The 72,089-nt window shown below is 33.5% G+C and overlaps 1 protein-coding gene, 1 long non-coding RNA gene and 1 pseudogene across 2 annotated transcripts in view; 2 read left to right on the top strand and 1 right to left on the bottom strand.

Annotated features, from left to right (window-relative positions):
- The window catches only part of LOC121219067 (uncharacterized), a 677-nt gene extending 496 nt beyond the window's left edge, over positions 1-181 (top strand). The window contains exon 2 of the long non-coding RNA XR_005915657.1: positions 43-181. This is a non-coding gene — a long non-coding RNA (uncharacterized lncRNA). The remainder of the gene's footprint in view (positions 1-42) is intronic.
- Positions 182-20,148: 19,967 nt separating this feature from the next.
- LOC107886122 (protein NRT1/ PTR FAMILY 2.11-like) lies at positions 20,149-22,530 on the top strand (annotated as a pseudogene).
- A 1,827-nt stretch (positions 22,531-24,357) lies between these two features.
- LOC107886121 (ATPase 11, plasma membrane-type) lies at positions 24,358-30,474 on the bottom strand. Its single transcript, XM_016809957.2, has 21 exons — positions 30,237-30,474; positions 30,043-30,145; positions 29,801-29,920; positions 29,618-29,716; positions 29,384-29,521; positions 29,127-29,261; positions 28,644-29,030; positions 28,438-28,557; positions 28,223-28,342; positions 27,997-28,119; positions 27,789-27,893; positions 27,516-27,660; positions 27,119-27,283; positions 26,775-27,013; positions 26,586-26,618; positions 26,376-26,457; positions 25,936-26,096; positions 25,427-25,612; positions 25,164-25,346; positions 24,892-25,070; positions 24,358-24,810 (listed from the first exon to the last, which is right to left on the bottom strand). The coding sequence occupies exons 2-21, from the start codon at positions 30,094-30,096 to the stop codon at positions 24,714-24,716; spliced, it is 2,871 nt and encodes a 956-aa protein (XP_016665446.2). The 5' UTR covers positions 30,097-30,145; positions 30,237-30,474; the 3' UTR covers positions 24,358-24,713.
- Positions 30,475-72,089: the final 41,615 nt, after the last annotated feature.

Here is a 72,089-nt window from a genome sequence, read left to right as displayed (position 1 = left end):
TTGATTGTCCTCTTTTGCTTGCGTGTTGGCTTTGATTTGCAGATAGCGGTGTCAGACGCGCGTGGAGGAGCGGCCTGCTGATGTGCGACGGTTGAAGTTTAGGGGGCTAGGGTTTGTTTTTTGTTTTGGGGCTTGTTGGGTTTTAATTTGGGTTATGGACTATTAACAAAATCTTTGGACTTGTTTATGTTTGGGTTTTATTTTTAATTTATTAATTTGGGTTTTAGGCCAAACATTTTTTTATCTTTTCTTCTCTACACCAAGTTTTCTATTTGACTTTTGACAGTTGTATGCCTAGTTGCAACTCGGGCTTTATCAGTTTCCTCAAGCTTTCAACAGTTTCTTCTATTGAAGAAACACCATGAGGTAACTTATAGTCAAATTTGTGTTATATATAAGAAAAACAGAAAAGAAGTTAGTCAATATATGAAACTAACCCCGACAACCATTGAAGTCAAGGTCTAGAGTCAAACTTAAAAGAAAATTGAAATATTAAAATAGAACTCAACACCAAAGTCAAACTTGTTAATTAAATTTCTCATTCTTTGTCCTCTCCTTGATCCTAAAGAAGCTCGGACTTGATATCTATGGGTATGGAGATTCCAAAAAGAATATTGAAAAAATAACTTTTCATAATAATTACTTTGAAATATTTTTGTACAACATTAAACTTATTAAAAATAGTAAATAATTTTCTTGTACAGGCTTTATATTTAATAAGATTTTCTGTTAAATTTAAATATATAAATTATAAAAATGAAAGGATTTAATTTCCAAAATTGAAATTGACGAATTATTTTGAATAAATCATAAGACTATCCATTACCATGTAAAATAAAAACAAGAACATTATGCATTAATAAAATTTTTAATCAAATTAAATTTGAACCAAACTTTCATCCCTATAATTTAAATCCAAGTTTCTATTTGAAGAAAGACAATAATACATCACCCAGTCGAGATTATATCCCTATCAACTTTTTGGTAGTGGAAGGCGAATGGATGGTTCATATTAATATCATGATGATACTTTCAAGACTTTTGATCTTAGCCATAGGAAGGGAAAAAAGCACAAATTGATTACTTACCTGACTAAATCTATAATTGGCTAATAATGTTTTTCTTTTATTTAGCGTCTTCATCTTACCCTAAAAACGAAGAAAAATATCAAGGTAATCCTCTAGCTTAAAATAGCAAGGTCAAAGAATGGCATAACTTAATTACATTCTTTATAAGACAATTCATTTGAAATACAATATTCAAGGACCAACTCCACGTATAAAACATAGATTAGTAAAGCTACAAACTAAGGAGAATAGTTTACCACTACAAAGTAAAGGTCAACACTCTATAAAAGAAAAGAACAAGCAACCATTGCTTGAATCATGCCTCCATTGTTGCAAAGAAAGATTTAAATATGCTATTACGATGGATCAGTCATCAAAGTGATTAGGTCCTACCTTGATTCAAACATCTTTACATCATGGAAATGGGAATACCTTAGAACCTAAAATAATGAAATGAAAGTCCAAGTCACAGGGGGGAAATGTTCTGAACTATGAATGACCATTATTAAACCACAAGAGTGGCTTTCTTAACCTGGAAAATGGAGCATAACTTAAATATGCATGTGAATGAAAATAAGAAAAGAAATAATGTGAAGAAAATGTTTTGAAACCGAAACAAAATAAGATAAGATAATTTAAGGTAAATGGAATTTTTTATTTGCAATAATATTTCGTTTATTTGCTAAAGATGTGAAACATCAACCATTACAATATTATGAACCAGTAGAACATAGCAATTAGCAATAGAACTCTCTCATCTCACTCCAAACAGCACTAAGCCTTGCATTAGCTTAAACCACAAACCAAAGAATTTTAAATTGGTATGGATAGCTTATATCTTTATAATTTTTAAAGGATTAAATTAAAATTTTATCATTTTGGAAGGTTAGAGTGTAATTTTACTATATACTAACTAAAATTTTATAAATTTCAAAGGGCCAAATGTTGAATTTCTCATTTAGGAGGTTGAGGCCCCTGCAAACTCCCCTCTTGCCATCCCTGGTTGAGAGATTTTTAACTCTCTCTCAAGAGAAGTTTTTAAAGTGTTGCTTTCTTTGAGTCATGAACCTCTCAACACATTCGGTATCCCGACTCTATTGAGAGCCACACGAGGTTCATAGAGTAGGAGAGGCTTGTCGAATCGAAACGTGCATGGAACACAACCACCTACTTAGCGGACATAAGCGTCACACACTTGTTAGGGTTTGAATATTTGCCCTTTATATGGCGTCTAATGACATGTGTGCTACCACTTGACCAACTCTCACGTTTGTGAACCTCGCATAGCTCTCGATAAAGTCAGAAGACAAAATCTTGACCTAAGATAATACCAGACGTGTTGAGGGGTCTATTGAATTCAGGTGGACAACGTTTTGAAAACTTCTTTCAAAGAAGTTAAAAATCCCAAAAACAGTTCAATATTTAATTAATTTTTAAAAAAAAAGTACTCCAACTCTTAAATAAAATAATAATAAAAATTATGATAATATAATAATTAATAACAATAAATAAGAATGATGATATAAATATAATAATACCTCTATATACCATTTAGTATATAAATGTAAAATTAACAAAATTGGGCCAAAACTAAATGGGCCATGAACTCAATCAAAAGTAGGCAAAGGATGTAAACATGAAAAACTATTCAAACAAGCAAACGGGGCAGTCCAAATTGATTCAACCTGACTAATTTGGATGTAGGTTTCAAAATGGCCAAAAACCTAAGAAATTGAACAAATTTCACCGGACATTTAATTGGGTATAATAGATGGATGGCATCAAAGCCACCAATAAAATCTCAATAATTATCCAAAAACTTCAAAACTCTCTCAAGAGATGAGGCCAAATTAAGGATAAACATCCTCAAACATCTCAAATTTATCTACTTCTCCAAGCCATACAAAAAGATAAGAATGACCAAGAAATTCTCCTTTTATTTGCTAGTTAAAACATTTAAAATTTGTCGAAAATATCAACTTAACTTATTACAACATGATATGAAACCAACAACCAAAATCCCCATCACCTTGGTTGTGATTTCATTTACTAAACTACATAATAATTCCATCCTTGTTGGCATCTCTACTACTATGTGATGTGTTTATAAATTTTCATAAATGCAATACTTACGAAATTGAATGCACAATTGAAGTTGGAACCCTCTCCTCTCCCATGTATTAAATTTATATATTAGAAGTAGCTTCCAAATTTGTAAAATAAATAAATAAATATAGGATTCCCCTCGATGCAAGGGAGTTTCATTTTAGTTAATGACCTCATGCCCACAATTTGTGGTTGAAGTCAAACTGGCATTGCAAGTAAAGATTAATAAATATCCAATTCCCCAAAAGTGGAGTCCAAAATTCAAAGCTTGGTGTCTTTTTTTTAAGCATAACCATATAAACACGCACAAATGAAATGGACGTAAGTCTTAATAAAAAAAATGTAAGAAAAAGTGATCTTACCTCAATATTTTTATCCTGAAAAAAAAAATCAAATAAATTATTTGTGTGGCATTAAACTATTGAAAAGAGATACTACCACTATTTCATACAATTTTTCTCTGTTTTAACTTCTCATTTTTTTTATTTCTTATGTGAATTCTCTTAATTTAGACTTAGAACCTTCCCTTTTTTACTTCTTATGTGATTTCAACAGTTTGAAATTGGTTTCTTATCTTATTATTACATTGAATATTTATAGGTTTTTATTATGAGCAAAGTGAAAATAAAAAATAGGAGAGATTGAAAATTGATTATAATTTCTTTTATCATTTTCAAGTGACTAAATTTTTTTTTCTATTTTCGGGACTAAAGTACAATTTTATCATATATCATTTTATAATTTCATTATTTATGAGGTGATTGAAATAGAAATTTTTTTGGGTGCCAATTAAATACGCCCCTGCTTTTTTCTCTGTTCTTAAGTGCTATAATTTTATATCTATACTATTATTTAGGCAACACTTGAAAACTCACCTAGTAATTGAGTTTGGATATAATTGCTTGTAATTACATAAGGATGACGTATTTGGGTAACCATTGTAATTGGTGTGCCCCTCCAAATGGGATGTAATTGGAGCACCCTAATTACACTTTCCAATTCTTAGGAGCACAATTACACCCAAATCCAATTTTAAAAAATTATTTTTATACAAGTTATAAAATTATATTATAACTATAAACACGTATGAACGTTTGGGATAATTATTGTAACACCCCAAACCTGGCCTAGACGTTATGGCCGAATCTGGAAATGTTACATAAAATAATTATAAATCTGACTTTCGGTTTTTGAAAAACAACGTGAACCTTTGTTACTCAAAAAGCCTGTTTTATTTGGAAAATGTTTTGTCTTACTTATCTAATTAAAAATCGTTGCTTGTTTACATCTTTCAACTAAGCCGAATATTTTACAACGGAGTTCCTTAGGACGTTGTATTTTGGAAAACAAAGTTTGTTTTTATAAAGCCATTTTATCAATCATCATGCTAAAAATCCCAAAATAAAATCCAAACTAGAATAAATCCCAAAAGTCCAGAGAGTCTAAAATATGCAAAACTCTCAAAACAAAAATTTAAATAAGTCAAATTTAAATTAAATGTGGTTTACGGAGGAATGGACATAACCGAGCTCCCATTGTACCAACCCGCCTAAGTCAGAGGGTTACCTGAAATTGTCAGACAAACAGAGCATGAGTTTAGATAACTCAGTGTTTAACTCACAAGAAAACAGAAGTTCAAATTTAACTACATGGCAAAACAGGTATAGACGAACATCTTATACTGATTCAGAATCATATCAAAGTGGTACAAATGCAGATATAGATATATAATCTTATCCCCCATTCTCTACACACCAGCTCCGACTATTCCAACACATCATGTGGGGTATAAAACACTCACCCAACTCAACACACCATTTAGTGTCCTTACGACACTTTTCAGAATAATCGCAGCATGGATCTCCACCAACATTGACACTAGTCAACCACTAAAAAAATGCTCATTTACGATAGAATTGATAAAAACAAAAATTTAATAAGTCAGGCTGTTACAACTTTACCCCTTAAAAGAAATTTCGATCTCGAAATTTACCTGATTCAAACAGATGCGAATACTATTGACGAATCAAGTCCTCAGGTTCCTACGTGGCTTCCTCAATGCCATGATTCCACCATAGAACCTTCACTAATGGAATAGATTTCCTCCTTAAGTTCTTAACATCTCGATCCAAAATTTGAACTAGCTCCTCCTCAAATGTCAAATTCGATCTAACCTCAATTTCCTCGACCGAAACAATATAAGATAAGCCCGATCGATACAGCATCAACATATAGACGTGAAAGACATCATGGATACAGTCTAACTCTGGAGGTAGCTCTAACTGATAAGCAACCAGTATCACATGTTTCAGAATTCGATACAGCCTAATGAACCCAGGGTTTAACTTACCCTTACGTCCAAACTGTGGAACTTTCTTCCGTGGAGACACTTTAAGAAACACATAATCACCCACAGAGTTCTTAATATTTCTTCTTTTCAGATCTACATAGGACTCAGGACCCAAAACTCGTCGTTCACCCTACTCAGTCTAACACAATAGAATACGATACTTATGATCATATAAAGCATCGTAATGTACCATCTGAATATCGGTCTGGAAGTTGTTATTGTAAACAAACTTGACTAACAGCATAAAATCCTCCCAACTACCTCAAAAATCGATGACACAACTCCGGAGAATACCCTCCAATATTTGAATCACTCTCTCAGATTGACCATCTGTCTGAGGATGGAACACATTACTGAAGTCCAACCTCAAATCGATAGCCTCATGAAGTTTCCTCCAAAATTGAGAAGTGAAGTGAGGATCTCTATTAGAAATAATTGAGATCGATACCCTAAGAAATCTCACTATCTCCGAAACATACAACTTGGCCAATTTCTAGAGAGAGTACTCTGTCCGAACAGTTATGAAGTAGGTAGACTTGATCAATCGATCCACGATGACCCACACAGAATCCTTCTTAGAAGATGTTAAAGGCAACCCACTAACGAAGTCTATAGTCACATGCTCTCATTTTCACATGGGAATCTTAATGAATTGCAATAAATTCGAAGGTAACTAGTGCTCAGCCTTAACTTGCTGGCACATCAGGTATCGAGAAACAAAATCTGTTACCTCCCATTTCAAACCAGGCCACCACTACAACTCATGAATATCCTGGTAACATCTTATTTCCATCGGGATGCATAGCATAAGGGCTACTATGTGCTTTCCTCGGAATAAACTACCTCAAATCAAAATTACTAGGTACACAAACTCGTCCTCGGAAACATAGAACCCCATCACTAGTCAACCCAAAATCAGACGTAATACCGTCCTCTACCTGACGAAATCGCAGAACCAGATAATCATTCCCTAACTGTTTATCCCGAATCTGATCAATCCAAGTCGGCTTAACTTGCAACTCGGTCAAAAGACTTCCATCATCAAACAGATTTAGGTGAGCAAACATCGCCCTCAGATCAAATATCGCCCTACAACTAAGAGTATCGACTACCACATTGGCCTTATCGAGATGGTGCTCAATCATGCAGTCATAATCCTTAAGTAACTTAATCTATCTACGTTGTCTAAGGTTTAACTCCTTTTGGGTAAGGAGGTACTTAAGGCTCTTGTGATCAGTATAAATATTATACCTTTCTCCATACATATAGTACCTCCAAATTTTTAAGGCGAAGATAATTGTAGCTAACTCAAAATCTTACGTAGGATAGTTGCCCTCGTGTGACTTAAGCTGTTGAGATGCATAAGCCACAACCTTACCGTCTTGCATCAGAATACAACCCAAACCGACATGAGATGCACTACTGTATACCACGAATTCCTTATCAGATTCATGATGTATCAAAACAAGAGCCTAAGTCAAAATAGATTTGAGCTTCTCAAAGCTCGATTGCTGCTCATCACTTTAGACAAATGGAGCATTCTTATGCAATAGCTTAGTTAAAGGAGTTGTAATTAAGGAGAACCCCTCGACAAACCTTCGATAATAACTCACAAACCCAAGAAAACTATCAATCTCGGAAACATTCCTAGGTTGTTTCCACTCAAGCATAGCCTCGATTTTTTTAGGATCTACTCAAATCCCCTTTGTAGAAACCAAATGCCTCAGAAAAGTCACCTCTCTCAGCCATAATTCACATCTGTTCAACTTAGCGTAGAGCTACTTCTCTCGTAGTATATGAAGAACTACTCTAATATGCTCATCATGATAAGTTTTTGTCTTAAAGTATACTAGAATGTCGTTGACGAAGATCATGATGAACTAATCCAAGTACGACTGGAAAACCCAGCTTATAAGATCCATAAATGCAGCCAGAGCATTCTTCAAACCAAAAGGTATAACTAAGAACTCGTAGTGCCCATAGCGAGTTTTAAAAGCAGTTCTATGGACATCAACCTCTTTAAACTTAAGCTGATGTCTCCCAGAATAGAGTTATATCTTGGAAAACATAGAAGCCCCACGAAATTGATTAAACAAGTCATCGATCCTCGAAAGTAGATACATATTATTCACCGTTAACCTATTCAATTGACGGTAGTCTATACACATTCTTATGGTACCATTCTTTTTCTTTACAAATAACATCGGTGCCCCTCGAAAATACACTAGAACGGATGAACCCACGATCAAGGAGCTCCTAAAACTGAGCTTTTTAACTCTATAAGCTCCTTTAATACCATACAATAAGGAACGATGGACACTAGAGTTGTAACTTCCTGATCCAGAGGTAAACCCAATAATTTCTTGGGAAAAATATCCAAGAATTCTCTAACCGTTCGTGTCCTCAACAGACGAACCCACAGAAGCTGAATCACTCATAAAGGCCAAGTACACTTCACACCCTTCCAAACCAATTTTTTAGCCACAAGAGCGGAGATCATATTGGATAAGTAATCCCGAAATTTTCCGATCATAACCACCTCCAAGTCAGTATCAAGTTCTCCAAATGATAGCTCCGTTAGATTTGCCAGAAACACAACCCTTTGTATCTCCAATGGTACCTTCCTATACAATCTACTAACATGAACAAATTAGCCTAACTGACTAAGTACAATAATCTCACCAAAAGTACTCTAAACAGAAATCCCTAAGTTTATAGAAACAGAGTTAGCTACATACGAATGTGTTGACTCTATGTCTATTAATATAAAATAAGGAACATCATAAATAAAGAATGTACAGGTAATCACATCAGCTACGTCTCCATCCTTATGATATCTAGAAGAATAAACCAATAGAAGATGTCTCGCCTCAGTCTGATTAGTACCTCTGTCCAGTGCTCTCTACTCTCTGTTCATACCATTACCATTGCTGACCGAACCACGACCCCTGGGCAATTACTGAACTACCCGCTGAGGCTAAACATATATCGAAGCTGAAGCTTACATCTGATTGGAAAGCTTTGGGCAATCTCTGGTATGATGCTCCATCGACCAACATCACAGAAAGGCTTCCAACCTCCTCCAACACTCACCTGAATGGCGTTTACCACAATCCCCACACAGTTGAGCCATAGTAGGAGTAACTGAATCCTCAACTCTTGAAAGCCCATCAAACCTGGCTTATTTCTTAGGCCTCTGGACAGGAACTAGAGGGCTCTAAATCCCTCTTGAAAGCCTTGAAAGCCTATTCTCACGCTCAACGCTCTTAACCTCCTTAACGATCTTCACTTTGTCCACCAAAACGGTGAATTCTCACTCATTTTGCGGAGCTATCAGAACCCTCATATTATCCCTTAACTTTTCCTCAAAACAAACATATTTCTCATACTCAGTTGATACCATCCCACAGCATAACGGTTCAGTCTCAGAAATTTGGCCTCATACTTGGCCACAATCCTATCCCCTTAAATAAGGTTCATAAACTCGCGTCTAGGAGCATCTATATAACTCGCCCCCACATATTTACCCTGGAAGGCACTCTTAAACTAATCCTAAGCAATTCGGTCTGACTGAGTACCCTCTTCAATCGTTAACCACCACTGATATGCCTCATCGTGAAGTAGAGATACTGCACCTTTCAATTTTTGCTCAAGGGTGGAGTCAATTCATGATCCTCTCGATGGCCTCCAACCAGTATTCGGCCACTGTCGGGACAACTCTAGAGATGCCCTAAACAGCTTAGCACCGTTATATCGGAGTCGTTCAGTTACCGACCCATAACTTCTAGAATCAAAATGAGGCTTAGCGACCCTTTCTAACACTCTAATCATGGATTGAGATAATGTGTCGTCCCCAGACGAGTGACTTTGAGACCCGGTCTTAGCAGTTGGTATAACCAGTGTCAAACTCGTATCCAGATTTAGCATACTACCCATTAAGGATGACTCAGCTTGAGTCCCTTTACGGTGTCCACTACGCCTATAAGTACCACAGCCACGTATTCCATGAGAACACATCATATTTATAGATTTATCTACATTACAAAATTCTGTGTATCAGTTTCAGTATTTATTAGCAAGTATTTTATGCTTCAAATAAGTATCAGAAGGAATTTTAGAAATTTCAGGAATTTTAGGAATTTTCCAGTCTCTAACTAACTTAGTAAAGTTTCAGTCATTTTAGAGCTTTCTAACTAAAGTATTTCTAAATCAGAAGAACTTATAGGATCGACACCAGAGACTCGATATTCCATAAATTTATTTTTCGGATTCAAAAATAAACTTTACTTTGAAAAATAAATTTTTCAAATACAATTTTAAACTCAAAATTTCAAAGCTCGAGTTTTGTAACTTGACTTTGATACCACTAAATGTAACACCCCAAACCCAACCTAGATGTTATGTCCGAATCTAAAAATGTCACGTAAAATAGTTATAAATCTTACTTCCACTTTTTGAAAAACAACGTGAACCTTTGTTACTCAGAAAGCCCGTTTTATTTGGAAAACATTTTGTCGTACTTATCTAATTAAAAATTATTTGTTTGTTTACATCTTTCAAATAAATTGAATATTTTTCAGTGAAGTTTCTTAAAATGTTGTATTTTAGAAAAACGAGTTTGTTTTTATAAAGCCGTTTTATCAATCGTCATGCTAGAAATCCCAAAATAAAATCCAAATCAGAAATAAATCCCAAAAGTCCAGAGAGTCCAAAATATACAAACTCTCAAAACAGAGATTTAAATAAGTCAAATTTAAATTAAATGTGGTTTAAGGAGGACTGGACATAACCGAGCTCCCGTCGCACCAATCCGCCTAAGTTTGAAGGTTACCTAAAATTATCAGACAGACAAAGTTTGAGTTTATATAACTCAGTATGTAACTCACAAGAAAACAAAAGTTCAGATTTAACTACATGGCAAAACAGATAGAGACGAACATCTTATACAGATTCAAAATCATATCAAAGTGGTACAAATGTAGTTATAGATATATAATCCTACCCCCATCCTCTACACACCAGCTCTGACCATCCCAACACACCATGTGGGGTTAAAATAGCCACCCAGCCCAACATACCACTTAGTGTCCTTATGACAATTTTCAGAATAATCGTAGCAGTGTTGCCAGTATAATAGCGAGATATCGCCTTACCAAGAACACTTCCTCCACATAATATATGTCCCACCCCATAACTAGATATAAACAGAAGTGACAGATACCAGAGTTTACATATCATACATGCTCGTATAACAAACGTAGAACGTGCTTTATACATAACATATCATACATATTAAACATTATTTATGTCAAGTTTCATACTAGCAGGTTAATAGAATTCATGCTTAACAGCTTATATAATCACAAACTGACCCCATGAAAGGCCCACGGTCAATCGAGACGACGTGTATAGCCTTAGAGAAAAATTCTAAATTTTGGGCCCACACAGCCCAAATTACCTTGCCCGTGTCACCTACACGGTCCGACACATAACCCACACACTTCCGTGTAGCCCACACGGCCCAAAATGGTCTAGACTGTGTGTCACACAAGGCCTACCATACGACTGTGTGGTGTCGACAACCCTCAATTTTGACTTTCGTCGTCCGCTATTTTTTGGGTTTCTCATTAAACACCTGGATAAATTTTGATGCTAAAAGACACACAAGTAAACCACCGACCTAAATTGACAGAAAATACATTCAATTAACACCTTCCTTCATTGAAACTAAATATGAAATCGACAACATCAAGTCCAAATTATGCCAATCGAAATTTCTAACTCCATGTTAAACTGCTTACCCACAACCTAATAGACGAACACCATGAAACTAGATTGCCGAAAGATCAATTATCTTGTGAATGTCATCTAGAAAACTCCAAATGATTAATATGAAATAACTCACTACACACACCTCATTTAAAACTAAAAATCAAGAAATACCAAACAATACTAAAACATGATACTTACACAAGACAAAGTAATAAACAAATCTACCATCGTAATTGAAAAACTCAAAGAACCAAAACAAGAAAGTCCAAACTTTGGAGTGAAAAACAAAAGAAAGGAAATGACCAATTTTGCAAATACTCTCCAAGAACAGATGTGAAGCAAAAGAAATGGGGAAAATGGGTAAAACCAAATGAATCGTGAGTTAAATAGGAAGGAAAAGAGTTGAAATTATTCTTTTTAAGATTACTTTAAAGATAAAACAAACTAAGACCCCATAAAATCCATAACTAACCTCTTGATAACTACCCATTTCCTAAGAATTTAAAACCCACACCAACTCCACCTATTTAACAGCTAACTTGAAACAAACAAAATAAAATGACCCACACCCCTACTACGATTCAAACCATGGACCTCCACCCACATAGATACCAGTCAACCACTAAAACAAATGCTCATTTACAATGGTATTTATAAAAACAAAACTTTTATAAGTCAGAGCGTTACAATTATACCAAAATTTATTATGTCATAAATTCTTAAAAATTATATTATAAAAATAATTATGTATTTTATAAAGTAATAAAAACATTATTGTAATACCCTAGACTCGTCATAAACGTCTAGTCCAAGTTTAGAGAGTTAAGTTATCAATACTCAGATATTATGCAAAACAAAATAATATTAAATCATCTTACATATAACATTCATCTTAAAAATCTATTGATTAGTTAACGCATAATCTTCCAAAGTTCTACTATTATAAATTACCGAAAGTCCTAATGTAAGCAAGATTATGTTAGAGAGGTAATCTCGACGCTCACCAACCATGACCACCTCGTCATTCTCATTCAATCTTAGAGTTGCCCTCTTGGTTGCACAGTCTAGACTGACCCGATACTCAACGAGCCAATCCATTCCCAAAATTAAATCAAACTCATTAAAGGGTAGTTTCATTAAATCAGCTGGAAATACCATACCTTAGAGCTCTAAGGGTACTCGCCTGTATTCTCTATCAACTCGAATTGACTGACCTAAAGGATTAATCACCAAAAACTTTCTAGCAGTATTATCAATAGTTAAATCCAGATTTACAGAAACAACACTAGCTATATACGAGTGAGTAGAGCCAATATCAATAAGAGCGTAATACGGAACAGAAAGAAGGTACTTGCAATGACATCAGCATTATTGCTCTCCTTGTGATGTCTCGCCACATAAACTAGTGCCGACTAACGAACCTCAGCCTGACCTGTACCTCTGCCCGGTGCTCTCTGTCCTCTCCCAAATCCATTACCACCCTTACTAGTACCACGACCCCTGAATGGTTACTGAACTTTTCTCGGAGATCGAATAGAATTTGGAGCCAGGGTCTCTGCCGCAGCTGAAACTAGATCTGGTCAACAGGGGCAATCTCTAACTCGATGCTCCATCGACCTGCAACAGAGACACGCTTCTAACTTCTTCCAACACTCGCCCAAGTGGCGCTTCCCACAATCACTGCACAGCTGAACCTCAATTACTACAGCTGGTGCCTCGACCCTCGGGGGCTTATTAAATCTCGCCTGCTTCTTAGGACGCTAACCAGAACCAGAGGGACCTAAATCCCTCTTAACCTTATTTTGATCTTTTTCACGATTATGCCTCACGCGCTCAGTGCACTTCACTTCTTCTAGTATATTTGCTTTGTCAACTAGGACCGCAGAACCCCACTCCCTCTGAAGAGCTATCAGAACCCGCAGATCATATCTCAGTCCTTCCTTGAACCTCACGCACTTGTCGTAGTCAGACACTACCAAAGCCCGTACATACCTACTCAGTCGTAGAAACTCGGCCTTATACTCTACCACAGACCGATGGCCCTGAACTAGGCTCATAAACCCGCGTCGACGAGCCTCAACATAACTCACCCCTACATACTTTACTTACCCTGGAAATCTTTCTTGAAATAGTCCCAGTGCACTTGTTTAGGCTGAGCACCTTACTCAATGGTCAGTAACCACTGATAAGCTTTGTCCCGGGGTAGAGACACAACACCCCTCAATTTTTTAGTAGGAGTATAGTCATGGTCTGTCAAAATACACTCGGTAGCCTCAAGCCAATATTCAACAACAGTAGGAGCGACTCCTAAGATGCCCCTGAACAATTCAACACTATTCGACTGGAGTCGTTCAATAACCGACCCTCGACTTCCCGATCTCAAATGAGTTCTTGCGACCCTCTCCAGTGCTTGAATCATGGCTTGGGACAGTACGTCGTCCCCAACCGTCGGAGTCTGGGACTCTGTCTCAGCAGTGGGAGTACCAACAGTCTCGTTGGTCTCTAGATTGGGCATACTACCTATAGAGGATGACTCTGCTCGAGCTCTTCCTTGGCGTCCTCAACGCCCCTGCATATCACGTCCACGACTACCGCACGAACTCATTATGGCAATCTAGCTACAATGTCAGAGTACATAGATTAGTTCATACATCTAGTAGAATGATTTCACCAGCTCACATCAAAACATTTTTACCAATAAAAGTTTAGGTATTACAATATCTATAACAAAACAAAAGTACTTATAGGATCAGTGTTGGATGCTTGGTCGCTCACTAAAGTTTAGTGTTTCCATATTAATTAAGATACTAAATTATCACTAAGCTACTTTTCTCACACATTATGAGCCCAAACACAGTCCGAGTGTTGACAAACCTGACTCTGGTACCACTAAATGTAACACCGTAGACTTGACCTAGACGTCCAATCCAAGTTTAGAGAGTTACGTTATCAATACTTAAATATTACGCAAAACAAAATAATATTAAATCATCCTACATATAACATTCATCTTAAAGATCTGTTGATTAGTTAACGCATAATCTCCCAAATTTCTACTATCATAAATTATCGGAAGTCTTAACATAACACTTGAAAGAAAAGTAAAAGCTTGACCAAGCTCTCGCGGCGCCTTTCAAGGCCAAAAACCACCTGAAATTCAATCAACAACAACTATGAGTTGTGAACTCAGTGCATAAAAGGAATTTGTTCTTTCAAGGCTTACTTATAAAACAATTCCAAATTCAAATCTTTACTTCGATACAATTGAATGTTTAATTTAGATTTAGAGTAGATTTGTTACATATATATATGCAAATTCAGTTTCAGACATAGTACAAATCAGATTCAGATGCAATATCCTAATCCCCATCCACTACATACCGTCTTCGGCCAACCCAACACACCATTAAGGACATTCAATGTCCAACCAACCCTGCACACCTTAGAGTGTCTATTTGACACTTTACAGATACATAGCTTAACTCTAAATCAGATTACGACAGAGCACCAAAATCAGATTTATACACTTCGTGGCACAACCACTAACTCAGAACAAATTACTTCCTTTTTCATAATAACCTAGCCTATGCAAACACAGAACACAAGTGCCCATATTGAATATTCAGTCATTTTAATTCATTTCACAACAGATAAGACAGCTCAACCTCAGAATAAACGTCATAGTATACATACAACTATGTTATTCACACATCAATCTCAGAATACCAGATAACTCTCATACGATCAAATTCAACCGTTCATATAATAGGAAAGTCAGTAACAATGTTAAGCCACATTCACAACCTCAAAAATAGGTTTAGGGCCCCAATTACATGACACACGGCCTGATTACACGCCCATGTGCCTTACCCGTATCTTTCCAAAATATAAACAGTGAGTTACACGGCCTGGACACACGCCCATGTCCTAACTCGTGTGACTCACATGGCCTGGGTACATGCCCATGTCTCTGACCATGTGGTTTTATACCATAAAAAGTGAGTTACATGGCCTAAGCACATGCTCGTGTCCCTGGCCGTATGGTTTTATACCATAAATAGTGAGTTACACAACCCAGACACACGCCCGTGTCCGTTGCCCGTGTGAACCCTGCACGAACATGGCCACACATGGCCTAGACACACACCCGTGTCCCTACGCATATGACCCCAAATAAATAAACAGTGAGGTACACAATCAATCACACGAGTCACATGCCCGTGTGCCTGGCCGTGTAGCATCGATAGCCACCATTTTCCAATGACCGAAACTTGTAAAAACTAACATTTTCGATACGCACCTAGAGAGATTTCGAAGAAACTACAACGCAAAAAATCCTCGAAGCCTAAAACAATCATTTAGTAACACAATTTAGCCATTTAATCAATAGAATTTCCCGATTACTCACTTAATGCCAATGTCAAAAGTTTTGACACGAAACCTTCAACTGACCTAAACTTACCGAAACTTCAGCAATAATCACAGAGATTGTCTTGTTGCTTTTCCTTGTTGTTAATACTCTCGCCTGGTAGGTAAATAAACGATTAATAAGATATTCTCGTAACTTACAAAAATACCCTATTCCAAGCAATTTACGAAGCGAAGAAAAATCGCAGAGACGCTCGCATTGACAGTTACTTACCTGATAGTCTTCTGACCAGTGGCTAACAACAAAATTTTCGTTAATCTCGTATTCCCCTAATACTCCTATTAACAAATAATTAAAATGAAAAAGAAGGAAATAAGATAGAAATGACCAAGAAGAAAAATTAAAAAAAAATGAAGAAGAAGGAACTATCGTTATTTAATTTTCTAACTTCCAAGCAGATTTCTAGCATTTGACAAAAAAAAATTTTCCTTATGGGAAACCTTCGGGACTCAAACACGGGACTTAACAGAATACAGACAAATGTTTAACAAATGAACCAGCAAGCTCATTCTTGCCACAATTTTACACTGAATTGAACTTAACCGGGTAACGCGTGATTATGGGTTGATCTAAAAAAAACAAAACTTCTAACAATGCAACTCCAACTTGAGACCTTAAATACAAAAGTAGAGTAAGAACCAGAAATACAGAAATCTAATTATTGCAGATTCTCACAATTAATTTCTTAAAATTTTGGGGCGTTACAATTATATTATTTAAATCCTAAAATTTTTTTATAGTTATGACCAAAAAGTTTATTGTAAAAAAAATAATTTACATGTTATAAAAGTGTTATAATATATTTATTTATAAAAAGTTATGACCAAATATGGACATAACTATTTATGTGTCCATGTTATATATTATAAAAATAATATATTTATTCATAAAAATTATAATTTTTTTTTACAATAACTTATTCATAAAAACCAATTATATTATTTAGAAGGTAAATTATACACAAGATCACCCAACTATGCTTGTATTCCTATTTTGGTCACCCAACTTTAAAAATTTTCAATTTAGGCACTAACGCTTGAATTCGTTCGTATTTGGTCACCCGCCATTAAATTGAGCCTTTTTTCTAATTGGTATAATAACACATTTATTCATCAATACTTATTCTATCAATTTGATCCTAATTCTAAGCAATTTAATAAATTTAACCCTTCACATTTACAAATTATATCAAATTGATCCTCAAATTTCCTATGCAAATCTTTTAGCTTTCAAAACAAAGGCATTCCACATCTATTAAGTATTTTGTTTATGGATGAAACTATCCAATTCGATACTAAAGCCTTTTTGTTTATGGATGAAATTATTATAATAATTGAAACTATTCTTTTACTAATTAAATTATTTAATTAAAAACATTTTTTATAAAAAATGTTAGTTTTTTTATTAAATCAAATGAAAATTGATTTTTTAGTTATAGATTAATTTGGAATAAATTATGGTTACGGTCTCTCTATTATGTTTAAATTTAAAATTTAGTATCTATGTATTGTAATTTGATATAATTTGGGTCATTCATAATTAGGTAATCCATCCAAATTGTTAACACCATGAATGATTTCACTTAAAATGCTTATGCCGGTTTTTTCTTAACTTATCAGGGAAAATATATATTTTTAATGTTAAAAAAAAGTGTTTTTAAAGAAAATTTTACATTAACATTTAAATTAGAATAATATGTGTGTAATTATAAAAATAAAGAACAAATTAAAAAAATCTTAAATATATCAAATTTTCAATTTAGTGATTATCATAAGAGAAAGATGACAATTACAGGTTATATTCAAATCCTCAGCACTTTTCATACAAAATTCTGTGAGGGTCAACCGCTTAAAACCATGGACTGTATATCATATTTTTCTTGCTTCTACGCAATTCTAGCTTCTCATTGACTAATTACGTTGCAATTTATATCATATTACCCGGGCTGTTTTATCCCTGATTTCTTTATAAGTAATATTTTCAATTAATTTATTTTCTTTTCATCTTGGATGGTTTTAAATTTTTTTAATTATCTTTATAATTTTTTTGTAATTTTTTTATATATTCAACACTTTAATAATTCAATTGTCATATTTCATGCTCTAATTATATAGATCTTACATGTCAAATTTTGCATAAATTAAAAAAATTTTAACTATTCATTTTATATAAAAAACTTTCAATGGTTAAATATATATATTAATATAAACAATATTATATAGATTGATATTAGACATGTCCAAGGGCCCAATTGGGACCGAGCTTGGACAAAAATTGTAAAAATATATAAAATATCAATTACAATATATTATTTTTAATTATTTTTTAATGACGAAATGGGCTTTTTGGGCAAACTTGAAAATGAGCCTAGTCTTGAATTTTTTTGGAACTGGGCATCAACCCAACCCAGCCCATGTACACATCTAATCGATATGATAGATATATCAAATTGATTCAAAAAATTACATGTATGGAAGTATAAATATTTTGAAATTTTTTAACGATTGGATTGTTAAAATATTAAATATATTTTGATAATTTCATCAGTGTAAGTGCATCTCTCTCTTTTTTAATATGTTATAAACATATAAATTATACTAGAAATCCTATCACTCGTATATGTATGTGGAAATTACATACTATAAACACATAGATGTGTTTAAAAATAAAATATAATAAATAATAAAATGTATGGATTGAAATTATTTAATAACAATGCACGAAGTATGTATAATAATAAATAAAAATAGATTAAATTGTGAGTAGAAGAAAATTTAAACATGTAAATACATAAAATATTATGCACTACAATTATTTATCGTGATGTTGTTATTAATATTGAGTTAGTGTTGAGTTAACTTGTGACACTAACTCAATCAATAACATAATCAATATATACAATTTATGGAGGTAAGTCATATGCATAATACAATTAAAATGTAAATATTATATTAAAATAAAGTTTTAGTTTAATAATAAAATTAAAATTTTATTGAAGTAAATATCACCGGTATAAAATTCACTATATGCAAAATTTTCTTAGCTTTTTTTAAAAAATAAAAACAAAAAGTCTAAAGTACCTTGAATTATAACATATTTTAATTATGGGATATTTTTATAATTTTTCTAATTTAATTGGTGCTTGATTGATTTATTGCATCAACTTAACCAATAACTTAAATAATAATAATATAGATAATATTAAAACGAAAAACTTAAAAAATAGATCATCTGAATTCGGATTTAAATGCTTAAACTTAGTTAGTATTTTAAGTGGAAATAATATTTTTTTATCTAAATGCTAACAAATTTCGAACAAATCTCGGATAATCTTAGGCTAGGGCTAAATATATGTTTACTGGGAAGCTGGCGGTGGAAGCTATCATGTGTGAAGGAAGGCGGCGGCGGCCTATCTCAGCCGTGTGGAAACAAAATCCATCACGTTTAAAAGTCTAACTCCACTCCAAAATAAGATTCAATTTGGAATCAAATATAAAAAATGATATTAGAAAAATAAAAAAGTCAGAAGACAATAATGTTGGAATAAGTAGAGTAGAAGAGGTGGGAGTTTGGAAAGGGTGACTCCTATTTCATAAATTATTGAACTAACAATTACCAAATTGATGATAGTTAAGGCATGACCATTTGGAATGGATACAAAATGACAAACTTAGTCAATCAGTCAATTCTAAAAATCTCATTCATCTATTGGGATAGCTTTGATGTTACAGCCCACTTCCCTTTCATTTTATATATTATCATTTCACTCTTATCTACTATCTACTTCGACAATAAAACAATTAACATTATAATCACCAAAAAAAATACCATAAGATATCTAAAAATATATATAATTTGATTTTACGGTCTAACCTTACCCTTTAAAAATTTGGGCCATAATACTACAAATAAAAATTATAAAACCATTTTCAAATTATTTAAATTCAAGATTTTTTTTTTTGGATAAAAGTATGTCACTGTATTAAGAATTAAATTACATTTTGATTTTTTACTTAAAAAATGAGTAAATTAATCATTATACATTAGATTAAATGACAAAGTAGTTATTTTGTTAAAATTTTTATCTATTTCTACTATTAAAATTGATCATTGTATATCAACATCACTATCGAATTATTTTACCATGACAATTTTAATATTATAAAAATTCAATTTGAATCTTGAAAATTAAATACATTTTAGAAACTAAATTTAGATTTTTACAAAATTTTATGACGTACCTTTCAAACTGACAAAGACTTCGATTTAGAGACGGCTATGGAACCCTTATGTTCAAAACTCAAAGTCTCGGTTTCACATTATGAGCCATTGTCATCACCCACTAAGAATCCAAACAATGGCAAATTTACAACACGTGCCATAGAAAGCTGGTAGGCATTGATGACTTTAGATCTTAACATGTCCTGACATAAAAATTCACAAATTAATCTACGTTCAATGGGACGATAAAACTTATAAATAAGCTTGAAAAACATCAACTTATCCCTCAACAAACCTGAACATGGAGAAGACTGAGAACTGTAGTGCTGCAACTACAGATGAACCACAGATTCACTATAGGGGAATTAAAGCAATGCCCTATGTCATAGGTAAGAGCTCTTTTTGTGCTTTCATGGTGTTTCTTTTTTTTTTTTTTAATCTTAGGTTTTTTTTGTACCCTTCATTACAGGGAATGAAACTTTTGAGAAGTTGGGGACTACTGGTACTTCAAACAATCTTTTGGTTTATCTCACTACCATTTTCAACATGAAAAGTATCTCAGCTACAAATCTTGTTAATGTTTTCAATGGAACATGCAACTTGGCTACCTTGATAGGTGCATTCCTTTCCGATACTTATTTCGGCCGATACACCACCTTGGGATTTGCTTCCATATCTTCTTTTCTGGTATACTGATTTTGTTTTGAAATTAACCTTCGTAATCTCGTATGCCAACTTAACCCATCTCTGATGGTGAAATTCTTTGTTGTTTGATGAAGGGAATGGTTCTACTTACACTAACAGCTGCAGTCTCAAAGTTGCACCCACCGGCTTGCAATAAGTCGAGCGAAAATGGAACATGTGATGGGCCAACACCATGGCAAATGACATTTCTGTTGAGCGGTTTAGGACTTATGGTGATCGGTGCCGGTGGGATTAGACCATGTAACCTTGCCTTCGGAGCAGACCAATTCAATCCCGAAACCAAATCCGGGAAGAGGGGTATAACCAGTTTCTTCAATTGGTATTACTTCACCTTCACGTTTGCCATGATGGTATCTTTGACGATCGTCGTTTACGTACAATCCGATGTGAGCTGGGCTTGGGGTTTAGCCATTCCTGCCTTCATGATGTTCTTATCATGCCTCATGTTCTTCATTGGGACCAAAATGTATGTGAAAGTGAAACCCCAAGGTAGCCCAATCACAAGTGTGATTCAAGTCATAATTGCAGCTGTTCGAAAGAGGAAACTGAAGCAACCAGATAAACCATGGATCTCACTTTTTAACCATATCCCTAAAGCTTCTATCAACTCCAAGCTCGCTTACTCTGATCAATTCAGGTAAATATTCAACTCTTCGAATACATATTCATATACCACACTCACCTAACCGACTTATTTCGAAATAGGTTTCTAAACAAAGCTGCAATATTAACCCCAGAGGATAAAATCAACTCAGATGGATCAGCAGTGAATCCATGGAAACTTTCCAGTTTACAGAAAGTGGAAGAAATAAAATGCTTGATTAGAGTTGTTCCTATATGGGCATCAGGTATTATCTATAGTGTAGCCATGGTTCAACAACAAACATACGCAGTCTTCCAAGCCATTCAATCCGACCGATACCTCGGGCACACAGGTTTCAACATCCCGGCGGCCTCGTTCGGCATCTTCACTATGATCGGCGTTACGATATGGATACCGATTTACGACCGTTTAATAGTTCCATGGCTCCAAAAGTACACCAAAAAGGAAGGAGGAATCACATTACTGCAAAGATGAGTATAGGCATGGTTCTCGCCATAATCACCATGGTTATATCCGCCATTGTTGAAGATAGAAGAAGAGCCTTAGCTTTGAGTAACCCCATCGGCATAGATTCAAAGAAAAGATCCATTTCTTCACTGTCAACAATGTGGTTAATCCCTCAGCTAACATTAATAGGACTCTCCGAAGCATTCACATTAATTGGTTTAATCGAATTTTACTACAAACAGTTCCCTGAAAACATGAGAAGCATTGCTGGATCATTCACTTTTATTGGCCTTGCATTGTCGAGTTACCTCAGCAGTTTCTTGATATCAGTTGTTCATAAGATCTCGGAAAGGTCCCAAACAGGTGACTGGTTGCCTGAAGATCTCAACAAGGGGAAATTGGATTATTTTTATTACTTGGTTGCAGGGCTGGAAGTAATGAATTTAGGGTATTTTATAATGTGTGCAAATTGGTATAAATACAAAGAAAGTGGTAGTACTGGAAATGGGGTTGAAGGTGATGACGATATGGTGAAGTTGCAGAGTGATGGTGTGTGAAACTTGAGCAGCCATTTCTGCAATAATGCATGGGAAATTTCTGACCACGACTGTCAATCATTTTTATGTATGGTTATAGGACTATAAAGATGTTATGTATTTGTAGTTGAACCTTTGTCCCTTAATCTTGGCTGTGGCAATATTAGGAATCTCCTGCTTCTGCTCCTGTTCATGTCATTTTATATCATTCACCAACGTAATCATAATCACGTTATCATAGTAGGGGTGAATTCCAAAAATTGATAATCCATCTGGACGGTTTATGAGTTGCATTTTATTTAGTATATAATTTATTTAAATTTTTATGATATAATTTTTTTTTATATTTTTTAGAAATACTAATGAAAAACATTTAAAATTTTATAAAATAATATTCAGAACTCATAAAACAAACCTTATTCTTCAAAAATAAGTGTAAAATTTCAAAATAAAAAATTGATATAAAAAAGGGTTAGCTCTTTTTACTACTCCCATGTAGACTCAGCTTTTTTCTACCCAAATAAATAAGAAAAGAGACAAGGACATTTATGATATATTGGGTTTAAATTATTTTTGGTTAAAATATGTTATTAATCCTTGTATTTTTATAGATTTTGAGATTTAGTTCAAAAATTTAATCCTCCTATTTTTTCAATTTAAAAATCTTAGTCCAATCATCGTTATCATTAGTGGCTTCTATTAAAATTTGTCAATTTAACAAATTTATTTTTTATCAACTATGTCACATAATATGAAGACGACTTAATCCATGTGTCACATTGATAAATTTAGATGGAAAATTCTAATAATACTAATTATTAGAATGAGATTTTAAAAATATTTGAAGTAGAAAGTTTAAATCTCAAATATGGTGAAAATACCACCTCATAATGTTTTATTAATCAAACAATATTGTGGTATATGGTAGCAATAGAAACCCTAGAAAGCTTATGAGCCTCCCAATTGTTATCTCCACTCAGCCATCCCACATCAATACCTCAATCACGGATAAGATTTCTGCATTCAACTATAACAAATAATATATAATTTATCAAATCTTATAATCATATAAATATCCTTATTTTATAAAAAAATAAATTAATTAAACTTTTGATAATTTCACAATTGATGTATATAAATTATTATTTGATACACAAACACAAAATGGTGAAAATTCTGAACTTCACAAATGAGACCAAAAGATCTCATTTATATAATATCAATTAAAGATACTTACTAATTTTTTAACTTTATTTATATAATTAACCATTTTTTAATATTTGTATATCAAATAATTGTCTTAATTAATTTATCAATCTGATTGGTATATCAATTCTAAAGGTGCATTTAAATCAACAATGAAATTACATTTTGTTAGATTAAAAATAATAATAGCGGTGAAATTAGTTATTATAGTACTAGAATTGAATATTGTAACAATAAATTTAAAATTAATGATGAGATATTTATTTAAATTTGATAACAACAATAGTTACGATATGAGAATACAAAGCGACCATTAAAAATATTAAATTAAAATATATAATAAATTATTAAAAATATTAAAAAGTAAACTTAGACTATATAATAAAAAATAATTTATATTTATATTAAATAATAAAGGCTAAGTTTAAATTATATTTATAGTAATTTTATAATAAAAATATAAAAAGTTATAGATAAAATCTCTTTCTTTAGTGATATTGAAACTGACCGGATAAGAACAGTTCAAATTTATATTATATTACATCATATGAGAATTAAAATTATATTTATACTAATAAGCTCCTTCTTGGGTTGGTGTCACGGAATAATTAATTACCAATTCAATTAAGAAATTATGGGAATATCATTTTGTAATTAAAATAAATCATATTATTGGGAGTATTTTAAATTATAATAAGATTTGTATCCATGCTAATTGAAGTAAAAAAAACTTTAAATTTATCACTTAAAACAAAATTTTATTTTGATTTCTTTATACGCACAATGTATTATCTCCGGCACAATTAATGATAAAATCATAATAATTAATTACAATATGACATATTAATGTGTTTTAAGTTTGATTTTACTTATTTTTTATTGTTGTAACATCTTGTTATCTTTATTGTAAGATATTTATTCTAAATTTGTGATGAATTCTTATTTAAAATAAAATATGGAGTAACAAAATGGAAGTACAACAGGTCGGACACCTTAGCCTCACTCGAAAACTGGAATTATCCGAAAAAGTTAATTTGGGTTCTTATTTCTACTATCACAGTTTTGTTTTTTTTTTACTACAACAAAAGCAAAACATATGGTTTTTTACTACTAATATAAACATAAAATGCCATAAACAATAACCTTTCCCTTGTAAAATGGCGGACGGGATTAAGGTAATAAAAGATACATATATTAGAGCTTCACTCTCAGGAAAACGCTCCCTCTCATTACATTTTCCACTATTCCTTCGGAATACCATTCCCCCACCTTACACCGTGTACGCTTGCTGGATTGTGTCTATGTCCAGGTTCTTCAATCTCACCACCGATTCCACATGCCCTTTCAGTGTATGCAGTTCTCTCAACCTGCCCAATAATAAAATACCATTCATCGCAACATCCTGGCTTTCTTAAACACAATGGCTCATGAACTCAACAACTACTTACCTAGCAATTTCTGCTCTCCTTTTGGCTTCCTCAGCCATTTGGTTCAGCTCTGTGAAATGGGTTCGCTCCGTAAACATCTTAGTATCAGGTGCCTGCAAACCATGCAATGTTCTCTGTGCATGCGCCCATTGAAGCTCACGTTGCTCTTTTCCGAAATCCTTTTGCCTTGTGAAAGCAATCTGTGCATCAAAAAGGAATTCATCAGATAACCCAATATGACGTATAAGACAACGACAATAACAATGGACACGGTAGGAAAGCGGGATGCATACCCTTTGCTCAATAACAAGATCCCACGCCCGGCCACTCAAAGCATAGCGAATGAAGAACTTGATGAAATCAAGTGGGATATAGAAGATAATATTATAAAGCCAGATCACACCAGCCCAACCCCATCCGATCCCTTCAATTGCAGCAAAGCTCCAATTGGCATACACAGCAATAAGAGTAGCAATCTATTCATTGACAAAAGGAATGATGAATTTTTGCCAGCATTAACAAGAAACATCATAGTATTTTCAAACAATTGACTCACCAACTGAGCTATGACAAAGGCCGCCAATAGTAGTAAACCCGGACGCTCAACAAAGGACCAACTTCTAGATCGAGTTACAAATATTAGGGCCTGACTTATAATGCTCACTTGCAAATATACAGCTGAGGCAAGCTTTTTGATGTCATCATGAGCTGTTTTCTCAAGAGTTGCCACCCCAAATACACGCTGCCAAGTTGAAACAATTGATCAAATATACTGAAGTGCAAGTTGAAAGAATCGCACTAAGTCTAGATTATCTGATACAAACATATTATAACTACATTTGCTAAGTCTAGTTCTCCAGCAAGCAAACGGAAAAAAATTAAGAAATAAAACAAATCCCAAAAATCAGCCATCAAATATCGACACTCTAGTATGAAGTGCTAAACCTCCTATGCTTGGAAACACAAACAACAACGGTCAAGGTTGCCAAGTTAATAACATAAACAATAAAACGGGGAGTTTAAACTAACATATAAATCTTCCAACCCTTAAGACAGGTCTCATACCGGGAAAAAGTTGGTCTTGTATGCAGCCCAAAAGAATATAACCGTCATTACTGCCAAGTAACTACCAAGAACAATTCCAGTAGTGAAAATTTCCGCCAGCTTCCAGCTATCTGGTAGAGGTGATGGTTTGACCCTATCTTTGGATATCGTCATAATGGTACCTAAAATTTGATGAAACTATTCAGTTGACAACAGTAGTCACGGTAAACTCATACCAGCAGCAACAGCAACCGACATTAACATTTGTGAAAAAAAAAAGTTCAATAGACCCAAGGGAGCACAAATGGCCAAATGGAGGAATCAATACATGTTCCTAGGAGAGCTAAGATGAAAAGTTGATGCTTTGTTAAGTTTTAAACTTGTCAAGGTGTTTTACATATCCAGTAAGATTTGGTACACAAAAGAGAAAAAAAAAGTTTTGGTTGGAATGGAGAACAAACCATCATTGAGGATAGCAATAATAAGCACCATGAATGGTGGAAAGTCGAATTTCCAGATGAGGGCCAACAGCATGAATCCCAACTGTGATAAAAGGTAAGCATAATAAATTTAGAGATTTGATAATATCCATCTCAACATCCTAAAGCTCAAAGAGACAAACAAGGGATGGGAGAGGCGAAACAGTTAGAAGAAAAAAAGCTTCCACTTACCACAATACGGATCGTGATGGAAACTGCATAAATCTGCCCACAAAAAAGACAAAAATAAGCACACTCAGAAGAAGTAACCACATCCTGCCAATAAAGGAATGGCAGACTACAGAAAAAATTTATTCTCAACAGCATTTCCAAAATCGAACCGAGTAAATGAACCACACATCAGAGTCACTGAGAGCATACAGTGTAATTTTTCATCCTTTGGAAAATGGCACGACTGGTCAAGACAGCACTGATGATGACACTAAGTCCAGGTTCAGTAAGGACAATGTCAGAAGCACTACGTGCTGCATCAGTTGCATCAGCCACAGCTATCCCGATGTCAGCTTTCTTAAGAGCAGGAGCATCATTAACTCCATCGCCAGTCATGCCACAGATATGTTTCCTGGCTTGCAAGCGTTTCACAATTTCGTATTTGTGCTCTGCAGCAACACAATTCAGTGAAAATTGAAGAAACCAAAAGAAAACCAAAAACAAGACAATTTATGATGTAATCAAACAAAAATCTAATCTCAAACGATAATTACCAGGGAAAACACCAGCAAAGCCATCCGCTTTCTCAATTAGTTCATCAACTGGCAAAGCAGCTATAGATTCATCCTTGTCCTGTCCTAACAAAGCAGACGAAGGATACATGTTGGTTCCCATGCCCAAACGGCGCCCAGTCTCCTTTCCAATTGCCAGTTGATCTCCTGAGAGAAGTTTGCCATTCATAAACTGGAATTAATACAATGCCAACATACTTGAAAACTATATATAATAGTATCACATCCAAGGAATCAACGCTTCATTGCACGAAATCAAAGTCCATCCCACCATCCAAGATATATGACAAACTATATATGTCCTCAGAAGCTTTTTTCATTGCTCCGTTTCCTCTACCAGAAAAGTCAATAACCACATTCAGCTGCAAAAGAAACCCACCTGTAATCATTTTGACATTTACTCCAAGGTTCAAAGCTCTCCTAATTGTCTCGGCACTATCATGACGAGGGGGATCAAAGAGAGGCATGAGACCAATGAACTGCCATGGACCACCAGGACTCTCCTTTCTTCCGTCTGGAACTTCCTGCAGTTAATGAAAAAAGTGACACATTTTGGTTAGTTATGATTTGATTACAAAAGACAGAAAGATAAGACAGCAGATAGCAGTAGGCACATAATGCTAGAGTAATGAAAACAAACAACAAAAGTTACCTGGTATGCCACTGCAAGAGATCGTAAACCTCGTTCAGCAAACTTATCAATGACTGCATGAACTCTTCTCTCAATGTCTGTCTTATTGTGTGCAAGATGTAAGATCTAGAAAGCATTTCAAAAGCAAGGGTTTAGGGTGATATAAAAAAAATTAAAAAAAGAAAAAGAGGGATCAAATTCAGGAATAAAGGAGGGAAGAACAAGCTACCTGCTCAGGTGCACCTTTACTAACTCTGTGCATTTTGCCATCACTGTCAATATAGGTTAGAGCTGTTCTCTTATCAGTAGGATTGAATGGAAGGAAGTGTACTTCCCGAATGCCTGCACGTGCCTGTAAGAACCAAAAGAAGAAGATAAAAATACTCTGCAAGAAAATATAGTGGAAAAAATAATAAACCTGATAGGTAAGAACATCACGGGATTAGAACAATTACCTCCTTTGGATCAGCCAGCATACCAACAATTGCAGAATCTATAGCATCTTGGTTCTCTGTTCTAGAGGCTCGGGCCGCCATCAGAACTACAGTGTCTGCATCTACTCCTTTGGCAAACACCTGATACATCAACACAGACACAATTACAAACAATGAATTGCCTTCTGCGGAGAAAACATGCGGTTACAATCAGATAACATAGATAACCAGCAGACCTCAATAAGATTTTTGTCAACTGTAAGTTTGTTCAGTGTCAGTGTTCCAGTCTTATCACTACAAAGAACATCCATGCCCGCCATTTCCTCAATTGCAGTCATTCTCTTTGTGATTGCCCCCTGTAGCAATAATAAACAAAACTTCAATGGATACCAAATACCTTGCACCAAGGTCGATTAAAAATATTCAAACAAATCCAACCAACCTGCTGGGATAGCCTATGAGAACCGATAGCCATTGTAACTGACAAAACTGTAGGCATGGCAATCGGGATCCCACCAATGAGAAGGACAAGAAGATTGTCAATTCCAGGACGGTAATCCCGGTCTTGAATTGGATACATCACAATTATCTCTATTACCATCCCAACTGCAATAGAACATATGCAGAAGTTCCCTATTGCTGTCAAGACCTTCTGGAAATGACCAACTTGGTTAGTGGTATCAACAAGGTGAGCCGCCTTCCCGAAGAAAGTATGGACACCGGTGGCAATAACCACAGCTTCGATCTCTCCTTGTTTGCAAGTAGAACCAGAGTAAATCCCATCACCAGGTCCTTTAGTTACAGGAAGGGACTCTCCCGTTAGTGCAGACTGCAAATACCAAAATTGCAGTCAGTAAAAACAACTAAGATTTCAATAAATCAATATTAAGATGGTAAGCAAAGCAACAGTTATATTAAAACCTACCTGATCAATTTTAAGCGGATCACCCTCAAGTAATCGGGCATCAGCAGGAATAATATCACCTAGTTTGATACTTATTATGTCTCCGGGAACCAAAATAGCAGCATCTTGCTCGTTCCACCTTCCATCTCGAAGAACCTTTAATTAAGATTTCATTAACGATTAACAACGACAAAGAACTCGAAAAAAATCATAAGAAAACTGCAGCCTATAGCATAAAGCAGATACACAAAGCTCCTAACAAGAAACTCGAACAATACCTTTGCTTTAGGGGCAAGACGAGCCATTAATGCGGCGGCAGCATTACCAGCATTATTTTCCTCGATAAAACTGATGGTGGAGTTGATGACAAGCAGAGTTATGATACCAACAAAGTCTTGCCAATCTGGTGGCTTTCCCTGCAATAGATAGAAGATAAATCATCAATAAGAACCCTGAAACAAAAAGATCTTGGAACTAATTTTGATATAGGACTAATTAAAAGAAGCACTCACTCCTCCATTTGCAAGAGCAATGGCCATGATAGCAGCAGCTTCCATAACCCATGAGAGAGGATTCCACATAAAGCCCAAAAACTTCAAGAATTTGCTCTCCTGGATGGTAAAGAGGCCTAAATCAGAACTCAGAAAACAGAAGGCATAGAAAAGTTAAAGGAATTGTAAAGATAAAGACAGTACCTTTTTCTCTTCAAGCTTGTTGTGTCCAAAAATGGTCAGCCTTTCTTCAGCAGCCTCAGTAGTGAGACCTTCTCTGCTACATCTCAGATTCTCAAAAACTTCTTCAATGGGTATATTTTCCTGTTAAAAAAAAACAGACAATAATTCATAATATGAACCAAAAAGAAAAAAACACTAGTGAACATGAAACATATCATAATTTCTCAAGCAAAATCCATCAAAGTTTGGTCAGATCTATTTACCAAATCCACAGTTTCCTTCAATACAGCCTCCAAGACTTCATTTTTATCCCCCATTTTCTCTTGCTCTTAACTCAAGACTCCCAAAAAGATGAACTTTACCTCGCTGCAAAAAATAAGAAAAAGAAAAGAAGACATTACACAACTACCAAGAAGAGGAAAAAAGAAAAAGAAAAGTTGAAAGAAAAAAATGATACCCAGTTTTCAAAAGGCTTGATCTTGAATTTAGATTACTGTTGAGGAACCAAAATGAGAACAACCCAACAACTCCAAAACTACAACAAACCAGGAAAAAAGAAAAAGACCAAACAGAGAAGAAGAAGAACCGCTTAAAGAAGTAGTGGCGGTGTTGTTGTTGATAACTTTTTATACATGATTTTTATATACTATATCCAGTACTGCAGTAAGTAACAGTCCTATCATTTTCTATTAGTTGTTTTTCCTTTTTCTTTAGTTTTTTATTTTTTTATTTTTTACTTGAGAAAAAACATCCAAAGCCACTTGACTGTAAATTTATACTACCATAAATGAATTATATTATACTGTCTACTTTTTCTTTTCTAAATCAAGAAGGTTTTTACCTCAATATTATAAAAAAAAATTTATACACTAAAATAGAATGTCAGCGATTAATTACGAAAATGATATATTTTTTTAAGTCGTGTCTATTTGACAGGCATATTTGATTTTTTTAATATTAATTTTTTTATTTAAAAAATTATTATTATATATATATGTTGTGCCTACCTGACAGGCTCAACTAGTTTGACAGGCACGACTAGTTGTGCCTTCTTGGTAGGCACAATTGGTGGAGCCCATATGCTTAATTTTTCCCTATATATTCCCCGAAAATTAGATGAAGAATATACAAAAATTTAGCAGCAAAATAGAAGTAAGAAGAGAGTGAGAAGAAGGAAAGAAAGGAAAGTAAGAAGAATGATAAGGTATTTTAATTTATTTATTTTTAAATAGGATGTAGAATTTTGTTAGAAATTTTATTATTTAAAAGTTTGTTAGATTAATAATTTTGTTAGCTTCTGAATAAAAAATTTTGCATTAAAAATTTTATGTAACTTTTTTGCTATTCGAAACTATTTTGAGAATTTTGAAATTTTTTTAACAGATCTAGTATTGAATATGGAGAATCAGTTTTTCGTATGCGTTTATTTTGATGGAGAAATTTTGACAACAAGCATAGGATGTATATTTGAATGTCGCAAACAAGTAGCAATGAGATTCAATAGAAATATCTCTTTTGATGATATGAAGGAAAAAATTAGTGAAAAAATTTATAAACATTGTGAGAGAAGGATCTCGAAACTTTTCTACAAGTTTCCAGTTTCGACGGATCCCATAAAATTCACCGAAATGGAACTTGTAGACGATGAAGACGTGGAGACAATGGTCGCTCTTTATTGTGGGACTTGGAGCAACCAAAATGCACCGATTCAGTTATTTGCTGAGTTAGCTGGTGTGGAGGAAACTGAAGATGCAACTCTATTAGGTGAAGAAGATGGAGCTCAAGAACCGTGTATGGTGGTTCCGGTATCATACGTTAGTAGTCAATCAACTATACATGGGATTGACATTGATCTTAATGCTGCACCCGAGACTGCTGTGGTTGGTGATGATGTTTACCATAGTAGTGATCCTTCTGATCATGAAGTCGATAGTGAAAGTAATCCCGACGTGGATGAGGTCCCGGATGATATTGACGATGAAGGCGTGAATGAGGAAGTAAATGTTAATGCGTCTTCAGTCGGGAACCAGATTCGTCGTATTGTGATACATAATAATCCTGGGGTACACATGTCTCGGATAGACCCCGATGCGGCGCATGTAGCCGAGTTCCCAAAGTACCCTGAAATACAATCTGCTCATCGGATGGCAGTATATTCAGATCCTGAGGAGTTGTTCGTAGGCCAGAGATTCGAAAATAAGGAAGAGTGCGTATTTGCCATTAACCGGTATAGTATGAATATATCAGTAGACTATAAAGTCGTCGTGTCTAAACCGACATTATATATTGGAGAGTGTTGAAAGTCAGCGAAAGGCTGCAATTGGCAGATACGAGCTGCATTTATCCAAAAGTCGCAGATGTGGGAGATACGAAAATTTGTTAGGCCTCACACATGCACTTCATCACGTATGACAGAAGATCATCGAAAACTTGATTCCAAAACTATCTGTACGTGCATCATGCCAATGGTTGAAGACATGCCGACCATTAAGGTTTCGGTACTGATTGCCGAAATACAGGTACGATTCCAGTATCGAATGTCATACCGGAAGGCATGGATAGCTAAACAGATGGCAATTGAGCAATTGTAAGGAGATTTCGATGCATCATATAATAAGTTGCAGGGATGGATTGCCGCTATAAGGGAGTACGTACCAGGGACTGCCATTGAGTTGCAGACACGACCTTATTATGGCCCGGATGAGCAACTACAACCGAGAAAAAGAATTTTCCAACGGATGTTCTGGACGTTTGATCCATGTGTATGTGCATTTCCCCACTGCAAGCCGTTTGTGCAAGTAGATGGGACATGGCTATACGGTAAATATACACAGATTTTACTTCTTGCGATTGCTCAGGACGGGAACAATAACGTGCTCCCGATTGCGTTTGCCATCGTAGATAAAGAGAATATGGAGTCATGGGAATTCTTCCTTACAAACCTGCGGAGGTTTGTTGTTAGTAATGATAGTATTTGCATCATCTCCGATAGAGGGAAAGGATTAATTACTGCCATTAGGCGTTCCGGTGTGCCATGGAGATCTGATTACTGCATACGGCACATTGCGTCTAATTTTCATCGAGATTATAAGAATGCAGACTGGAAGAGACAAGTTGTGAAAATGGGTAAAGAATAACCTTATCCTTTCAATATATAACCTAATGTTTTGTGATGAGACTGTAACTTATATTTTCTTAATACATACACAGCGTACGAGCTTGAGCCACACATTTTTCGGCAAAGGATGACTCGACTTGAGAATGACATGGAAGGTCAAACGAACACATCTTTCCGGCAATGGTTGGGTACCATGGAGCCGTGGCAATGGGCTCAAAGTTTTGACGAGGGCTTTCGTTACGGTCAAATGACTACAAACTTGGTGGAGGGCATCAACGCTGTGTTATTAAAAACACGACATCTTCCGATTTCATCTATCTTCTCGGCTACATTCTACAGGTTGGCTACCTTAATGCCAAGAAGGGGTCAGCAACAAGTCAACCAGATAGAGGCAGGACACGTGTTTGTCGAATATGTCAGAGATGCAATGGTTGCAAACCGTCGGATGGCGAGGTTGATGAATGTAGAAGTATATTCACGACGTAATGAAACATTTCGCGTTACAGAGACCATATATTCACGACGTAATGAAACGTTTCGCGTTACAGAGGCCATCGGTCGTTGACCCGGTATATCACCTAGGTCCTACGAAGTTGATCTCCGAAATAGACGGTGCGATTGTAGGAGGTTCCAGACACTTCATTATCCTTGTGCACATGTTGTAGCAGCTTGTGCTAAAGTCTCGCTCAATGTGGATCAATTTATCGATGAAGTGTATACCCTCGAACGCACGTTGCGTGTATGGGAGAATGAGTTTCCTGTACTTCATGACCTATCTACTTGGGAGGTTCCTCCGACGACATTCGAGCTTGTCCTAGACAAAGGGTTGCGTAGGAACCCAAAAGGTCGTCCGCAATCATCTAGAATCCGTAACAAAATGGACATTAGAGAGAAATCCGATGGGAAGTTGTGTGGAGTTTGCAGATTACCAGGTCATAATCGGAATAAATGCCGCTCCGAAACTACCATATAGGACAATCGTTACGATCAGATAGAAAATAAGATTTTGTTAATTACATGTTGGAAGAAAAAGTCCCATCGAGTAGTATTAAATGGATTTTTTAAGCATTTTAAAATTGATTGTTTTTAATACTCCTCTTTTTTTGCAATTATGCACTTCAACCCAAGCAAATCCAAAATTCGCCTTCGAAGCACATGTTTATATACAATTTACATACTTACTCCGGGTGAAGCATGACTATTTGTGTTCATACATACTTAACTCGGATTTATTATGTATTTCATTTATTATAATAACGTTCTTCAACCGGGGAAATGATAACTATCCTTTGTAATTAATGATAAAAACTCATTACATAAATAGTCATTACATAATTTGCCAAAAAATTTATTACATAAAAAAGAAAGTTATTTATATTACAAAACCCCCTAAAATTGATGGTTTGATGGTGTGGTTCTAGGGGTATATTTTTGTGGAGCCCGACATTTACGTTGCAGACGACTACGATGATCAATGTTCTCTTCATCTATATGTGCGGGTGTGTAAAACATAGACGAAAAATCATATGTCTCAAACGCCATCGATGAACTTGAGCCGAGAGGAGTAGAATATGGAGGTGGATATGGGCCGGGAGGAGTAGAGTACGGCGGTGGATACGGCTCTGGAGGAGTTGAGTACATAGGTGGATACGGGCCGGAAGGAGTAGAGTACTGAGATGAATATGAGCCGGGATGACTGGAGTACTGAGGTGGTAGTGGGCTGAAGATATCAAACTCTGAATGATATCCGTGGCCTGAGGAGCCCAAGAAATAGTCATCGCCCCCTAAATCTGGATGATAAGAACTACCTCCAGAGTGTAGTTCCGGCTCTGGCTACTGCTGTGGCTCCAGCTCTGGTGCATGATTCGGATCTGGAAGATGTCCAATTCGTGTCGTATGTGGGGGGACTACCATCGACCACCCACCAAACAAAAATGGTTTCCCTATCTCACAGTACCACTGTAGGTACTGTAACGAGGGCTGAAGATCCAAGCCACGATCCATCTGAGGTACCCTCTCAAACCGGTTGTTCCACATCGTAACATATTCTTCATGCTCATCTCCCCAATCAAGGCCATGCCTCCCCCTCCTGGTCATCCCATGGATATCCCCCAATCGTACTGGTGGACTCAGGATATATTGAATGCAACCGAACTGCCGAAGTACTTGATCGCCATGATACCACTCCACTATCTGAAAATTAATAACGGGTGCGCTAATGCACCATAAGTTTGAGTGGACGCGGGCAGACGAGGGAATAACTACCATAATTTCTAAAACAGAATACGGCATCCAAAAGAACTGCACAGCTAATCACATTTTTTGTATTAACGTAGGTCGAGTGAAATAAAATAATAAAATAAAATTAATATTGAAAAAACTTACCCCCTCTCCAGAATGATTCTCGATCATCAGGCGGTATATCGGAACCGTGTATGATCTTTCGATACCCGAATTTGTGCTCCATCTAAGAAAAAAATTGTTAGAACAACATAATTCGAAAAAAAAAGTCAACTAATTGTTACAATGCATAAAAATTCATCACCTATTAACGAGTGGAAATATATATGATTGGTGACTAATTGATGCCAAGAATGGCATCCGGTAAAGTGCCCACGACTGCAGCAGTATGAGGCATCCGCCTATGTCCACCGCAGAAGGATCTGTCGTCCGACAAAGTTCTCGATACAACATGGCTAACACTGCGGACCCCCAACTGTATGAACGGGTGTTATGCAAATTAGATAATAGGGGTAAGTACATCAAGTGAACAGTATTGCCGTTTGATTCCGTCATAAGTACACCCCCTATAAGGTGCATAATGTAAGCTCGAACGGCCTGCATCACCTCCCATTCATTGGCAGTACTCGGAAAATACTCAAAATTGGCCTTTAGCCATGACAACCTGAAACTGGCAAATTTCCCCTCACTTGGCGAGCGTCCAAGTAATTCATAGCAAAGGGTTGCGGGCCTGGAGATCGAACTTACGCCAGTGACCGCATTCCCGTCGATGGGGAGCCCGAGCTGTACTGCAACATCTTCTAGAGTGATGGTGCATTCCCCGCACGGCAAATGAAATGTGTGAGTCTCCGGACGCCATCGCTCGACTAAAGCGGAAATCAGGTCATATCGCAGATCAAAAGTCCGGATCAATGCTGCTGATCCGAACCCGGCTAACTCCAAGAACGGTATTAGGCGTTCATTTGGCTGAAACCCTATACTATTAATACGGCCTCTCAATACGCGGTACGACTCATGACATTATTATATTAGCGAAATAATTAATACAATATAATTTAATTTAACAAATAACATGACTATGAAATAAAAATTTTATTACCATCTCCTTAATGGTACTTGATATGTGATTTGTATTATCAATCAAAGAACCCATTTGTTACAAATCTGCAATTAAAAAAATTAAATTCAGTTTTTCTTATTTCAAAAGATACAATAAATTTTTTCAAATTTTAGAAATAAACACAGTAAATATCTCATAATTTCTCATTTTTTACCTACAATTTTTTTTATGTTAGATAACAATAATAATATAATTAAAAACAAATAAACTATCTAAATATAAAAAACATACGAATTAAAAAAAAAGAACTAGAAACATACCTAATTAGAAGAACTTCCAAATAACCTATAAAATTATGTAACAACAAATTTAATCAACATTTTAATAAATCAATAAAAATTATCAAATAAATATATAATAATATAAAATTACATTATATAAAAATTACATTAAAAAATCACAAAACACTAAACTATAAACACTAACAATTTATAATCATATACTAACACAAAATAACTATAAAATTATTTTTTTAAATACATTACTAAAAAAAATCACAATACATTAATACACACTAAACCACTAAACACTAACAATATATAACCTAATCTTAAATTACTAATAAAATAGCTATAAAAATATATTTTTTTAAAATATATTACTAAAAAAAATCACAATACACTAATACACTAAACCACTAAACACTAATAATTTATATAAGCTAATCTTAAATTACTAATAAAATAGCTATAAAAATATATTTTTTAAATATATTACTAAAAAAATTACAATACGCTAATACTAAACCACTAAACACTAACAATTTATATAACCTAATCTTAAATTACTAATAAAATAGCTATAAAATTATTTTTTTAAAAATATATTACTAAAAAAATCACAATACACTAATACACTAAACTACTAAACACTAACAATTTACATAACCAAATCAAGTATAAATTTTTTTTAAAAAATATATTATTACTAAAAAAATCACAATACACTAATACACTAAACACTAACAATTTGTAACCTAATCCCATAAATTATTAACAAAACAAATAACTATAACAAAATACAAAAAAAAACTAATAATTTATAACCTAATCATAAACTACTAACAAAATAATTATACAATTTTTTTAAAAAAAATTACATACTAAAAACTCACAAAACACCATAATTTTATAATAAATTACTAAAATAATACATTAACTTTTTTTTCTTCTTCTTCCTTCTTCTTCTTTCTTCTTCTTCTCCTTCACCTTCCTTCTTCTCCTTCTCCTTTCTCTCCTTTCTTTCTCACCCGTAGATGCTTCAATATGGGGGGACCATGCTTATAAGATCCCCCATAAATTTTTTTTTTCCCATGAGTGATAAGACTCATGCATGAGAAAAAATGGGCAGCATGCAGGGGGAAGGCAGCAGCAGCAGGAGGTGTTGTGCCTACCTGTTAGGACGACTAGTCGTGCCTACCTGACAGGCTCGACCCGTTTCGGGTATTTTTACCCGTATAAAATCCATATTTTTACATATATATTAATATAAATATTAAAAAATAATATAATAATAATTTTTTAAACGAAAAAAAATTTAATATTAAAAAAATCGGTTGTACTTGTAAGATAGGCACGACCTAAAAAAACATACCATTTTCGTAATTAATCTGGCTGACAACCTATTTTGGTGTATAAATTTTTTTTATAATATTGAGGTGAAAAACTCAAATCAAGATATCAGTGTGTGGCAATGACCACTTTTTCACTGTTTTTAAAAAGTAACTAATTAATTATAAAATATGTTCTATTCCTCTATTTAATCACATTAATAAAGAATAAAAAGTAACTATCATATCACATTTTATGGTTGATATTATATTTTTATATTATTATTTAAATATTTTAGTTGATATTATCCTTTAATGGGTTTTAATCTTATTGTAAAATTAAAAAAATCATATTATTGAATGTCATTTAATTATTTAATTTTTACTTTTTTATTACTCATTTATTTTAGATTTTTTGTGTTTTCATTTTTATATTAATAGTACTAATGTAGTTTACCTATAATATTTTGAAATTATTTTTTTATATTTTTATATAATTTTAGATAAAAAAATATTTCAGAACTTAAAACAACATAATTTCTACTATCTCAACTTTATTTTTTCAATCAAAGTAATATTTTATTTTTATATCAATTTCTTATAAATTTATTACTTATATTTTTTCCACTAATAATGCTATAATTTACTTAAATTTAAACTCTTTAAAAATACTAAATTATGATATATCAACTTGATGTAAACATTTATGTAATAAATTTATAAAAGTTAAAAAGGTAAAAAGTTGAGATAGTGAGATTTTGATATTTTGGATTTAAATCTTATGCAAAAAAAAAAATACTCTTAAAATAATATAGTTCATTTTGTAAAGTGAGATATTTTCATTTTTTTCTAACTAAATTCGTATCTAATTAACTTGTGACATTAACTCAGTTGAAAATTTATTAAAATATTTTTACATACAAAATAACAAAATATATATATATCTTTTTATATTTTTAATAAAATAATACTTTAATTTAAACTTGAAACACATAAATTTTAAACTTATAAATTAATCATCTCAATTAATACTTCGCATGCCGATTGAATCTTAACTCGATAGGCATAAGCACTGTTGACAATGTAGGAGGACATGGGTTTGAGTGCGCTGAAGTACATTATCTTCTTATTTATGAGTTTAGGAGAGACTATAGCTAATTTTAAGCATTACATTAAAAAAACCAAATATGATCAAAACCTATAATAAAATTATTAAAAAGAAAATACTTGTCATGGTTTTAATATACAAATTTTATAAATATAATTTTTTTTCATCAACGTTGCGAATGTTAATTTAGACTAAATGGGAAGATTTGTTGTGGAAAAAAAACAAAAGAAACTCACTCAATAACACTTTATGAATTGTATACAAAAGACTCAATGAAAAACAAGAACTCAATACACCTTTTTATTCATTGATTTACATCATTTATATAGGCTGAAACTACAACAACTTTATCTAAAAAAGAGGATAACTCAGAAACAAAATCACAATCAGATATTGAACCATGATTTTAGCTAACCATTCAACAACTTTCTTGAAACTAATTTGAATATCTCATCTGTTGATATGCCCAAGATTTTAGGCCACTAACTGAGTTGGTGATGAACTTTACCACTCCCCCTCAACGCCAACTCCAAACCTTTTCACAATCCCAAGTTGTGAGCAAAACTTTTCCAACTTAGTTGTACTCAAGCCTTTTGTGAACAAGTTTGCAACCTGGTTATCAATCTTGACAAAGGACAACTCAATTTCTTCTTGTAACACCTTTCCCTTAACAAAATGGTAGTGAACCTCTACATGTTTGGTCCTTGCATGAAATATAGGATTTTCTGCTAAACAAATAGCTGACTGATTGTCATAATAGAGGGGTATTGCATAATCAACTTTTTGGTCCAAATCTTCCACAAATTGCACTAACCATATACTTTCTTGGGCTGCCATAATTGCTGCTCTATATTCTACCTCTGTTGTTGATAAAGACACAGTTGGTTATCTTTTAGTACATCAAGAAATTGTCCCTGAACCAAACTTGAATACATAGCCAGTGGTTGATCGACGTGTATCGTGATCCCCTGCATAGTCAGCATCACGATAATCAGCTAGTTTGCAAACCTCACATTTCTTATATAGAAGACCATAATCAAGAATACCCTTTACATATCTTAGAACTCGTCAAGTTGCTTCCAAGTGTTGTTTATTGGGATTTTGCATATATCAACTCACTACCCCAACAATATAAGAAATATCAGGTTAAGTTAAAGTTAGGTAAATGAGACTACCTACAAGTTGTTGATACATCAACCTATCTTCCAAGTCTTTCTCTTCATGAGCACAAACCTTGGTGTTTGGTTCCACTGGTATAGTGATGGTCTTGCAATTAAGCATTCCAAATTTCTACAACAAATCCTTTGCATATTTCTCTTGACAAAAAAACATGCCTTCTTTTGTATGATCAATTTCTAGCCCCAAAAAATGTTTAAATTGGCCAAGTTCTTTCTTTTGAAAGCGGATTGACAAGTTTTGTCGAACTTGGTAGATTTCTTCACTATAATCTCCAGTGATTATCAAATTGTCCACATACACCAACACTATTACCAACTTCCCTTCACTAACTTTGACAAATAAACTAGAATCTGCATGAGCTATAACATAACTAGCTTTAATTAAAAATTCAGCAATCTTACCATACCATGCTCTCGACGATTGCTTTAACCCATATAACGTCTTATTAAACTTGAAAACATAACTAGGATGGCTTCTACTCTCAAATCCAATAAGCTGATTCATGTAAATTTCACAATCTAACTCTCCATGCAAAAAATTATTCTTCACATCCATTTGCCACAGCTTCCAAGCTTTGCTAGCAGCAAGAGCCAAGAGAACTCGAACAGTAACAATCTTTGCTCTCTTCATAGTCCAATCCATATTGTTGAGAAAATCCCATTGCAACTAACTAAGCCTTGTACCTCTCAACTGATCTATCAGGACGATACTTTATTTTATAAACTCATTTACAAGATATGGGTTTCACATCTGGTAGACGTGGCATAAGCTCCCAAGTCTGGTTTTGTTCCAATGTAGCAATCTCTTTCTCCATTGCTTTTACCCACTTAGAATCTTGAGACGCTTCTTCATAAGTTGTTGGCTCGACCAAAGGTTTTTCCTCCGCTACAGCTACATTAGCATACTTTGGATTTTGCCTACGAAATCTGGTTGATCTTTTAAGTTGTGGCTGAGAAGTTTCTTCACCCTCTAGATTGATTTCGGCCTCCTGCATTTGATGAACACCATTTCGCCAAGGATTTGTTGTTGTTTCAACAACTTCATTGTCTCCAATTTCTTCATTAGTTGTAGGACTTGGTTGCATCTTAAGAAACTGCTCCTCTATTTTCCCTTGGGGTTGATCATCTTTTACTTCAAAATCAGGCAACTTCACTTGTTGTGGAGTCCACCAAGAAAAAGTTTCATCAAATACTACATTGTGTGATATGTAGCATTTGTCAGTCACGGGGTCACAATATCTCCATCTTTTCCTTTGGTTATCATCTCCAACGAAGACACACCAGATTACTTTCTTATCAAACTTACTCTTTAAATGAACTGGAACAAATACATAGCAAATACACCCAAAAACTCGAAAATGACCAATAGCAGGTTTAGTACCCCATAGTACCTCAAAGGGTGAGATGAAACTAAGCTTTGTTGTTGGAAGTTTATTAATGACATGGGTAGCGGTCTTTATACATTCTGCCTAAAATCTTTTAGGTATATTTTTTCATGAAGCATACTCTGACACGTCTTAGCAAGATATTGATTCTTCCTCTCGGTAACTCTATTTTATTGTGGCGTGTTGGCACATATGAATTGATAATGAATCTTGTTATTTCTTACATAGGTAGAAAACTCATGTAATGTGTACTCTCCGCCATTATCTGTGCGTAAGTATTGAATTTTTCTACCAACCTCTACTTTAGCTACTTCTTTAAATTTTTTAAACATGGCAAATGTCTTTGATTTTTCTTTCATAAAGAAAACCCACACATACCTTGAGAAATCATCAATAAAAGTCACCATATAGCGTATCCTACTAATTGAAGGTTGCTTGACATACCCAAATACATCAGAATGAACTAACTCTAACGGAGCCTTTGCTTTGTACTTAGATTCTTCATATAACAGCTGATGCACCTTATCGAATTGACATCCTGCACAAACAGTATAACCTCGCATTTCAAGTTGAGGAAGACCCTTTAACATTGACTTCTTCATCATAACTTTCAGCTTGTGATAGCTGACGTGTCCAAGCCTTGCGTGCCACAAATCTATCATCTCATTCTTCTTTGTTTTGCCCACATATGTAGTTTCTGCCTATATCATATAGACAAATTCCATTCTCTTCCCTTCTATGTTGGTGTTCCTGAGACTTTAACATTTTCGAATACCTTTACACCCTATGGGCTAAACAAAACATGGTGGCCTGCAGATGTTAATTGTGCCACAGATAATAATTTTTCTTTCATGCCAGGTACATGATAAACACCTTGAATTGACATTGGATCAGAACTAAATCGATGTGCGATAGTCGTCTTACCAACATGGGTGATAGGTAACCTTGAGTTGTTAGCCGTTACCACCACACGATTTCCTTTGTACACTACAGCATCTTGAAGCTTTTATTGATCACCAGTCATGTGATTAGAATAACTAGAGTCAACAGTCCAGTCGTTCTTGTAGTCAATCTTCCGGGAAGTTTTAATAGCGAGTGCCAAGTCTTATTCTTCCACAACAAAGGATGCTGCAGCATCCCACTCATCATCACTCTGAACATCTCCTTTAGATGTCACTGCATTACTCTCAACAACTTTCTTCTTGGACCAATAGTCTTTGGCCATGTTGCCATTTTTTACCACAATTATAGTAATCACCATCAAACTTCTTCCTTTGGTTGAATCGATTGTTGTAGTTGCTACGCTTTTGAGTTTCTCCAAATTGAGAACTCCCATGACGACTTTCTGATTTGCCACCATTCTTTCTTGGTCTACTTTTGACATTATACGTGGGTTTTTCTTTGCTATTTCTATTAAAAAGTGCCACATCCTTAGTTTTGATTAAGACTCCACCCATTTGTTTTGCCAAAGCCTCTTGACCTGTTAACAGATTCTCAAAATCTGTAAGCGATGGTTGTGTTGGCCATCCTTGAATTGCAGCATCAAAACTCCTATGCTTCGGTCTCAATCCATGAATGGTGATTCTTTTTATTCTAGAATCCGTAATATGAGAACTAGAATCAAGTTCAAAAATCTCACGGCATAAGGTTTTTACCTTAGTGAAGTACTGGTTGATTGCCAAATCTTCTTACTTCATTGATAACAATTCATTCTCTAAGAGCTGTAACCTTGTGTCATTTTTTCGTGAGAAAAGTTCTTCTAACATGTCTCACGCCTATTTTGGTGTGTTAACATCTCTGATATGCTCTAACATTTCTTCCTCTACAATGTTTTTAATTGCAAACATAGCCTTGCCTGCACTGGCCTTCCACTTCTTTAAGCTGTTAGCTTTTTGAGGCAATGGTGAAGGCTCATCTCCATTAACAATGTCCTACACATCTTGAGCCTGCAAACAAAAAGAAACAAACCTGACTTTGATACCACATTGTTAGACTAAATTGGAAGATTTGCTGTGGAAAAAAAAACAAAAGAAACTCACTCAATAACACTCTATGAATTGTATACAAAAGACTCAATGAAAAACAAGAACTCAAGACACTTTTTATTCATTGATTTACATTCTTTATATCGGTTGAAACTACAACAACTCTAGCTAAAAAAAAAAGATAACTTAGAAGCAAAATCACAATAAGATATTAAACCATGATTTTAGCTAACCATTCAACAACTTTTTTAAAACTAATTTGAATATTTCATCTGCTGATATGCCAATGCCCAAGATTTTAGGCCACTAACTGACTTGATGATGAACTTTAACAAATCTAACCTTTTTCTAAAAAAACTAGGATGTTTTACCCTTTAAAATTTTCTGCAGGTTAAAAGTAGAGATTGGCCGAGAATTTAAAGTATATGCTTTTGTTAACATTTTGTAGTGAATTTAATTAAAACATAAATAAAGTTAAAAAATTTATTAATAAAATAAAAAAACGCATTCTCACTTATTACTCAAACCCTTTTCTTATTATATTATTTTTACCCTTTTACATTATATATAAAATGATAGGAAGCTGAATTGGTGACAAAATAAACTTAAAATCAAAATGAATATATTTATTAGCCAAGATGATAATGGATAACAACCAGTATGCCCACATGCATGTTTGGCCTACGCTGCTTTCTCTTGAATTCATATAAATATATATTCACAAAAAGGTGATATATTTATACTTCAATTCTTAAATAAGCTTTTTGGGTTTTATAATTAGAATTGATTGTAGAATCAAATTACTTGGTAAATATCAAAATTCAGGGTCTGTTACTTGTAAAATTTAAGAGAAAAATATGGGCATTTACCCTTCTTTCTTTATGCGGGTCATGTCCTAATTTTTTACTCTACCTATAATTCATCACATAATATTTAAATATTGGATTTAAAAGTTACAAGTTGATTTTTATAAGGAAAATATCACATATAATAAGATTTAAAAACGAATGTTTAGAACCAATTTCTTCCCAATTTCACACTAGTGAAAATATATTAAAATATGAATTCGGATTTTAAAATTTTTAAATATCTTTGAAAATGGCCATATAAATCAATTAAAGTTATTATTATATTGGTTGTTTTATTATAATTCTTCTAAATGCTTGATTTATTTTCATTTCCTCTTATTGCGGTTTAATTTTCATTATTTTACTTTTTTGTTAAAAAAAAACTTGGAAACCGAATTCTCTTATTATATATTAATAATCCTATCTATCCTAACTCAAATTTAAAAGTCTAATTCGATAAGTTTGAACTCAAATCCAATCCAATTCTATTTAATTATGAAAAGTTAATAATTCGGACATGTTCAATCCATAATTACTTTAAATTCAAAATTGATTCAAATTCAAAATGACCGGAACTCAAAACAACTTGAATAAGTAAATCGAAGTTACCCAAACTTAAATTAAGTATAAATTTTTAGAAAAAAATAATAGCAAATTATTAATTTATTTTAATTTATAGCTTGAAAATTATAATTATCATTATATATCATCAAAAAATATGTAATTTTAGCTCATATCGTGATTTTGATAGCAATTTGTAAATAGAACATTTAATAAAAATATATGGGTTAATATATATATGCTGAAAAAAAAATCATTTGAGAAACTAGGTTAAATTTTTAAAATTTACCAATTTACATTGTCTTTGGAGAGAGAAAGAAAAATGCGTCCTATAAGGCATGCTTTTATTCTCTCTCCTGAAAACGCAATCTATAGGGTGCGTTTTCACTGCCACGTCAGAAAATGCGCCATAGGACGTGTTTTCACTTAGCTAAAATTGTTTTTTTTTTCCTTTTTCTTACGCCTGGAAATTAGAAGTTTGTAGATTTATTTTTATCTACGTTTGAGATAGGCATGGTTATAGTTTTAAGGAATGTTTGAATTTATGGTAGTGCCGTGGAGCTGGATGACCTATAAATTTCATCTGCCATGTGAGTATGGAGCCATCACCCGGGAAGTCGGATCATGTTGCAACTCAATGTTTTAGTTGATGGTGATTATACGATATGGGGTTGAAGTGTAATTAGGGCTTCAAGTTTACAAAGGTTATGCTATCAAATGATGAAGTATAACTAGTGTCGTAGTTGATAGTGGTTATGCGAGCATGACAACGAGTTTTTCTCATCAAAAGAGGATACTTTATAAAACTCATACACAAGTATGAGGAAGAAAAACACAATAGCTTTTCAATATAATTAAGTAATTCGTTTTACCCATCTCCACCAAAGGCAGTGACCCCGTTACTATAACCTATGACAAAATTGGGATGTAATAGGTTTTAGTAACAAGGTCACTGCCTTTGGTGGAGATAGATAAAATGAATTAATTGGTTATACTGGAAGGCCCATGTGATTTTCTTCCTCGAACTTGTGTATAGGTTTCTTAAAGTATACTCCACTGACGAGGAAAAACTAATTGTCGTGCCCGCATAACCACCGTCAACTATGACCCCAGTTATGCTCCATCCATTGACAGCATAACCTTTGTAAACTTGAAGCCCTAGTTACACTTCAACTTGAGACAGTATAATCACCACCAACTTGGACCTTGAGTTCCAAAACGATCCTAGTTTCTTGGGTGATGGCTCCATACTCACACGCCAGGTGAAATTTGTATGTTACCGAGCTCCATGACATCACCGTGAACCTAAACACAACTTAAAACTATAACTATATCTCCCTCAAAGCGAGGGAGAAATAAATCTTTAAATTCAAAAATTTCAACACGTAAAGAAAAAGAAAAAAATTGAAAATACTAAATTAAGGGATAGGAACGTGCATTTATATAAGGGATGGGGCGGGGTAAAAAGGGATTTTTTTAATCTCGAGAATTCCAGGTTGCAGAGGCTCAGAGGTAGAAGCAATCGAGTTGGTTAGGGGGTTCATTTGACATACCAGTGAAAATGCTTCCTGTAGGAGGCATTTTCATTTTACATGTCAATTAAAGTGCTCTCTGTAGGGAGCATTTTCTTACCACATGCAGTTGAAACACTTCTTGCAGGGAGCATTTTCTCTCTGGCCATTTCAACCTACAAGCCAACTCGATTGCTTCTACCTTTGAGCTCTTACAACACGAGATTAAAGAATCCCTTTTTCCTCGCCCCATTTTTGTATCAACATAATCTGAAGATCTGGCATTCAATCGGACCATAACATTAAAAGAGCTTCAAACAATGACTAGGCGTAAAGTGGGGATCCAAAGAAGAATTTCGAGCCTCAAATATAGATATATTTCATAATTGGAACCTGGTAGATATGCCATTTTTTATATTAATAGGGACAACGATCTAGAGCAGGTGATCGAATCCTATTGCTCTAGTGGGTTGCTTTTCTTGAACATTTTGTTGATTGTCATCGACAAGGTACGAGCTCATCCAACATCGATTCCATAAAATGTTGGAGAAACTACGGGCTGTAAAGTACTTAGGTGTGTGGTACCTCGGTGGGATATCGAAGGAGTAGGGACACAGTCGTATGAAAAGGGACAAATATTGGCTTCGAACCTAACAGAATGCATTAATTCCATACTGAAGGGGACGCGTCATTTGTCAGTAACCTCAGTGGTCAAGGAAACGTATTTCTAATTAGCAGCCTTGTTTCCAAAGCGGGCTGAGACATATGTAGAACAACTAAAGGGCAGTCATGTTTAGTGTGAGTTGGTGCTGAAAGAAATTGGGGAAAATGTAGAAATCTCAAACTCAATGACTTTAATGTGTCACTCGCGACCAAATATAGTATTCCGGGTTAAGCAACCCTATAAGCTCAACTGTGGAGTTATTGGTGGAGCGTATCACGTAGACCTTAGACAAATGACCTACAATTGTGGGAGATTTCAAGCACTTTATTATCTATGTGCATATGCAATTACGACATGTGCCTTAAAACGTATAGATTGCATGACCTACATTGATGAAGTTTACAGTCTTAAACGCGTGTATAATGTTTGGAAATCTAAATTCCCACCTATCTTTGATGAAAACATGTGGCCGCCTACCTCGCACGTTTATTTCGAGTTGGTACCAGATAAGAACTCGTGGTGCAAGCTGAAAAGTCGATCGAATTCACTCTGATACAAGGAAATATGGATATTCAGGAGTAGGGAGACACACCGACGTTATGCACATACTGTAGGAACCCAGGGCATACGAAGTCAACATGTCCACACAACTCGGGAACATTGAGGAGAAGAGCTAATTAAAACACTAATTTATTCGTTTATTCATTAATTTTTTTCGTAAAGTGTAAGTTATTATTACTTTTTCAAGTAAGATATATTACAATACGCAAGCCAAAGTTTTAATCCAAAATTGGGAAGCTTTTGCGTAATTCTTTGCTTTGTCAGAATATTGTACTTAAAAATCAACTAAAAAAACCTAAATAAAAAAGTAATAGAAATAATTGTAAATTTTAAACTCGCAATATGATATGTTACAAGCCAAACCAATTTAATAGATTTATTTCGTATATTGTAAATAAGCGTACATTTAAGATGTAAAACAAATTATACAATTTGTACTAAGGAAAACACTTCCTATAAGGAGCGTTTTCACTGCCACATTAGGACGCGTTTTTATTCTCTCTCCTCAAAACGTGTCCTACAAGGTGCTCTTTTCTTTCTCTCTCCAAAAACAACGTAGATCGATCAATTTTAAAATTTTCAGTCTACTTTCTTTATTGTTTTTCATTTTCAACATATATGTATAAATTAACTAAAGTATATGTTATCTCTTTATTGTAAAATATCCAAGAGAAATTATCTAAATACAATGTAAAATCTAAAAAAGAAAAACTTATATATTTCCAAATCTCGGTTTTGATTTTGTTTAACTTCTAAATATTTAAAAAAATTGAAATTTTATTATCATTTGATTTAAATTTTGATATATTTAAAAATCGAATAAAAGATTTGTAACTAGTTTATCTTTTAGTTTCTATGATTTCTCTTTATCCCATAAAGTTTAAATGGATAAATATTTGATATACTCATAGAGTACTTTTTTTTATTCCACAAACAAGTTTTAAATCCTACTGACCCAACTCAAAACCAACCTTACCTACCCAATTAACAAGTCTACATGCCATTTAAAATCTTGATGCAAAATTATTTCAAAACTAGCTTAATAGTACTAAACAAAATTAATTATAAATAAATTCCTAAATATGCACAAATATTAAGGTGTTTATTCAATTAATATAGTCAAAATCATAATCAAATACATAAAATTTGTTAATTGAATCAAACCATTCAAAAAATAATATTCAATGGATTGAATTTTTTTTTCAATAATCTAACTAGATAAATAAATTTATGAAATATATTTGGTCTTTAATAACTTAAAATTACATTTTAAAATCTTAAATTTTTAGTTTTATTTTCATTAATTCAAATACATATATTCACTCAAAAAATATTCAAATGCCAAACATTTCATAAATAAAAAAGTGTATTTATAGTATGTTCATATTTCACTCATGTAAAATTTATAGCACCTAGTTAAGATTTAAAATATAATGATTAAAGAGTAAAATTTGAGGATAAGAGGAAAGTGTGGGAGCATATAAACAAGAAGAGTGATAACTGTAGACTTTAATAATATTGTAGGAGAGAATGAGAAGAGACTTTCCTAAGGAGAGAAAGAAAATGAAAAGCATTGGAGAAATGATTAGATTTTGTCAATTAAATGAAATTAAACTTATAAAAAAGTTATCTAGTTTAGGGTTAGACACAACTCATTGGTGCAAGAGAGATTAAATGGAGCATTGTTTAAAATAAAGGTGGCTATAATTTTACCCAAATACAGAAGGGTTTAATCTCCCTACAATTAAGTTAGGTCACTCTCTTATAAGTACTTTTTTTAGGTTTTAGACATAGATCTTTTAGGAAATTCAAATTTGTGGCTAAGTGCTTGAAGTGCGAATGCTTTGAAGAGCTAAAAAAGCATAATTTGAGCCTGGAATATAATGAATTAAATCACTTTGAATTTATCAAAAAATTAGAAGATGCAAAAAGAGCTTAGTGAATGGATTAAAAAAATGTTTAGAATAATATAATGAAAAGTGATGAGCTAGAAAAGGAAATTGAGTATATTCAAAATGGGAGTGGAACGATAGTGATTGTATGAAGCTAAAAGGGTTAAGGAGGAAATAAATGACTCATGGGAGAAGGAGGAAGATTACTAGTATCAAGCATGAAGGAATTAGTTAACCTTAGGTGACAAAAAATACAATTTTTTTCACTATATTGCAACACAAAGAAGAGCAATAAGATTCTAAGAATAAATGATGAAGGGTGTTGGATTGATAATGAAGAAAAGATTAAGGATTGTTTCTATAAATAGTATGTGGATTTGTTCAAAACAAGTGGCAGGGTGGTTAATGAAATGTTTTGAGTAAATTTCAATTGTTATTATTGAATAAAGATAATCAAGAAACTAATATAAGAGGTTATTAAAAAAGAGATTATCGACTTAGTATATCCAATATGAGAGCTTATAAAGCTTTTGGCCTTGATGCTTTCAATGGTATCATTTATAAAAATGTTGGGGGAATTATAAAAGATGGTGTGATTAGGGTTGGTAAGAATATTTTTAGAGGGGAAAATGCCTAATAAAAAATTTTACCTTTATATACCAGTCTGAAGCAAGGGAACCATTTTTTCGCCTTTTGTTTGTTGTTGATGTGATATTTAGAAACATAAATGGTTGCTGCCAATTTCTAAATGAGTTGCAACTTCTGTCAGCAACTGGGAAGTAAAAGCAACATGGTTGTTGATATTATCTTTTTCATCAACATCTCTACTTTTGGAATAGCTCAAGATAACTTCAAAAGACTTTAACCTTTTAATAACGTCAACACATTTAGCCTCGATATGTCTATAGCCTTTGCATTCATGACATTAAACTTCACTCTCTCTCTTTTTTTTTATGTTCTTACTACTATATTTTCTTCTATTTATGGTTGAAGATTGACCAATAGCATTATATGTATGGATGACTTTGTTAAAATTTCTTCTAAGAAAGGCTAACTATTCTAGCAAATCATTAATAGAAGTTTCTTCTTCAGTTGCAATTAAAGAAACAACTTACAAAGTACTACTATTTTTTGCCTTGGCATTACTCCTTTTAGTCACCTCAAGATTCATCTTAAAGTTTGTAAGGATGCAATGAGCTCGTCAATCCTTATTGTATTAATATATTTTATCTCATCTATTGCAATCACTTAGATTGCAAAACCTCTCAAACCAACTTGGCACTTGAGTGCTCTTCATGAGAAATAATCACTTGGTTAGAGATATCACATAATTTAGCATAATAAACAAAAATTGTTTCTTCATTTGACACTCTCAAATTTTCAAACCTAGATGTTAAACTAGAGTTTTTATTATTCCATAGAAATGGTGCCTTCATATATTGTTCAAGAATTTTCCAAGCCTCCTGAGTAGAAATACACTTGGAGATGCGCTAGAATTGATGAGATTTTACACCATTGAAGATAGCATTCGAGGCTTTTAAGTTGCAACCAACTGACTACCTTGTCTTCATTTGTTGACCTTATAGTTTTAGGTTTGATGGTTTGAAGTCTATTAATTTCTCTAGCAAGTTGTTCCTAACTGATAAAATAGCCTTCCAAGCCTTGTTATCAATTAAGTTTATAAAGGCTCTCATATGTGCTTTATGATAGGAGTAATTTGAGCCATCAAGCATAGGGGGTCTTGAAATTGAGGTTCAGGTTCAGGTTCATTCTCTCTCTTTAGGAAATTCAATAGTAGGATCATCACTTGAAACGTTAAATGTGTAACTCTGATACCAATTGCTGCCAATTACATGTTCAGTTGCAATTGGCTTTACTAATTGTAAGAGTAAAATTAAGATGATCAAAGAAGTCAGTTACGCAGTTTGGGAAACTATCCTACATATGCAAGGTCTGACCCATAGAATAATCCACCATAAATTAACAATACAAGATGTGATTTAAGTTCAACTCACTCATCAAGTTGCAATCTCACTCCTACGCATTAATCTAAGATCACTCTCACTATTAAGACTTCTCCTTGAAAGCTTAGCTACAAACTAAACATGAACTAGTTTACTTATAATGAAGTTTAAACAATTTAATTTAAATTTAAATTTGACTCAGATAAAGTAATGTGAAATATGGAATGTAGTTAGACCAGACAAAAGAAAATAGTTAAAATAAATAACATCAACACAACATGAAACATGAGTATACTAAAATTCATATGAAACAAATTATTAATATGTAATATATATATATAAAATTGTAAGTATTTTAAACTCATGCAAAATGACACATGAATATGTATTATCATAAATTTTTTATTTATGTTAAATTACTCTAACAAATATGCAAAATATCTAATTAGTGTAGTCGTGACATGGAATTATATTTTTTTCTCTAATTGAATTAGGTGGAAAAATAATTTAAAATATAAAATAAATTAAGACAAAAAAGTAACATTGGAAAATAATTAAAACTCAATGCTCAAAATAATAAAAACTTATAGAAATATCCGGATGTATCAATATGCACTTAAATATTATAAAAAAATATTATAAAGTTAATATACACAATCCACTCTCATTATACTAGAATACAAACTAGTGGTAAAAGTATTAGGGAAGTCCCTATAATATATTTAGAGGCAGATTGCATATTAGCCTCTCTATTGAAAAAATAGGTAAATTAGCTCTTATACATTTTGAAATGTGCAAATTAGCCCCTCCATTGAATATTATCTATTAAATGCTAATGTGGAACTTTAAATCTATGCTGAAAATTATTTTTTTATGGGTAAACTATAAAAATGGTCACCTAATATGCCTTTCGTTCTATTTTGGTCACCCAACTATTAATTTTTTTTGATTTAGTTAGTAAATTTTTTGAAATTAAATATTTTAGTCACTTTGGGCTGATGTGAGCTTTTTTTATTGATCTAGTAACAAAATTATACCTCTAATATTTACAAATTCTATTAATTTGATCCTAAATATAAAAAATTCAACAAACTTAGCCCCCAGTGTTTACAGAATTTATCGTTTTAGTTCTAATTCTAAAAAAATTCAATAAATGTGGCCCTAAATATTTACAAAATCTGTCAATTTAGTCCTAGCTCTAAAAATTTTAAAAAAATATATTTTTAATAAAAAATTATTTTTGCTCTTTATAACCTATCGGCTAACCCATGTGTGATTAAAATAAGAAAAAAAAAGTACCTTCTTTCAAGTCACTTGCAGCAATTTCTTTTACTATAATTTACACTTCACTCTAGTCCAAACTAAATGATTTGGAACATATCTAGAATAATTGGTTGCATTACTATCCAAACATATAACATTTTTATTGCCTTTATTTTCTTTAAGATATTAATTTTTTTGTGTGTTTTATCTCAACTTTTTAGAGTTATTTTGCAAGTGGCTTGAAAGAGTGAAAGATGGTACTCTTTTTTCTTATTTTAATAGCTCATATGAGTTAAACGATGGCTATAAAGGGCTAAAAATGATTTTTTTAAATATATATTTTTAATTTTTAGAGTTAGGACTAAAATTGACAGATTTTGTATAACAACCCAATTTTCAGTGGTGCCAAAAATGGTTGGTTTTGGAACCCCATTTTTCAATGATCGAGTCATTAAATATTATTATTTAATATTTACGAGTCTATTATAGTTTGACATTGATTTTTGGTCCAGGAATTTTGTTGAACGGTTAGTAATTAAGGTACAAGGATTAAATTGTAAAAACTGTAAAAGTTAATCGCTAATGAATTTTATTAGTTAAAAGGCTGAAATAGTGAATGTGCAAGGGTTTCCACCTCAGTTAATTCTTGTTTAATAATAATAAAATAAGTTAAAAACTATGTTAAATTACATTAAAACATAATAAAATAAAATTAACAAGGTCATCTTCTTAATTTTCTTCTCTTCCACCTATTTCCATCATTTTTAAAAGGCTTAGGTTCGGTCAAGCTCTCAACCATTCATGGTAAGTTATTTTGAGCCCATTTTTTTTTGTAAATTTTATGTTTTTGAGATCCTGAGAGCTTGATTTAGCTAGCTTGGGTAATAAATTGTGAATCTGTTAAAGTTTTGAAATGTTACAATTGATGATTCTTGAAGCTTTTGATATTAAATGGTTTTTTTAAGCTTAGATGTGTTATAGGACTAAATTGTAAAGTGAAATTTGTTAGTTTTGAGTTTAATGACTAAAATAAAAAATTTCAAAATTGACATGAAATTCTGAAACTATCGAATTTAGAGGGCTGTAGAAGGATGAAATTAAAATTGAATTGTAAAATGAAACTTAAATGTGAAAATTATGATTGTTTTAGTTTTAAGGACTAAATTGAATAAAATGTGAAACTTTAATAAAATTAGAAAAAAATGAAATTAAATTGTCATATGCATAGAATAATTGTCATACAGTAATTGAAGCTGATAATGTGAAATGAATTACTGTAAAGATCAATATTTGAATCAACCGGTAGATAATCGGGGAAGAGAAAAAATTACATATTAGTCCCTGACATTTCAATTATCGTCTTTTTTACCTGTTAAGTTCATATGGTATAGTTACATATGTGATTGTAATGTTTGTGTTTGAATTGTGAAATTGTATTGTATGGATATCATTTGAATTGTTTACAAAATGGTTTAAAAGGTAAGAAATGGACTGAATTGTAAAGAATCGATCTAATGTGTTGTATGTGCTCGAATGAACATAAGAAAGGATATGATAAAATTGGCATGCCAATAGGGTTATTTACATGTTGTACGGGATATGTGAAAGAACTGATAAAAATTATATTAATGTATGGAGAGTTTATTGATTATACTGGAATATAACATTTGTTGCGGATTACCAAGTTACGTCTCTACGGAGACCTTGGTGTGTTTTGGAGGGATGTAATGTCTTATGATATATTGTGCCTTTAGGCTTAACACTTTGGTTCTCAGGTGTGTATTAGAGATATCGCTCAGACGAGCAATCAGGTGTGTATCGGTAGTTACCCGTGAACCCATATCTGTTATTTTTAGTTCATCGGACTTATTAGTATAAAAGAAAGTACAATTGAATAATAGTATGTGTAACCTCCCTAACCAGGCCTAGACGTTATGACCAGATTTCGAAGGCTACACTAGCCACCGAAATGGCCTAGTAAAAATTATTGGAGTTCTATTGAACAGTCTTTAAAAAAAAACATTTTCTTATCTTAGAAGAAAAACTTAGTGTGTTTTCAAAAGATACAATCTTTCCAAAAACCAATTGATTTTAATGTTTTCTTTGAAAAAAAGGTTGTTTTCCTTTATCTATTAATCAAAAAAAAATATTCATTATATTGCAAAGGAAAAGTGATAATCGACTGGGTTTTAATTTAAAAACTAGATTTTCATGCATCTTTAATTAAATTCCAAAATTCAATAACCTAATCAATTTAAATGTCATGCATGCCAATAATTAACCCCATAATTTAAGTCCCATGCCATAGTTCATGTGAAAATAATACAGTTTCCAAATAAAAAATTATAAATAATGTGTAAAATACTTTTATAAAAAATACTATCCAAGACAAGTCCTCTGAATGTCAAGTCCGAGCCCTAACTTTGTGAGTTATTTGTAAAGATGAAAATTAAGGGGGTGAGTTAAGAAGCTTAGTGTGAGTCTAAAAAAACAAAATAAATCAATGCAAACAGAGAACATACCATACAAAATATCAGTTTCTCATATCAACACATTAGTATAGCATTTTAGAATTTTCAGTTTGCTTATACATGATTATGTATGTCAATGCAATTTCAATTTATCAGCAAGGATCCTACCCAACTCTACTACACACCACAGTAAGTGTTCCCCAGAACTTATCCATCTCTACACTCCGCGTTATGAATAAACCACTAGTAATTTGCAGATAAACTACCAGTAAAAAATTTGTAGGTAAACCACCATTAATTTCAGGTAAAAAGTTTATAGATAAACTGCCAGTAAGATGTGGATGAACCACCAGTGTTTGCAAATTATTAAATTGCCAGTACTTCTTCCGTTCATATCGTTCTACCCCATGCAATGCAATATGACATGCTTGTAACAGTACAGTACAGAAATTGTAGAATGTTTAACATGTATTCAGTTCAACAACAGCAGTAGACTTGCTTAACATGCAACCAGTAAGACAAAAACAGTAATAACAGTAACAATTAATCAAAATTATAGTGACAGTAAACATGACTAGTTTCCTAAATCATACACACAATACAGTCTCTGTTCAGTTTATAGGATCATAAATTTTAGAACAATCATATTATCAAGGACTCAATTGAATTTACGAATGCTTGGGAAATAGGTTGGGGTTGATATAGGGACTAAATTGAACATATCACAAAATTCTAGGTAAAACTGTAAAACAGAGGTCACACAGTCATGTGGAAGGCTAATATTGAGTAGAAGGGGTATACGGTCGTATGTCCAGGCCATGTAACAACCTAATGCCATGTGAAAATGATAAAATACCCTATAGTAAAGACACAACAGTGTAGTAGGCCATGTAATAGGCTGGGTTGTGTGCAACACAAACTACCTTAAAATTTACAGATGCACATGGTTATATGGTCTTTACGTCCGTGTGGGAGACCGTGTATCCCTAAAACTGCGCACGATCACCATTGATTCACTTGGAAAAGGCACATACCTTTCACCACGAGTTTAATTGACACTCCTTACAATCAATTTTGATTGATTCACCTAGATTCGTCCCTTAAATGACAATCATACAAGCATTCATATGTTAAATTTGGTAAGGATTTCAGTGAAATCCGAAATAAATTGATTAACGAGTTGAAAAGATATATGTCAGGCTATGATATTACAGAAATACGATATCTAATCACTGACAAACGAAGTGTACTTACCGATTCTTGACAAAAATATCGAATGCTACTAATGATGATACTAAATACCGATAGAAATGAAATTAACGAGGAACAATTTAATAGGGGAAAGAAAAATAATTAACAACACAAAAAAAAAAAGAAATATGGTGCAAGAACGAGGGAAAAGGAAAGAAAAATAATATGGAGAGCAAATTCTATTAGAATTTTGAGAAGAGGCAAGATTTAAAATCTAATTAGAAAATAATTGGTTAAATACCTATGGCTTGTAAACCCTAGGGGTGGCACAAGCAAATATACAAATCTAGTCGAAAATTAAAGGAAAAATGAGAGGGAATGAGGGGCTCGGACTTGGGTCTCTAGGGAGGGGTACTAATATTTAACCATTGAGCTTATTGCTCATCTCTTAATTAATTTAGGCATTAAACTGTAAATATATTTCAGGGTGTGATAGTTTGTATGGTGAATAGAAATGCCTATAAATGATTAGATTGATACAAATGATGTATATGTTTGATAATTCAAATTGAACGAATTGAATTGCATTGAACTGTATATATTAAGATATTATGTAACTTGTGTATAATATACTCACCTTATATCTATGATCTATGAAAACAAGAAAGTTACGTAGTTAGCTATTTTATTTTGTTAATTATGAATTGAGGTGAATTATTTGTTTTAAAATCTATGAACTTACTAAGCATTCGTAGTGCTTACTCGGTTATGTTTCCTTCTTATAGTTGTATTTTGCGAAACTCGTTGATCGAATCAACTTAGAGTCCACACTATCCAGCTTCTGACTCGATAGATTTTTAATCATTCTAAACTTGGTTATGTTGTATATATACATGAGTCGCATTGCATATATGTCATTTTGATTGCTCATGAACTGGAGCCTATGTGATACTTGATTTTGGATGTTTACATGTTATGTATATAAGTGTGTATGATGGCCAAATTTTGAATGTGGAATGGTTGAGGTAATGCTATGAGAATGGTGTAAAATTGTTCAATATATGATGGTTGGGTGATAGTTTAATGCGATGTCTTGAATGGCATCCAAATGGTATTTATAGGTATAGTTTGATATAAAAACATGATGTTATAAGATGTCAAATTATGGTATTCTAGATCATGAATGTGGCTTGGAATTTGAATGGTTATATGTCATATACATATATGTGTTTGTTGGAAATGTCTCCAGTGGTGAAAGAAGCATTTGTTTAACAAATTGGCATTACTATAGTTGAATACTTGGTGAAAATATTTAGGTCTTATTAGGTATATGTGATTACTTGAATATGCGAACTATCCCTGTATTTGACCTGTAAGATAATTATATGCGAACTCTATATAAATAGTTATGAGGAAAACTATGACAATGTGCAAGCTGTGTTTATATGCAAGTTGTGTTTATATGTGAACTGTGGCAATGTGTGGACCGTGTAAATATTTGAGTTGTGTCAATGTACGAACTATCACTGTAATGTATGTGTGAACTGATTTTGTAAGTAGTCATGCACTAACTAAGTCTATAATGTACATGCAAACCGACTTTGCCAAGTGTGTGCGAACTGATTCATTAACGTTGTTATGTGTGAACTGACTTTGTGTGGTGTGTATGTGCAAGTTCTTTGTAAAGTACCTAAGTACGAGCTAGTCTGTAAAGTAGTAATATGCATGCTGTGTAAATCTACGAGCTGTATTGACGTAAGAACTATGTCAATACGCGAGCTACGTCAACATTTGTGTTGTAGCAAAAGTGCAAGTTGTATTGTTGTAGTACCCTATAGCTCGGGTCTGACGACTGGACCGGGCGAGGGGTGTTACATTTTGTGAATGTTGAAGGCCAAATTTATTTATTTTTTTAGAATTACAGCTAAACTGAAAATTTTTGTAAACATTGAGGGCTAAATTGTTGGATTTTTTTTATATTTATGATCAAATTGGTAGAATACATAAACATTAGAAAGCTAATTTTGTTACTAGATCAATAAAAAAAGCCTACATCAACCTAGAGTGACTAAAATATTTAATTTCAAAAAATTTAGTGACAAAATAAAAAAATAATAATTGGATGACCTTAATAGAACGAAAGGCATAATTGGATGAAAATTTTTATAGTTTAGCCATAAAAAAATAATTTTCAGCATGAATTTAACGTTCTACATCTGCATTTAACAGTTGGGCTAATTTACACATTTTTTTAAATATATAAAGACTAATTTACTATTTTTCAATAGAAAAACTAGAATGCAATCCTTCCATAAATATAGGGGCTTTCCTAATACTTTTACCGCAAACTAATCAAATGACTAAATTACTTTCTACATCAACAAATTTCCATTGCTTACTTGTCCTTCAACTAATGATTCCAAATTTCAAATTTGAGGGACTAACTTTTATATTAGCAAGTACCGTATAAATATGATTTAATGACGTTAAATAAAATTTAAAAAAAAACTTCACATATAATGTAGTTTTAATATAGATAATAAATATTTTTAAGTAAATTCGCATCATTGAATTAACAAAAAAAAATAATTAGAAACATAATTATAGATTGAATAAAATTCTGTAAAAAATATATTTATAAAAAAAAGTTATATAAAAAATTAATGAAGATTTGGTTGAAATGAAGAAAAATATAAATTTGAAGGTTTTGATGTATTAAGCTCAAATTTTACCATGTATGATTTTTTTTCTAGATTTATTATGTGCTTAAATTATTTTTATTTATTCTATAGTTATATTTGTTAAAAATAGTAAGTTTTTTCATAACTCAATTAGTGTTAACATCAATTTAATTAAAATTTTATATAACATATAGCAGGAATGATGAAGTGTTGTAATATATTTTTTCATGTGAAAACATGTAAATGATATTAAAGACTAAAATAATGCTATCTCCTTTAATTGATAAGTGCATAATATTTTTCCGTTTTGTGAATTCTATCTGGTGAAGACATATTTTTGGAGGAGGGAATAAGTGTGCAAATGCTTTAGTCTGTTTCAATAGTAATTTTCAATCGCACACTTTTTATTTTTGATTTATTTTGTATTTGTTTTAATTTTCCTGATTGTTTAAATCGTCTTCTCTGAGATAATGCGTAGAGGAACATTATGTATTGAAGCTTAAGTTAATATTTTAGGAATAAAATTCGTTCCTCACTAAAGTATTATTTAAAAAAAATTGTATTTTTGGTTAACTACTTACATATATAATCTTAGGAAATTGTGATTTTAGCATGTAGGTGTTTGTTTTGGACTTTCTAAAATAATTTTTTTGAGTGAAATTAATTTTTATTTTCTCTTTATTTTTGTTAGATTAGTGAGATTTTGAAAATTTTTAGTGACTAATTTATCTATAAAGGTCCATTTTCAAGTATATTTATGGAAAGGGCCGATTTTGGCAAAATGCATCCACGTAGGAGCGTTTTAGGGTGAAATTTTAGCAAAACGCGCTCTTGGGGGAGTGATTTTGCCATGTCAACACAAAACGCACTGACGTGGCAAAATCGTTCCCCCATGGGGGTGTTTTGCTCTGTTTTTTTCTAGGTTAGGGCTTTTTGCATGTTTAGTCCTTAGGGTTTTTTGGTTTAGGGTTTTTAGGGTTAGGGTTTTGTTAAAATAATTTAGGCTTAGGTTTGTAGGGTTTAGGATTTTATTAAAATAATTTAGGGTTCTGGGTTTTAGGAATTTTAAAAAATAAATCAAGATTTAGTGTTCTTTTTTAAAAATTAATTAAATTACGGTTTAAGGGTTTTAAATAAATTAATTAAATTAGGGTTTAGTGTTTTTTAAAAAATTAATTAAATTAGGGTTTAGTTTTTTTAAATAATGTTATGTTTAGGTTTATGATTTAGGGTTTAGGGAAAGTTATATTGACAATAAGGACTTTGTTTTTTTTTCTATAGTAGTTCTTGAAAAAACAATTTTGAGAATACGATTCTGAACAAATAGTGTGAAAAATGCTTCAAGCAGGATGCAATGTCAGCAAAATTACTGAAAAAAGCTCCCATGTGGACGCTCTTTTTCTTCAGTAGTTCCTGAAAAATAATTTTGAGAAGACGTTTATGAACAAATAGTGTCAAAAACGCTTCAAGTAGGATGCACTATTAGCAAATTACTGAAAAAAGCTCCCACGTAGACGCTCTTTTTCTACAGTAGTTCCTACAAAAATAATTTTGAGAAGAATGTTCTGAACAAATAGTGTCAAAAACGCTTCAAGCAGGATGCACTATCAGCAAAATTGATGAAAAAAGCTCACACGTCGACGCTCTTTTTCTATAGTTGTTCATGTTTGGCCTTAGGCTATAAATGAGCCAAATTTCATTCTCAGGTTGCATAAGTTACAACAAGAAAAATTAGAGAGGCTAAGTAGAATAGAAATTGAAGATGAGTGAATGTATTAGTGTTGTTATTTACTATGATGGTGAGGTCCATGACACCGAGAATGGCGTTGTTTTTTTATCAGAGAATACAATGCGACTGGTTTTTAAACAGACTATAGATTTGATAGAATTTCATAAAAGAATTAAGCACACAATCTTCGAAATGACACCAATAAGGGTTTCTTCTATTAAGTATCGATTTTGTGCTTCGATTGATCCCGTGACATATGACTCATTTGATATCAAAGGTGGTCATAATTTTGAGGTGATGGTGCAAACTCATCTTGCTAGTGGATAACCCTATCTTGAGTTATATGTACAATTTTCATTGCCAAATGAAACATTTGTGACTTTAACATCTACTACAGTTCGAGAGGAATACACGACCCCTACCCGACACTCTGTTAATGGGAGGTAGAACATGGAGGCACCAGTGTTTGGTGGCAGTGTAGAATATACAACTCCTGCACGACACTCGGTTAGTGGATGTAACATGCACATCAGTGGGTTGATGTTTGATGTTGGAAATACGTATTAGAAAATGATATCAACTTCTAATGGTTGGCAATCTACATCTGATTGGCAATCTACATCTGATTGGAGACGTTACAAAATGTCCACAAGAAGAGATGATGTACTCCCTACGACGTCCACCGGCAATGGGACATTGTACGTTGCAGATGATTGTGGGTTGGATGATAAGTTCGATGTAGATCAACATCAAAAGCCCAGCCCTGATGGTGCAGAAGTTGCATTATTTTTTGAATCAGAGCCTATTCCATCTGAACCAGAAGACTTGAAGGGAGTTCAGATGAAGAAGAAGAAGATCCACGATTCAGGGCGTACTCGGCTCTAGCCCACATGCATAATGTTAACATATTGGCAAATGATGCGTTGGAATTTCCAAATCTACCACACAGAAGATGTGATTGTACAAGTTCGCCATTGGATTCAGGTGAATTGAAAGTTGGTAAGAAGTTTTCCAGTAAAGATAGTTTTCTTGGTGCATTGAAACAACATAACATCAATCACGGGTTTAACTACAATGTGGTTAAATCCAAATCCGAGAAGTTCGAGGCCAAGTGTGCAGTGCAAGACGGTACATGTTAATGGAAAATCATGGCTTCTTTAAGAAAAAGACAAGCATGTGGGAGATAAAAAAGTACGAAAGTTCACATACTTGTGTTACCGGTACAGTATTACTGGGTGTTTAGGATTTTTGAATAATAATGTTATTACTTAATATTGTATTATTTAACGTACTTCATTGACAGGTGTTTCACAAGATCATCCCAAGATAGATTCAGGTACAATAGCTAGCTTAATACTACCGATGTTGAAGGCGGATCCCAGGACTTCTATGTCGGTCTCAATTGCCAATATTCGTAGCCAATTGAAATATACGCCCTCTTACTGTAAGGCTTGGATAGCTAAGCAGAAGGCGTTGGAAAAGATGCATAGTGGCTGGGACGCTTTATATAATGAGGTGTGGTAGTGGTGTCAGGTGCTGGAGAGGTACGTCTCAGGTTGCATAACAGACCTTGAAACGGTCTCTGCGTACTACAACGACCGATTACTCCGTGGATGGCAAGTGATCAAGTGTCTGTTCTGGAGCTTTAAATAATGTTGGGACGCATTTGTGTACTGGAAGCCATTGGTACAAATTGACAGTACCTTTATGTATGGTAGATATACCCATCAACTATTGCTAGCTGTGGTATAGGATGACAGTAGGAGAATCTTTCCAATTATGTTTGCAATAACACTAGGGGAATTGGGTGATAACTGAGATTTCTTTCTTTCTAGGTTAAGGAGGCATGTGTGCCCCCAACTTGAAATTTGCGTTATATCAGATCGAGGCACCAGAATACTAGCTGCAATTGAGTGACAGGGAAGCCTATGGGATTGCACACACCATCAGTATTGTCTAAGGCACGTTGCTTCCAACTATTACAGGCAATATTGATCTACCACTGAATGACGACAAGTGACTAACATGGGTATTTAATCTCTATTAATATAATTTCATTTGTAATATTCAATTTATTCTGAATGGAATAGTGGTATGTAATTTTCGCTATCAACTTTTATTGGCAGGATATGAGATTAATAAGGACTGCTTTCATAATATGTTGGGGATTTCACTTTCAGTTAACGATCAATGCGCAGATTACCTCTGTAACATTCCTTTCAAACAGTGGACACAAGCATACGACAACAGCCAACGATACGGTCATCGGGAAAGGAGATGTACCTGGCTATGCATTCCAACCTGGCATAGGACTGGGAAAAAGAAACATATAAGGGTTAGGATACATATAAGGGCTAGGATACGCACCTGGCATAATCTGAAGGGGTTGTGGCATGGGTTTCGTCGGTTGAGGCATTAGGCCTAGTGATTGTGTGGGCGCTATTGATGGGCCCATGCCATCATCCATTCTCTTTGGATTTAAAGGGTCCCGTTATACCCTTTCAACACGAATTTGTCGGCACCTCTGCTCTTCCGATAGAAAAATATGGCTTACAATGGATCCTAAATCATGACATGTAACCCGTCGCACATACTAACTCTGTAACGATGATTATTTCGCGAATAGGTATATGATCATAACAATTTTCCCAAATTTCGATATATTCTAAGAAGAATACCAGCCAATTTGTATTCGTTTGTCGTAAGTTAATTTTGTGCTCTTTATCGAGTACCTCAGGTGCCTTGGGAATCGATTATCGAAATCTAATTTGCCGCAACACTCTATCTGTCTGGTGCATCTCGGTAGTAGCATAGTTGACCAATGGGACCTTAACATGCCAAATGTTCAGATTTTTAAAGAATTCATCTGGAATTACTGCCCAAATTGTCGGATCCTTGTATGGTGTCCAATGAAACTATATGAATGTGATAAAAATATTAGTTTTATACATAATACTATATACTAAATATGAAATGACTTTTTTATGTATATATATTATTTAATACTTACTTACGTTTCCGACCGTTGGTCTAATAAAAGCCATATATCTTCAAGAGCGGTAGGTATTCCAACATAACTCGCCGGATGGTTCCACCTAATTAAATAAATTTTTAGCATACAATTTTATTTTAAATTTATGTAATAATTGTAAAATCAAATAAAAATTTTACCTCGTTATGAATGGGAATGTATATGGGTGGTTCATTCGAGAATGTAAAAATGGAAAGCGAAGCCGAGCACATGATTGTAGTAGTGATAAAAAACTTCCAATTTTGACTTTATTTGGTGGTGTCGCTTCGCACATCACTCGGTACAATGTTGCCAACACGGCAAACCCCCAACTAAATTCGCCAACTGCTTTAAAATCAATAAGTTTTAGCAGCCACCTCAGATGTACAAGGTTTCGTGACAAGTCCGACATCAAATAACCTCCAATCATATCAAGGATGTGTGCCCAAGCATATCGTATTCTTTCTACTTCAGTCATGTCATTCCCTGGCTTTAGGAATGTGTCTCGTAACCAGCCCATCTCGATCCGACCTCCGTAAATATTATCCGAAATTGCACCCAAAAGATCGTAGCATATGGCTCCCTAATCAGCAGATTGAACAGATCGGGTGAGTGCGGACCCATCCACCGACGATTCTAATTGTAACTGCACATCCACCAAAGTGATAGTACACTCTCCACATGGAAGATGGAATGTGTGCATCTCGAGTCTCCACCTCTCTATTAACGCGTTGATGAGTTTCGGGCACCCCCGACTTATAGTGGCCACGTGCCAAAAACCCGCTTCCCTCAAGTAATTTTCTATCAGCGGTGATGGAGGACCAGACATATTACGAATATAACATTATAACACCCGATCTACAGTCTGTTATAAAAAAATTATAAAATAAAAATGAATTAAAATTACATAAATGAAAAAAATATTAAATAATATTCAAAAATTAAAATTAACCCTTACCATTTTCATTTGTTCGACGGAGATATGTTTATGATCGAGATGAATTAATTCCCCGACCATTGCTAACATGATCAAATATTTTTGAAATTATAAAAAAATAAAACTAATTTAGAAAAAAATTAAAAGGAAAAAATTAATTAAAGAGAGCTTTGAGAAATTTAAGGAGAAATTTGAGAGCTTTGAGAAATTTAGGGAGAAATTTCGGATTTTTGCCAAAATTTGAAGAAATATTGTGTGCAATAATAGGAGGGGGTTTTATACTCTCTCTTTTTTATCGTTGGACCCTTCAAAGGCCAAAAAATAGAATAGCCGTTGAAGAAAAAAACACAGAGCAAAACGAGCCCCTGGGGGAGCGATTTTGCCACGTCAGCAAAACGCGTCCATGTCAGCGCATTTTGTGCTGACATGGCAAAATCACTCCCCTAGAGGCGCATTTTGCTGAAATTTCACCTTAAAAAATCGGCCCTTTCAGGTAAATAATGCAGAAATTGGCCCATTTTCGTAAATATACTTGGAAATGGGCCTTTATAGGTAAATTATTCATTTTTAATAATTCAACGTAATATTGTAAGCTTTTTTTTATATACATCGGAATTATAGTACATTCATGATGTGAGTAAAAAAGATGATGTAGTAAATATATTTATTAAAAATTCAAATAAAAATAAGTTGATGTTTTGATTATGATGGTTAAATTACTTGTTTATCATGCATGATATTTGGGTTCAAATCATTATTATGATAAATATTTTATTGATTTATTATATAAAAAAGGCAAAAAAAAATCTCATAAAGTAATAACTTAATTTGTATATGAGAAAATATTTTAGTAATTTTATAATTGAATTAATGTTTGATTGACTCGTAAAATGAATTCAATAAAACACTTAAAAAAAACTTTTGTACATAAATAAAACCAATATCTTAATAATTTTCTTAAGGTTTCAGTAAAGAGAGCACTTTTTTTAAAAAGAAAATAATAAGACTTTTATTTTATACTAACCTCAACATATATAATATTGAAGTCTTCATAAAAAGAAATGTAATTTAAAAAAAAGTTTTGGTGAGACATATTTTAAGAAATAACAATTTTTTTCACTATATTTAAATACAAAATCCTTTATTTTACCTAAATTTAAGTTTAATTTTGTAACTCAAGAAGAGAAACATGTTTGAAAAAAAGGGTGAACCAAACTTTGAGCGTACTTCAAAATAAATGGAACATAGTATAATTAATACTCTAATTAGACTAGACTAAAACAAATGGGGCAGCATAATCAAGACATGTCAACTGTCCTTGCTTGCCATAGTGCTTTATGGGCAATGAAGAGGTTGAGCATGTCTTTCAGCACTTCCATTTTGCTAAATTTGTTTGGACCAAACTTGTGGTTGCAACGGGCTCTTCCCAGATGTACTGAGTGGCAACACTGTAACACCACATCCAAGTCTTGGATTAGTTAATCGAAACTTCATTGGTACCCGGGTTTTAGTTTCTGCCTTTGAAAGATTTGTCTTCAGCGAAATGCCAAAGTCTTTGACAACAATAGGCAAACTGTTGGTCTGGTTAAAGGAGCATTAAACAATGTTGTTGAATTTCAGGCCTTTGTAGGAACAATAAGAATTGTCCCTCTTCCATATATCACACAAGTCAAGTGGAAGTTGCTAAAGAGAGAGTCATTAAAAGTTAATTTAGACGGTTCTTCGCGTGGGAATGCGGTAACTGTTGGTGCCGAAGTGGTTATCCGCGATCACCTTGGAAACTAGATCATTAGATCTTATCGACATATCCCTATATGTCCAACGTTGAAGCCTAACTATGGGCACTTGGAAACGGTCTTAGATTAGCTAGGAACCTTAATATTGCAAATCTTAAAATTGAAGTTGATGCTACTCTTATTATTCATTTCATATCTAGTATTAATACTACTAATCTATTGTGCCACCGTTAATTGAAAATTGCAACAGGCTTCTCCTTACTTTGACTTCTAGGAGCATGAAACATATCTTCTGGGAAGGGAATAGATGCGTAGATGCTCTAACTTGTCTTGGAAGTTCCCTTTGTGTTTCTTCTTTTGCCTTTAATGTAAGCTTTATGTTAGAGGCAGATTCTAGAGGGGATCTGTAACACCCTCAACTTGGTCTAGGAATTTCAGCTAAGTTGAAGGCGTTACGTTCAATTACTGAAGTGGTCCTGTATAGCCATTCTTTTTCTTGAGTTGACTTATAGAAAAATCCCTCTTTTGTTTTTAGAAGAAAACATTCACTTCATTAAACCAACTTTACCTAGTAATTTGATTACAATATTGTTAATATGAAGTTTTAAAAAACGGTTTAAGGTTTTTAAGAAAAGACTTACCAAGACTTTGAGTATTTTGTAAAGGAGCGGAAAATATTAATTAAGAATAGAAGTTTTCTAAACCATATAACATGCATTTATTAGAGTAATAATTAATTTACATGATTTAAAATAAAAGTGAGAAGATACTTAATAATTACAAACCCAAAAATAAACGATTAAGGAAAAATTTAATGAAACTTTTAAAAGCAAAATAAGCTGCTTAATCTAAGGTTCCTTCGATGCCATTCCGAGTCCTAGTTTTCTGTACTACTTGAGAGTAAAAGAAAAGGGGAATGAGCTTACAACGAATCTGTGTGAGATTAACTTAAACCATTACATTTAATAATTCAAGTAGTTAAATATTTAGTTCATAGCATAATAGCATATTAAGCATAATATAAGGAACATATAGTAATTCAATGTATATACAAGATATATTTATGATGCAATGCACATGCAAAATTTCCACCTGTCCATCCTAATCGCCTTTGAGAATTGCTTGACACACCAAAAACACATATCAATAACTGACCATCTCGGATTTTTTTTTGTGACGATGACTTTTACTACAATAACTTACCATCCCGGTTGCCCGGTTTTGATGGCTTTTTACTATAATAACTATCATCTCGGTCGACCCAGTTTTGATGGCTTTTTAAATTACCATCCCAACTTATCCGGTTTTGATGACATTTTCACCTACTTTGTGTAGTATTAACTTTTAGTGTGGACTTAAATTGCCACAGTCTCCTACGGAACTCCTTCGTACCTGATTTTATGTATTTATGCACATATACTCATCATATCATACTCATTATCAATGTTTGATACTATGCTTAACAAGCACATTTATTATCATATACTAACATTTAATGGCATGTATTCATGCATTTACACATCAATTTCACATACACATATAATTTGTGCGAGTTAAAAATAGTGTTACATACTCGGTATCTACATGTGAATTAACAGGCTTAGTTTATCTTAACACATATATATAGGTTCACATCTAGGGGTTCGCATGTATAGGGTTCACATATTATCATATAAAAGGGTTTGCATGCTATAGACAGTTTGCATAAATAATCATTTAGGGTTCGCGAAGATATAAATTAGGAGTTCACACAATACATGGCTCGCATACTTACTCATGCTAGGTTTCGCATATTAATCACTTAGGGTTCATATGTAATATTCAATTTAGGTCCATGTAACACCCCGAAATTGAGGTTAGAAGAATTAAGGTTCGTTGGTTGGGTCAGTGGTTCGGATGGACTTTTAAGTTAGTCTCCGCGTTATAGGAACATAATAAGCTTACTGGTTCAGTGGCTAGGTGTGTGGCAGCTTACCTTAGGTTATGTGTTTGAATCTTCATATGAGTTTAGAGGAGGTTAATTTTAGTTCCGTACTAATAGGATTTTTGTTAGATTCTTATTTTATTTTATTTTATTTTTTGAAAAAAATATAGTTCTAAAATTCTGTTCAGGTCTTCCGTTCATGCAAACCTCTCTTTTCACATTCTTTCTAATTGGTGTTTTAGGGATTCTTTTGGCTACGATATTCTTCTTTCTTTCTTGCCATTATTTTATTTTCTTCTTAATTCTTTTTGTTTTGGGTTATACTATTCATTTGCCACAAAAGTTTTAATAGTTTTGAGTCATCCCTTTTGGTTCAAAGAATTCTTGTCGATTTTCGCTTCTTAAGATTTTTTTTGTGCACTTGTTTTTGTAAATCATGATCTTAAGGGGTAAGTATTGTTGTTTAGGTTTTAATAAATTGTCTTTGAAATCCTCTACTCTGTTATAAATGGGAACTTTCTTAGTATTTGTGTACTTACGTAAATTGAATTTTTAGTTTGGTATAGTGGTAGTGATTCGGTCATTCGTGGGTGCTTGGGAATTACTTCTAAGGTTTGTTTCTTAATCATATGTAATTTAGGGGTCGATTTGGTGTCGAATTTCATGATTTGCAACAGATTTTGGTGTGGTTTTAGACTACACGAGCATGTGTCGCACATGAGCGGTCCACACAATCGTGTGACCCCTGTTGGGAAAACTTTTCAATCGCACACAGGCGTGTCTCTCAGCCACACAGTCATGTGCCTCAGTCATACTGACGTGTCTTCCCTGCTTCTAGATTGTGAATTTTGTCACATGGGGTCAAAAAATTACATGGTTTGCCTACACAACCATGTATCTCAGTTGCACGAGCATGTTTTTTAGCCACATGGCCGTCTAATCCAATCACAAAGGCGTGTCTCTCAGACACACGGTCGTGTACCCTATCGCGGTCTGAACATTCCTACAAGATCTTATGGTCCTATTTTTGCAGTTTTTACTCTTTATTTGTTAAATGATTCGTTTTAGTCCTTGGTTGATTTCTTAAATGTTTAAGCCTCTTAGGTATGGTTGAGCTGTAAATATTGATTGTTGGTTGACTGTGATAAGTGTATTTATGTTGGGCAGGTCTATGCGTTTGTGTGTACATGTATGATATGTTACTTGAATAAGTGGTTAATTTGATTTGTTATAATAATTTTGTGACGGAAAATTGTCTAGAAGTGTAACCGGGACTTATATATATTTGATTTTGCATGTCCGTATGAATGTGAGTATGTCAAATTCTATACATTTGAGTGTATATTAATATTTGTATTTGCATTTGCAGTTGGGATATGGTTATGAAGAGAAGAAAGTTTGATTTGGCAGTTTAACGGCATAATTATAATATGGTGATAAAATCGCAATAATATTAGCAGCTTGACTGCATAATAACTCAAGTGGTGAATGACCATATTAAGGTGTGTTCGGTTGGATGGGTTTACTATAACCCAAATATTTGTGTGTAAAGGTTGGGAAGGGTCTAGTATACCTTTATTAGTGTGTGATGGATAATGGAGTTGGTTTGTAGCAGCTAGATAAGTGGGGTCTTGGGCCATATTACATATGAACAAAATTTGCATATATGTTATTGTATAAGTATTTTGTTGCTCTACTCTGATGTGATATCTGATTACGATTTGATCTCGATTATTGTATGTTTTAGCAACTTCATATGAATATGTTTTGTATATCTGCTAAGTAATATAGTGATATGATAATTCAATCTGAGGTGATCTCTGTGTGTGATTTGACTTTGATACTTGCATGTATAATCAACTATTCGACTCTGTTTAATTACTGTTGTTTTGAACTCAACTGAACTTCCGTAGCTCATTCTCTTAGTTTTCCTTTTTAGGTGACCCTTGTGGTTAATATTTGGACTTGGCAAATCGGAGGTCTCAAAACTTTTCATCTTGGTTTGATTTAGTAAAGTTTTCATAAGTTTAAATAAATTATTTTCAATCGGACTGTCATTAAGTTATATAAACTGTGGTATGGGTTTTCTTGATTTTGGACTCGTAAAGTTTTGGATTTTTAGTTTTGAATTAAAAATTATAATTTCATGCATGGGTTTTAGGCAACCAATTTTCTTCCTTAATAATCGGCCAAATTATTAATAGTTGTTCTTATGAACTTCAGTTAATAGAAAAATATCAGAATTTTTCTACTGCAATCTGATTTTTGAAATTTCGATTAATGATTAGCTAAATTTAAAGTTTTTTGCAAACTAAATAAGGAAACATCAATTTGGTTTAATTTAATTCTAATGACAATTAAACCACTATTTGCTAAACATAAGATAGGTTATAATCAAATTTTGTTAAACATGAAAAGAAAATGATTTTCGAAAATAAATTTAAAAAATTTGAATAGTGTTTTGTTTTTGGTGGCCAATGTGACCTCCAGAATCCGGTTAAAACTTCTAGGTCGGGTTTTAGGGTGTTACAATCCGCATGTATAATTGGTTTAGGTTCCTGTGATTTTCATAAGGGCTCGTACACTAATTCCTACATAGTTTTGCGTATGGGCTCGCAATAGGGGGTTCGCCTATAGAGTTTTGCATACAAGGGCTCGCCTATAGGGTTTCAGATACAAGGAGGGTTCGCACATGTAAGGATTTGCACATTCGCATACAGGGCTTGCACTTAGGGGTTCGCACATGTAGGGTTCACACACAGAGGCTCGCACATAGGGGATCACACGTTGGGGTTCACACACAGGCTCACCCATAGGGCTCATACGTCTGGGTTTGCACAAAAAGGGTCACACACCTAGGGTTCGCATAGGGGTTCGCACACCTAGGGTCCGCACTTTATTACTAGGGTTCACATAAATATACTAAGAGTTCGCCTAATGAATCCTATATGTTTCTGCACATAGGTTCACACTTAGGGTTTGTATACAAGGGTTCACATACTGAGGGCTCACACAAAGAGGTCCACACTTAAGATGCTCGTTCACAGGGTTCGCACTATATGTGGTTGCACAGTAAACTCACGTGCATATGGGTTCACACTTAAGGGGTCGCATGTAGGCTCGCACACTTAGAGTTCTCATATAGTAAATTTCACGTGAGTGTTTGGATAAATATATCTAAGGGATCTCCTAGTCATCTACTAATAGTTTACATTCAATTTTCTAAGGGCTCACATATATAATCTTTATGTATTTTAACCCTAATTTCTCAATGATTCAACAATACTAGTCATACATAATGACTTTAAATTAGATATCACACTTGATTTGAGACACAAAAACCTTAGTTTGGAAGAGAACGTTGAAGATCCACTTGAGGGAGAGGGATGGTTTTGAAACTTTGACTTCTTATGCTTTGAAAATTGATTTGTAAAGGAAGAAGTTTGAGTGCGCTTTTCTTGAAAACTTGCTAGGTAAAAATTCTAGGGTTTGGTTCAAATTGGCTATTTATAACACTTGCTTTCCCTAATTGGAATAGGTTTTAAAAATTCATATAGAATTAGGGTTATTTTAAATCAAAGACTAAATTTAAAAACAGTTAATAATAATACATATATTATAAAATCATTATAAAAATCGTAAAAAAAGCTATAAGAAATTATACAAAATGTAAAAAAATTATA

The sequence above is a fragment of the Gossypium hirsutum genome, chromosome A03 (assembly GCF_007990345.1).
Source record: "Gossypium hirsutum isolate 1008001.06 chromosome A03, Gossypium_hirsutum_v2.1, whole genome shotgun sequence".
Classification (NCBI taxonomy): Eukaryota; Viridiplantae; Streptophyta; class Magnoliopsida; order Malvales; family Malvaceae; genus Gossypium; species Gossypium hirsutum.
The sequence above is the reverse complement of the archived record's forward strand: the minus strand, read 5'-3'. Positions and strand labels throughout refer to the sequence as shown.

Coding starts and splice junctions, on each gene's coding strand:
- LOC107886121 (XM_016809957.2), bottom strand. CDS start 30,096: ATGGGGGATAAAAATGAAGTCTTGGAGGCTGTATTGAAGGAAACTGTG. Junction 28,558..28,643: donor CTCATAGGCTATCCCAGCAG/GTTGGTTGGATT, acceptor TTATTGCTACAG/GGGGCAATCACAAAGAGAAT. Junction 27,284..27,515: donor AAATGTCAAAATGATTACAG/GTGGGTTTCTTT, acceptor AACTTCTCTCAG/GAGATCAACTGGCAATTGGA.